Source organism: Ylistrum balloti, unplaced genomic scaffold (assembly GCF_031769215.1).
Source record: "Ylistrum balloti isolate Yb309-2 unplaced genomic scaffold, AGI_CSIRO_Ybal_v1 Utg369882, whole genome shotgun sequence".
In the NCBI taxonomy this organism is placed as follows: domain Eukaryota; kingdom Metazoa; phylum Mollusca; class Bivalvia; order Pectinida; family Pectinidae; genus Ylistrum; species Ylistrum balloti.
In genome coordinates, this window is record NW_026782019.1 from 1189910 (window position 1) to 1261998 (window position 72089).

Below are 72089 nucleotides of genomic sequence, written 5' to 3' on the forward strand. Positions count from 1 at the left end.
CTCCTAGTTTATTAAGGCAGAAGTAAATCCGATGTGCTTGTGTGAAACAGAAAGAAATGTTAACCTACTATCCTCTCTGTTCTTCCTTAACTTTTAGTCTAATGAGAGAGCACCTAAATTCTAACAGCTTGCTCAATACTAACATAACTCTGGCTTGAGTGTGACGAGGAGTGGCAAGAGAAATGCAGCGTAACAGTCTCTGGAGCGTTTTACTTAAATATTAATTAGTCACTTCTAAAGTACCTGCTTCCTTTCATCAATTTTCCTTTGAATCATGACTAATTAACTGTGCTGAGACACTGGATCTATGACTACAAAATATATATGTAATATGATTTGTATGTTGGTGGAAGTTGGTTTGACACCTAGCAACCATGCAAGAACAGCTTGTGTCAGACAAAGAAGTGGTTAATCTTCAAAAGAAGTGCTAGCTACAGATATTTGTGAGAAAATTGTCCTCCTAACATACTGCTCAGAGAATAATTATTAGTGGAGGTTGCTTTTTATGCTTCGCAGTTTGTGGCTACTGTAAAATCAAATATTTTTGTGGGGCTTGATTTTCATAATTTTTCAAAAACTTCCTAATTCATAGACAGTTGATTTCATGAATGCATTTAGCTCAATACATCTGTATATACTAAATTCTACAACTCATGGGCGTATAGATACATGGAATAAGAATACAAATGAAATAAATGAAAATAAAATCCCTACAAAAATTAATCATTTGACAGTATACTACTTTATACAGCATGTATGAGGCTTAATCTTTGGTGTTTAGATTTTGCTTTAATTTGCCATGTGTAAGGTATTGTGTGACTTAATTTTCTTTGTATTAGATGGTAAGTCTAGTTTTGTGGTAAGATAATTTCAACTTTTGCTTTTTATTCCTATCAAACAGGACCCACACACACTTGCTGATAAACTACAGAAATCTTGCTTGTAGATTTAACCTATAATTAACTGTTATAAGGTTTATAAAATCATTGACCCGAAAACAATAACAACCCAGGTTCAACATTTTCAAGAAAACAAGTAGTCTCCTAGAGTCTGATCCTTTGAGTAGGCAATGTACCAAATCTGTAATATGACGGATTAATGAAAAACAACCTCCCACTGTTAGGGTTTGAACTTGTTGTCCTTCGTTCTTAGGCCGGACACTCTACCACTTGGCTAAAAGGAAAGTCCCACAAGCTGAGGCTAGTAAGGCGACCAGCATTCTCAGCTTCTACACATATCCAGACAAGATACATCATGATTCAGAATTCAGAGATTTCCCCGTACTTAAATTCATAATAGTAGATTCTAGTCTTGAAATCAATAGTGAATATTGAATACAAATGTAATAATAAACTTTGCCATGTATTTAGATACAATACATAAAATAGTAAAGTTTGCTCTGCATCTGAGTCCATAAAAAGTTAGCTTGTCCTTTACCCAGACAATATACTTTGGTCATCAAAAGGCAGCTTGTCCTTTACCCAGACAATATACTTTGGTCATCAAAAGGCAGCTTGTCCTTTACCCAGACAATATACTTTGGTCATCAAAAGGCAGCTTGTCCTTTACCCAGACAATATACTTGGGTCATTAAAAGGTAGCTTGTCCTTTACTCAGATAATATACTTGGGTCATTAAAGGTAGCTTGTCCTTTACCCAGACAATATACTTGGGTCATCAAAAGGTAGCTTGTCCTTTACCCAGACAATATACTTGGGTCATCAAAAGGTAGCTTGTCCTTTACTCAGATAATATACTTGGGTCATTAAAGGTAGCTTGTCCTTTACCCAGACAATATACTTGGGTCATCAAAAGGTAGCTTGTCCTTTACCCAGACAATATACTTGGGTCATCAAAAGGTAGCTTGTCCTTTACCCAGACAATATACTTGGGTCATCAAAAGGTAGCTTGTCCTTTACCCGGACAATATACTTTGGTCATCAAAAGGTAGCTTGTCCTTTACCCAGTATAGACAATATACTTGGGTCATCAAAAGGTAGCTTGTCCTTTACCCAGACAATATACTTGGGTCATCAAAAGGTAGCTTGTCCTTTACCCAGACAATATACTTGGGTCATCAAAAGGTAGCTTGTCCTTTACCCAGACAATATACTTGGGTCATCAAAAGGTAGCTTGTCCTTTACCCAGACAATATACTTGGGTCATCAAAAGGTAGCTTGTACTTTACCCAGACAATATACTTGGGTCATCAAAAGGCAGCTTGTCCTTTACCCAGACAATATACTTGGGTCATCAAAAGGTAGCATGTCCTTTACCCAGACAATATACTTGGGTCATCAAATGTAGCTTGTCCTTTACCCAGACAATATATTGGGTCATCAAAAGGTAGCTTGTCCTTTACCCAGAAAATATACTTCGGTCATCAAAAGGTAGCTTGTCCTTTACCCAGACAATATACTTGGGTCATCAAAAGGTAGCTTGTTCTTTACCCAGATAATATACTTGGGTCATCAAAAGGTAGCTTGTCCTTTACCCAGACAATATACTTGGGTCATCAAAAGGTAGCTTGTACTTTACTCAGACAATATACTTGGGTCATCAAAAGGTAGCTTGTACTTTTCCCAAATGATAGATCAAAATGATAGATCAAGTTTTACTCTGTCAGTACATAATAAAGTATGGTATATAGAGGCTTTGTACCTACTGTTACTTATAGAGGCCATCAAATGAGTGGTATATAGAGGCCATCAAAAGGAGTTTTCCCTGTTCCCAGTGGTATATATAAATTAATACATGAGTGGTATATATAGACTATCAAAAGGTATTTTTCCCTGTTCAGTGGTATAAGGCCATCAAAAGGTACTTTTCCCTGTTCCCCAGTGGTATATAGAGGCCATCAAAAGGTAGTTTTCCCTGTTCCCCAGTGGTATATAGAGGCTATCAAAAGGTAGGTTTCCCTGTTCCCCAGTGGTATATAGTGGTTCCCCAGTGGTATATGTTCCCCAGTGGTATATAGAGGCCATCAAAAGGTAGTTTTCCTGTTCCCCAGTGGTATATAGAGGCTACAAAAGGTAGTTTTCCCTGTTCCCCAGTGGTATATACAGGCCATCAAAAGGTACTTTTCCCTGTTCCCCAGTGGTATATAGAGGCCATCAAAAGGTATTTTTCCCTGTTCCCCAGTGGTATATAGAGGCCATCAAAAGGTAGTTTTCCCTGTTCCCCAGTGGTATATAGAGGCCATCAAAAGGTAGTTTTCCCTGTTCCCCAGTGGTATATAGAGGCCATCAAAAAGTAGTTTTTCCTGTTCCCCAGTGGTATATAGAGGCCATCAAAAGGTAGTTTTCCCTGTTCCCCAGTGGTATATAGAGGCTATCAAAAGGTACTTTTCCCTGTTCCCCAGTGGTATATAGAGGCCATCAAATGGTAGTTTTTCCTGTTCCCCAGTGGTATATAGAGGCCATCAAAAGGTAGTTTTCCCTGTTCCCCAGTGGTATATAGAGGCTATCAAAAGGTACTTTTCCCTGTTCCCTAGTGGTATATAGAGGCTACAAAAGGTAGTTTTCCCTGTTCCCCAGTGGTATATAGAGGCTATCAAAAGGTATTTTTCCCTGTTCCCCAGTGGTATATACAGGCCATCAAAAGGTACTTTTCCCTGTTCCCCAGTGGTATATAGAGGCCATCAAAAGGTAGTTTTCCCTGTTCCCCAGTGGTATATAGAGGCTATCAAAAGGTAGGTTTCCCTGTTCCCCAGTGGTATATAGAGGCTATCAAAAGGTACTTTTCCCTGTTCCCCAGTGGTGTATAGAGGCTATCAAATGGTAGTTTTTCCTGTTCCCCAGTGGTATATAGAGGCCATCAAATGGTAAGATTCCCTGTTCCCCAGTGGTATATAGAGGCCATCAAAAGGTAGGTTTCCTTGTTCCCTAGTGGTATATACAGGCTATCAAAAGGTACTTTTCCCTGTTCCCCAGTGGTGTATAGAGGCCATCAAATGGTAAGATTCCCTGTTCCCCAGTGGTGTATAGAGGCCATCAAAAGGTATTTTTCCCTGTTCCCTAGTGGTATATAGAGGCTATCAAAAGGTACTTTTCCCCATTCCCCAGTGGTATATAGAGGCTTTCAAAAGGTAGGTTTCCCTGTTCCCCAGTGGTATATAGAGGCTATCAAAAGGTAGTTTTCCCTGTTCCCCAGTGGTATATAGAGGCCATCAAAAGGAACTTTTCCCAGTTCCCCAGTGGTATATAGAGGCTATCAAAAGGTACTTTTCCCTGTTCCCCAGTGGTATATAGAGGCCATCAAAAGGAACTTTTCCCAGTTCCCCAGTGGTATATAGAGGCTATCAAAAGGTACTTTTCCCTGTTCCCCAGTGGTATATAGAGGCCATCAAAAGGAACTTTTCCCAGTTCCCCAGTGGTATATAGAGGCTATCAAAAGGTACTTTTCCCTGTTCCCCAGTGGTATATAGAGGCCATCAAATGGTAGTTTTTCCTGTCCTACAAGACTCATTTATCAAATGGCAGTGTTCAGCGAACCAGAATAATGAATTCAGATTGCAAAACCATCAAATGGTATTTTGCTCATGTACCCAGACAATACTAAAATTTAAGTCATTAAATGTTTTTTGACTCTAAATCAAGATATTCTGTAGACCAAACCCATTAAAATCCTATTTTCCTTGTATATTAAATGTACTTAATTTGCCGTTTCATGAGATAATATATGGCCATTAAATGGCACTTAACATTGGAATGTCAAAGTTTATGATGTACGAAGAAATTGTGTATAGATTACAGCACTGAAATGTCACCAGGCTCAATCAGTGTAGCATGAGCCAGAGCCTGGGTTGGAATCCTATCCGAGACATTGAAATAAATAATGACCTCTGTTACACCTGGTTAAATTGTCCTTCATAAACAAGTGCAAGATGTGCTTAAAGGACATTAGTAAAAAGGTTGCCTAATTAATTTTGTTGTGTAGTTATCTATATGATTTATGTTATTCTACTCAGTGTTAAGTAATATTTCAAATGCTGATTTAAGAAATTCATATAAATACATGAAATGTACAGATAAAATGTAATGTTATTTTATAGGAGGCTTTGTAACATACACATACGAAAAACCCAACAAACTCTTTCGTTTAAAATACAGGTATACCAATACTTATTCTTTCTTAGCATGACCTCTTGAAATTTCCTGCCCTTGACTTTTCAGCATTTATCCCCCCAACAGCAGCTTCCAAATTACTATATTAAACTGCTATCCTATCTTTTTTTCATTTTACAATTTATTGCATTTGTTGGTATAGATAGGTTATGTTTATTTCAATGTCACATACCTATACATACAGCTTACACAAGATACTCCTGCAGTTCTATAATTTAATCATGTATTGATGCAAAATTTGTGAGAAAACTCTCACATATGTTTTGACATTACCTTCAGCTGGATGGAGGTGGTCATTATTGTTAGACCACTACCATCAGGTGGTAGGCTGTTCAAATCACCCTACGTCTGTGGTCCTCTGTAAACAATTTAATTATTGAAAAACAGGAGTGATGTGCTTCATGGTCCCTAGTTGTGCCCATTTGAGTTTGGGACTGATTAGAAAATTAATATGGCCAACAGGTGGCCATCACTATTTTGACTTGGAAAATTTGTTATTGTTGTCTCTTAAGAAGTACTGGATGGATGTTTCTCAATTATTAGTTGTTGATTATCCTTGGTCCTTCATTGTGCCCATTTGATTAATAAACTGATAAGAAAAAAAAATGGCTGACAGGTGACCATCTTGGATTTCACAGAAAAGAAATGTTCAAATTTAGTATCCTTAAGGGCAAAAACAGAGAAGAGAAAAGAAGGGAAAAAAATCCAACATTTAAAGAACAAATGAAGATCAAACAATGGTGGGTGTCAAGATCCCTCTGGGATCTCTTGTTTTTAAACGTAACTGACATACATGTATTTTAAAAATGATTCCAATTTTTTTCATGAAATTTTGTGATCAAAGGTCTTGCCATGACTTAAAATATCAGATTGACCTAACCAATCCCAGTGAGTTTGTGAATCTGTGTAACAAGTCCTTTCTTATAGACATTTAATGTACAAATATTTTAGCCATTAAACAGTAGTAATCTACTTGAAGCTTGTCCTGTTCATAGAATATATACATGTGTATATATATTGAAGTTTTAGAAGTGTGGCACAGGATCTTTACCCAAGGTCTGTTTCTTAGGGTTGTTCATTACCAGATCAATACATGCAGGCATTCCAGTGTATGATTTATCTATTTTCATGAATTCAAAGTAGCCGCTGTCTTACTGTCAACTTTTTAGTGAGCTGCGAGGTCATGTGACACTGACATCACAGGTGACAAGGTCAGGAGGATCTCCCATTGTACACAATAGGGTGCAAGTCTTAATCTTTCTCTTTGTTTGGTGCTTTCCCACACAGACACATCTGAAAGGGAAATTTGCCAGCGGAAATTCATATTAACTACTTCTGTGAAAGTTTCACCTAGTGTAATTTTGTGGTAATGCATTTGTTTTCACAACCAAGATGTCAAGGTTTTAATTCCTAAAAGGTATGGGGTCACCTGCCCGAGCACATGGGTTTTCCCCAGATACTCCGGTTTCCTCCCTTTGCACTCTTAAGTTCAAATACGTTGTGTTGCAATTATTGTTGTAGCTGTATCCAGATCAGTCACATAGGGTCAGTACACACTTAGAAGTCACATTACTTCATCAGATAGATTTTTGTGGTCGTCAGTAATAGTGTGAGGGTCAAAGATCATGGAGTACCATAACATCATGTTCTACACTAGAATAGATTTGGTGGTCAACGGTCAGGATGAAAGGTTCAAAGATCAGATGCACACTCATACGTTTGAAATAAAAAAAAACATTTGTACAAGACATCTTGTGAGCAACTCATTGGATTTTTTCACATTTTCGCATTACAGTATTATGTTATCTCAACAATTACTAGTTAACTTTAAAGGATAAATTAACTTGTGAGACTTAACCACTTTTGAAACAAAAAGTCTGGAGTGGGGGTACATCTATAGAACCCATCACTCTCTCTGGTTTTTTTAAACTGTTTGTTAATTTTTCAGTATAAAATATGGTTAAACATTATGAATTGCTAATATAAAGTATGTGACAGTTTTGTAAGAAACAAAATATATGTACCTTATTTATTTAATCACTGCCATTACTACGTTTTTGTGATATTTCATGGTTTTAAAATCTCTACTTCATAGAGGAAAATTATAAAACTATCTATATTCTCTTTATATGAAACATGATATTTTTATTACACAAAAATATAGGACTTATATCTACACAAGTAAGATCATACATCCTTAAATCTTGTGTTGAACAGATGCATGGTCCACAAGTTTCCTCACTGAACCCAGGATCTTATGCAAGCTTTTGTCAAGTGGTGTGTATGGCTTGAATGGGAGAGCTACATGAATCCCTCCATCAAACTTTATGAAATAGAAATGATTTAGCAAGCTGTTGTATTCTGTGGTGTATATAACAGGGTGGGAGAGCTACATGTAGCTCTCTGTCAAACTCAATGAAATAGAAAAAAAAAGTAGAGATTTTTCGAAATATTGATAAAATCAATTTTAAAAATATTTAACAAGCTGGAAATTCTATATGCATTGTGTCTATTTGTATCACAGACAATACATAATATATGTTTTGAATAAAGGAACAGCATTTGTGTATTGAAAGACTACGAAATATTTATTACTCAGAATACAGTGATGAAGCAGAACCGGTCATAATTCTGTCCTAATGCAGGATGTTGCAATTTATGTTTACAACACGATTCCAATGAAATAAAATATGTGATTACCATATGTGTTTAATATTTTTTCAATGCTGTCAACATTATATACATACATGTCTCCCTGTTTAAGAGAAAATCTTCCTCACATTCAACTCAAATTGTGTCTAGCATTAAAATGGTCCCTGTTGTACTTCAGTATACTCCCATAGTCCCTGCCATTCAGTTCAGTTCATTCTGAACATGTTGAATACATGGACTAGTACAAAGCAGTTCAGTGTAGACATAATGTCTTTTTTGCATGCTGTTTGACTTTGTTTTCCATAATTCCTTACGGATTCGTTTACCTTATTTTTTGGGTTTTCTTACGAGTCAATTTGATGGATGCTTCATGGAATTGAATATGATTTTACAGTCTACTAGTTTTAAAATTTTTGATGCTTTTCTGTTGCAGGTAGCTCAATTCGGTGTCGATGATGCTACTACGTATATATATAAATAGTCTCAGTTGTCTGTCTTCGTTATTATTCCTGGTAGTTAGCTTGTAACTGAACTGTGGTCTGAAAGACTGATGAAGTTTGTTTATTTAAAGACGATGACTTGTTTTTCCTTTCATTTAAATGATGATGGTTGTCTTTACTGCTAAATGATACACTTGCTTGCTATCAACGAGTATGAAATCTGTTCGGACTATCATGATGCCCTTGTTGTCACCTGTTCTAGAAGATCTCTGCTGATACAAAGCTGTCATTCTGAGGATAGATCAGTGTTTTATAGTGATTTCTCTCAGGTCATCAGTGACCTCGTACTTAGGTGATGTTGTTTTCATCACCTTGAAATCGAATGTGTCCGAATTCTGATGGTTTAAAAACAGTTGGTGAACAATCTTTTTGGGCAGCATTAAATTCATTTATTGATATTTCCAGAAAGTTTTGCTCCACAGTTCCTTGGCTACCAAGTATTTTCAACTTTTTTCTCACAACAAAAAATGTTCACAAATGTTTTTTTCAAGATATTGAACAAGATAAGAATATGGTTTGATTGTCCTACAGTATAAAGGTTATGATTTGATTGTCCTACACTAGTTATTTGAGGCTTGTATTGTCCACTAATATCAGCTGACTAAAAAAATAAATTTCAAACCACAGAATTTGTAAATATGTCTCTTTACATTTACATGTATCTCCCACAATATTTCACAGGTCAGGGCTTAACTTCAGCATCTTCATCCATTTTGCTGTTCTTATAGAAGGAAGGAGAGGTCAGCCCCCAGGTCTATCTCTTTTGGTTCTGTGTCCCTGGAATAAGGAAGGCATGAATATTTTCTGTTATTCTAAATAAACAACAGTTTCAAAATAACAAACGAAACAAATTGAAATCCTAATATTTTTGTTAACAAAAAATAATACACGCAAACAAAGGGCGATCCAAACAATATACAATGGTAGTGTACTAAAATTCTACAGTCAAGTTTGTGGAACTTCTGCTGTTGATTTTAAGCAGCCAGTTCAATTAATGATATAAAAAAAGTTCTGCTACCTTACGAAAAGCTTTGCCCCATTTTTCCCCATCAGTGTGGCTTTGTCTCCTTCCACCAACAGTACGCAGCCCTCTCTCAACCCCTGTCAACAAAGAAAACAGGATCAAATACTGTCGCTGAGACGAATCATTCACCACTGTGACCATATCTATTCTTTACATTAAAATAAAGCATATATCGCTGGTAAAGAACTTTTTTACATCTGACTTTACAACAACAGTCTGTACTTACCAGTACTGGAGGTGTGTCTGGATATTCATGATACTGTTTGATTCTAGCCTCACGGGTTTCCTTGAGGAAAAATTGAAATAGAAGTTAATTTTGGACACACCATAAGCATCTGAGTTGATAGAATAGAAGTAGAAGATTAGAATGTTTCGATGACTGCACAGTCACCTTCATCAGACAAATGTTCTTATAACACAACCAGTGGAAGATTAGAGTGTGATGTTTGGTGTTGTGCAAGAGATGGTAAGAAATCGACCAAGTTGGTCTGATCTATTGACATTACCAACCTGAAAAAATGTTTGAGCTGATGTTGAACACTTCAATATTTATTACAAATTGTGCTTTATTTCTTTAATCCTATTTACTTCACTTTTTAATGAAAAAAAAACATATTCTAAGGACACATCCCAACAAAATCAAATGGCACCACAGATTGGTCAATATCAATCAAACAGAGCCACAGATTGGTCAATTTCAAAATCAGACATGGCCATGGATTTGTTAATGTCAAAATAAAACAGGGTCATGGATTGGTCATTGTCAATATCAAACAGAGCCACAGATTGGTCAATTTCAAAATCAAACATGGCCATGGATTGGTTAATGTCAAAATCATACAGAGACATGGGTTGGTCAATGTCAAAATCACATATTGTTATGGATCTGTCACTGTTAAAGTCAATGTGTCATTGATGAACAGGGTTGAAATTCAACACAGATATAAAACAAGTTCATCAACATATAATCGGATAAACAAGACACCTCTAAATAAACTATGCAGTAGCAGAGTGCATGTTAAAAGTGCACTTTCATACGCTGATATACCAATTTATTTTCCAGCTGGAACCTAAGAATATTTATCCCTGAAATATATCCTACAATAACTTACCCCCATGTGTGTGCTGCCAGGTGCTGGCTCAATATAGTGGGCATTGATGTTGAAGGGGACAAGGTTTAAAGCAGAGAAGCTTGGTGGGTATACTATTGGCATGTCGTTTGTAGTATTAATGCTACAGGTGGCCACGTTACTCCCAGCGCTTGACCCAATGTATGGTACACCATCCTAAAAATAATAACCATATGTGACAACAGTGTAAAATCATGATAAAACGTATCTTCTGTTCAGAGATTACATGACAATTATCTTAACTATAATAAGAAGTCCCAGAGGGATCTTGACACCCATCATGCAATGTTTGATCTTAATTTGTTTTTTAAAATTTTTTTCTTTTACTTTCTATTCTCATCTTTTCTCTTATTTGTGCTAATAATATGAAATTTGAGAATTCCTTTCAAGAAATAACAATAATAATTTTTGGATTAAAAGGCGATAGTCTGTCAGTATTTAGTTTTTCTGGCAGTCCAAACATCAAAAGGGTACAACAAAAAACCAAGGGAAACCACCATGTGAAATTTCTGACAGATCTATCTTGGACATTTAACTTCCCAAGCTTCAACAAAAATTTCTTGTCAAAATCCAAGATATTTTTTTCTGATCAGTCCCAAAATCAAATACACACAACTAAGGGCCAAGGAGAACCTGCAAATGGAATTTTAGAAAAATCCACCGACTATTTCTCCAGAAATAATAATAACCATTACTATCAAAATCCAGGTTGACCAAGTTTCGGCCATGTTGTTATTTTGGATCAGTCTGAAAATGCACAGCTAAGGACCTAGGGTTCGATCTTACATGTACATATGAAGTTGGAAAGAGATCCGGATATCCAATACTTCTCCATGGATAGTGGTAACAAAAAATTGTTTAATGACAGAAGGACAAGTGATCATGGATGCAGAGCGATTTGAAAAGTCCACCATTTAATAATGATGGGTTAAACATTAATAGAGAGAAAAAAATTTTAAATTCTGTATGTCTGATTCTCCTGTATGTTTGTCGGAGTTAACGAAGAAGTATTGTACAAACCTGTTCAACCCTACGTCTTATCTCCTCCAGCACTCCCTCCTTGTACAAGGTGTCGAGCAGACGGAATGTATTACCTCCTCCTGCAGGAAAAAATAAACCCTGATGGATATTTAAGGATATTAAGCAGGATCTAATTGCCTTAAAGGTAATTCTGGAATATCACATACACAGGCAAAATGAACTTTCGACCTAAGCACAAAATGAAAGTTTTTTGGAAAAAGTAAATAGACTTTAACATTTTTTCTACATTCTGTTCATTTTGGGAAAAGGACTTCATCTTTTCAAACTGACACAGAATCTCTGTTGAAGTGATTTTAAAGATATCAATATAACACATGTCGCAGTATATCTCAAACTGATAAACATTACATGTACTGTACCAATAAAAACCGCTTCAGCTTTTTTCACCGCCTCTACTGCGCTGGGCTGAGTGTGGATACTGTCCAATTCATATCCTACAAATTGGGAGTGAAGCGTAATAGAAATTAAATTAAGAAATACATTTTCTGCAAGAAAGTGCATTATGGTCTACAGTGGCAAAAGGTTGCATGAATGTGTGTATCGGATATGCACTTACCTTACGTGTGTATGAGAGTGAGGTTGAGTTGTCACGACACCTAACTAAGGACAGGCCATATGATTGGTAAGAGCAAGTACCTTAGTTTTTATATATTAATTACCTGTGTAGGGGCTTTGGCCACCTTGGGCACTCTGCTCCTGATCAGTGATGTGCAAGATCTATTTTGGAGTTTGGGAAAAGTCATGTATTTATCTGGTAACATTGTTTTACTCTGTTTACCATATTTTTGGATATCTAATACCTTTGAAAATGTAGGCAATATATTTTATTTTTGTATTTTAATTGAGGTTATGTAAATTTTATCTTTTTCAGTTATTTTCATACAGTGATGGACGTTTTTGGCATTGACTAATTTAAAGGTCAAAGTGAAATTGGGTCTGTAAAGATTTAAAAGTATTTTTTTGTTAAATTCTGTTTCTATGTATTTACATTATGTTTATAAGGCTCCCAAGTATTTATGAGGTATATATATATCACTGCAGTGAAAAACTCCTGGTCGAATCATCCAGAATACCAGCATGGACGGAAAATTCAAAGAAACCTCCACATCATAGCTGTGGGGTGAGTGTCTGACAGGTCCAGGTTTTTTTGTTTTTTTTTCAGCGATATCTGTGTTTCTCACTATTTCATTAACTAGAATTTTAGTAGAGTTTATTTGTAAATTGTGTGAGTAGAAGCATAGGTCTGTAATAAATGATATTTATATGTTTTCAGATTCAGCTGTTCAGATTCGATAGATTTATAAATCATAATACTAATAAATATCATTGTCTATGTATATTTGATAGGGTAGAGTACATCCGTTATATAACAGCAGTTGTCGACAGAGTTATTGCCCTTTTACTATCTCATGTATGGGAGTATGTGAAGTATGATTGTATTTGTTTTGTTGACAGATATTTTTTTGTTTTAAGATGAAGAAATAAACATGAAAAGAATCTAATCAACAAGTTTGTTTTGTAACAAAGTGAATCCTGGTAACAGATATATACTGTGATCTGTCAGCTTAAAATGGTTCACTGCCTCAATCACATTCATTATACATCATTTCATAGAAAATTTCATAACTTTCAAATATATTTAAATACAAATAAATATTTCAAGTATATCCAAATTCAATTATTATGCAGTTTTCTCGTGTATGGTGTAAGAGACAATGCATTTCTCATCGACGGAAAGTGACAAAATTGCCTTGAATTTCAACACATAATACCATAAAGTGTTTGATGCACTAGTTAAAAACATTGCGAATGAAAAAATTGGTCCAAAACCATTAAAATGTAGAATAAGAAAGGGGGAATTTCACCTTTATTTAATTTGAAATATGGTGTACAATATTACAATGAAGTAATATTTCCATAAAAAAGATAGCTAACAATGGCTGACCTTTTCATTGATCTTTAAATCTTTCAAGATGACAGAGATGGATCTAACTCCTTCCATTTTATGTCTTTAACTCGATGTTTTCCACAAACAGTAGATACTGAGACCTGGACCCATATTCATGAAACCGTTCTCATGCTCAAGCATGATATTTTGTGCTCAAGCCTTATGTCTTGTTTAAGTTAAAAATTAATAAATAAGACTGATTTTGCAAAAGATTAAAAAAAAAATTTGAAAGGACTTCAAGTCAAAGTTATATTCAATGTTTATATTTGATATTTGTATTATTTTATATGATTTAGGTGAATTATAAAAAAGTTGCTTGAGCACAAAATCTATGCTTGAGCATGAGAATGGTTTCATGAATACAGACCCTGTATTCAGGTTCTAATAGACATTAAGAATAAACGTTGATACAAACACCACCTACCCATTTCATTGAAGGCCTCCCGTGCAATTTTGGCATATCCATCTCTATCATGTAGAGCATAGGGCACAAACAAAACCCGCTTCACATCTCTGTATTGTAAGGAAATATCTTTGTCACTGCTTTTCAACATAACAAACAGCTACTGATAAGTGTACTTGTACATGATTGTATATACATAAGTATAGACTGAATGTTATCACACACCAACATAATGGAGAGACTACGGTAGAGTTGATATTAAGAGTACCCTACATGCCTGGATATCTGTAAGGATAGGTATTTAGTCACAGTGGCCATGTTTGTAAATACACACCTAGGTAAAAAGATATTCAAGTATCTACGGTTAGGTATATGCTACACTACAATTGTGATTTTTTTTTCTGTATTTCAAGTCTGAATTATTCTAATGTTCTATCAACTATTTTTTATATTGGTCTGAAGTTGACTCCAGACCAATATACAAAAAGTTGATAGAATGTCGGAATAATTCAGACAAATTTTTTCTTGATTTTTCGCAATTAGAGGTTTTCTTGCTTCTTGTTTACCCTTTCGAATCCACATGCAAAAATTTTAGTATGAACCCGTTTCAGTTACTTTACTGTTGTTTTCAACTATTGCTATGAAACTCATCATAAGCTGACAGCTGACACAGGTCAATAATAAGCCAAACTTTAACAAAAGGATAAAGAAACATAGCTTCTTAAATTATGAATTATTTTGTATTGAACATACATAGCCATATACAAAGATTACGAGGAATATTAGTGCTCCTTACCTTACCCCCCAATAAATGTTAAAAAGTTTTACATCCATGACACAAAACTTGCTTACATAGGATGCACCCAAATTACTGATATACTTCGACTGTACAAATGCATTTGTTCTTTTCCATTCAAACTAGTGTGGATTTCTGACTATCACAAAGACATGTGATTGCCAATACATTTACAATCAGTAATTGTTTTTGCAAATATGCCACAACTATAGATCTGGCCCTTGCAATGCTCATGGGAGGTAGCACTCAACAGCGGTTTGCTACTCTCTTTGGAGTTCACAAATTGACTATAAGCCAGTTGGTTTTAAGTCTCAATGCCATTGAAAGAGCTAATGACGTCAAGATCAACAGATTAACAGCAGCCAAAACAGCAAGAAACACCATTGGCAATGGAAACTGTCGAATACATCCAAATACTCTAAGAAATAGACTGAGAGGCAAATTTATGCCAATGTCACCAATATGTTGATTTGCCACTGACACCAAGCAAGTTGTATGCGATGGCGGATGGCAAATGTGCGTAGATATTTTCCTAATAGATGTTGGAGATCCATGCTTTTCGCAAATGTATATTCATTGACATCCTGTTCACGTAATTACGATCACATGGCTGTCAACAAAAAGATGCTTTTGTTTTGGAACACAACAGATTTGCGGGTGGATCTGCAATGATTTTGGGAGGAATTTCTCGTGGTTTACACACACCTTTAGTGATAGTTAACAGAAATTTTAAGGCTGTACTCTATCGAGATGAGATCCTTAGGCCTCATGTTGTTTCTTATATTATAAGGCACCACTTGATCTTTCAGCATAATGCTAGACCAAACATTGCAAAATTTGTAGGGACTTTCTTGCAACCCTGAACATCACCCCTATTAATTTGTCTCCATATAGCCCTGATTTGTCCAAAAGAGAACATGTTTGGGATAAATTAGACAGAAGAGTTCGGAATCAAGCAAACATTCCAGGTAACCTCCGGAAGTTGGCCAATGCACTTAATAAGGAATGGATTGCGGTTATATCAACCTTGTGAACATTAGGGTACCGTACCCTAATTCGTGGCCTGAAGTTCCCATTTATTAAAAATCTCAGGAAATTTGAAGATAGATGGTTAAATATTAAAAGTTAATTCTTGCATTCAACATTTAGACATTTGGCTTAAAAATGTTATCTTATTTAACCCTAAAGTTGAAGTTTAAGTTTTTTCTCCTCTGAGTATATATGTACAACTTGCAGTATTATGCATTTCAACATAAATGCGAAATCATAATATATCTAAATCACATTTTATGAAAAAAAAAATCAATGACAATAGTATTTTGTAAATGAAACATAAAGCTAATTCAGTTTATGTATACATGTACAAACAAGCACAATGTAATTTTACTTTGCGAGTCACATGATGTTCTTGTTCGAGAGATATGAAACAGTTAAAGCCAAGAATGGCTCAGAGGGGTTATATCAAGCTAATAAGTTATTGAGTTTCAAATCGGACACAACATGCTTTATACAATAATAAATAAAGTCGCTACTTTACCAAGCCTGTGTACTTTCGGTTTCGTTGGAATGCAACTGAAAGCAATATTGCGGAATCGAAATGCTTACTTCAGAAATGTTTTTATAAGGGCGCTACAGTGTTCGAGATAACCACTTCCGTGTAGCGTGGAGTTGGAGATCAACAGTAGTCGTCTTGTTCCCATGTTCGTGGCTTCCTCCTCCGTCTGTCACGTGCACGTCTTGCTGCGAACAAAGTGAAAGCGGAAGTGACGTAATCAATAGTACGAAGGTTACCAATTTACTTATGTCCCTGCTGTATATAGTGAGCTAGCATACATCTACACGTTAATGTCAATATGCTGAAGATTGCGTTGATATTAATGGTGTGTACAATACAATGTACTTGGGGAAAATTAACATTCAATTTAAGTTAGCGGGTTGGTTTTAAGGCTTCTAAGAAAGTCGGTTGTGACAAGGTCTGATCAAAGTGAGTTCACGAGTCCTTTGGAATAGTTCTAATGTAATAGGAAAGCATAATGAAAAACGCCCTGCCAGCGCTGTCCGAACTAGCGACCCTTCGGTCTCTAGCCGTACTCTGAAAGGCAATTCTCACTAGCTGAGACTAGTGAGGCGACCTGAACTCTCAACTTCTACATGACTCCCTCGTTCACAAAGTCTTCGACCCCGAAATCAACAACAACCCAGGTTCAATATCTCCAAGGAAGCATCTCAATATCCTATAGTTCTACCCTTGGAGTGGTCACAGCACCAAATCTGTATTAGGAAGGAGTTATGAAAAACACTGCCACCGCCGGGGTTCGAACTAGGGAACACTCTATCGCTAAACCAGGGACGTATAATACATCCATGGCTAAACTAAAGGGAAATTCCCTCAAGCCGAGACTACTAAGGTGATCTGTACTCTGAACTCCTACAAAAGTACCCAACAAGCCAGCTGGGTAAGAGAAAAATAATCATTATCATGAGTAATGAAAAACACCTATGCCACCACTGTTCGAACTAGCGACCCTTTGGTCTCTAGCCGGACACTATCTATAGCTCGTCTAAAGGAAATTCCTGTACTCTCAGTTCTATACTAGTCGGTGATTCAAATGAGTATTTCCGACAGACGGTTTTACAGTATATTGTTTAAAAGGGAATCAAAGGATGAGAGAGACGAGTCTGGCGGATCTGTGTTTTTATGTGAGAAATTTTATACCTACATGTGTCCATGCGTATCGGATCATAGCTTCGCCAGTGCATATATGTCACAACACCAGAAGTATTGTGATATCGGTTGTTAGTGAAAATACGCCAGTGTCGCTCTTCGCTGTACCATACCTAATTTGTGAATGCTGTCTTTTTGGTAGAGAACCCACATATTGTAGAGAAGGACGCTTGAAAATAAGAGAGTTCTGTAACTGTTTATAAATTCACTCGACTTGTGGCACGGTTCAGAAAATACATATATACTTGACGCAGTTCTAAAATTATGTATGAAAATTACGAAATTTATCTAATTATGGGGCTGCTGCACCTCCCCGTCTAGATTCTGACTTTTCTTTTGATCACTTTGGATTCTCCTTAGTTACCTTATTGACTTCATTTTTAGGTCCTAAGCATCGCTGACAAATCCTGGAAAGACGAAACAGCTGTATGATGTAATCTAATTTATTGTTTGGCTCGACTGTAACTCAATCCAAATTATAAAAAGGTCATATTCCCTTGTGTGTGTTATTTTTTTCTTTAAACTTTCATATTTCTAACCTTTTTCAGTGAATTTTCCTGACTTCATTCATGGATCAATTTTAATGTAATTTTGTCCACTTATGGAGAATTGTTTCCTGCTTCGTCTCATAATATTTTCAGTGTTTTCCGTTGTGTATGACCAGGGAAATAATAATTTATTTACAACATACTATTTTCGGGACGCCATTTTGACGCCATTTTGGTAAGCGTATATAGGAAAATGTCGCCACATGGAAAATAGCAGTGAAGATGACTTTGTATTTTTTTTTTTTTTTTTACTCCTGAAATAACGGAAAATAAAATGAATATTATGAGAAGAAACTACGGATATCATTTTACAAAATGGCCAAATACATAGATTGAAATACTGTCAAAATCCATCCCTAACCGAAGTCAAGAAAATTCATTGAAAAAAATAGACATACAAAACAATTCTCGTAAAATAAACAGGAAAAAATAAGATTTTGGCACGTCACTGGTATGTTGCTAATGTGGGAATCCCATTTCAGGCCCTGTTATATTGAACATTACGCAGAAGTCACTGGCTTTATCAGTATGTTGAGACAGCGGCCATATAAGTATTTGTAGATTTATGGGAATGGAATTCCATTTTTCCATCTTTTTCCCAAAACAATTAATTTGTCGAGGTCTTTTTCGTAAAACTGAAGCATCCTTATTGGAAATGACAGTCATATATACAATAATGCCATAGGCGAACAGTCTTACTGTGGAGAATTTAGTATAAAGTATATTGCACGGAGTATAAAGAAACAAACTCGGTCCAAGGACTGCTCCCTGTTGGACACCTGACTCAACTGGTACGGACAGGTAGAATCCCTGTCGAATATTACCAACTATATACTGTTCGTGAGAAAATGTTCTATCCCATTGATAACACTGTCCCTGATCCCATAGTGGTTTAATTTCTGGAGTTTCTAATTTTCAACATTTTTGGAAATGGGTGTATCATAATAAAAAAAAAATCACAGGATCTGGACTGACGGAAGCCCTGGTGTAATGGGTAGACATTATATTAGTGTCAATTATATAAAATTATATAAAAGAAGCTTGCCACAGATACAAGCCTCTATCCGTGCAAATTTCAACTATTTCAATTTACCGTGTTTCAGGCTGTTTAAACTGTCCGTACACACATGTGTACTAAACTAACACGCTGTAAACAAGGTGGCGGTGTTACTTATCCGCAATAATATTCTGAAATTTGTAAATATAGGAAATGTTTAGTGCGATACTGTCATACCAGTTACTGTTGCCAAACATTTAACTAGTCATGCGAACAATATAATATCGTTATTTGCATATCTTCCATCCCATTCATCTCGTTATTATGAACATCATGATTGTGATGTTTTTTTAATAGAATATTCTGAATCCACAAATGTAATTATAATAGGCGATTTAAACAGTCACACGCTTCTAAAGATTTCATTTCATTTGATAATTTACATGTCGGAATAAAATTGCACGTTGAATCTATTTTTAATTATTTTAGTGATACTGATAAAGTAAGGCTTTTGCGAGTTAGTAAGATTCCCGATCCAGGAGGTTACGATTTTGGTACTATTAAACCTTCGTAAATCCTCTGGTCTACGGATACGTATGATTTACTTTAACGTGTTTAACATGATTAAAAAGTTCATGGTTAGCAAATTTGTTGAATTCTCTGGCCAAGCTTCTTTGCGCTTTGAAATACGCTGTAATACCTTCGCTATGGGATTTGAAGTCGATGATGATGAACTTATGACAGACCTGTGTTTAAATGGAACGCCTAGTAACACCACCATTTTACGGAATCTGTTAGACTTAAATTAGATTCTTTAACAGAGTCAGTTTTAATCTACGATGATGTAAATCAAGATTCTACAGATACATGTGTTAGTAATTTAACTAATGTTCTACTTGGTATAATGCGATCATTTTTTTTTCAAAATATACCTTCCAATAATACCATGGGTACCATGTAAATCTTAATTCCAATTCTGTTTCTAGTTCCAGTGATAAACAATTGTTTAATGATCGTTTGAAAGTTCTGCGTAAGCAATACTTAGTAGCTTTAAATAATTTGAATTTTTCAATTTTAACAAATGTCACTCGACGCATGCTGTTCTCACAAGTAAGGAAAAGGAGTATAAAATAATGGAAAGTTAAAAAGGCAAAATCAGTGTCGAAGGAGATATGTTGGAATATTGGAGAAGATATAATCCAAGGTCCTTTTATTTTAAAAAATGGAAAGAATAATGTGGCTTCGCCTTTGTTAAAGTGCAGTCAACGGTATAGTCACTTTAAAAGTTTGTCTTTTGTCCACAATTACATTCAATTTTATTTCATTCCGTATGCAACAACATATAAGATTGAGAATATATATATAAATAATAACATTTACATTTACACAAGATGACGGAGAACATTAGCTATAACCAACAAGATTAACACACAAATTTCATAAATACGCATAAATATCAAGCAAATTTTAACAGAGCGGTATTCTGAAGCACCAGTATTCGGAAGTGTTATTTGTGACAAATGAAAATGTATAGATTGATTAAGAAACACTCAATTGCTCAGAAATATCTCGAATAGCATACGTAAACAATTATTCAAGTATTTAATGATGCACGGTTTGGATTTCGCCCTGAAGTCAGTACGATTGGTACTATTTTTGCATTACACTCTGTAATAACTAAAACCTTGTCTTCAAATAGGCGGTTAAGCTGTTGTTTCGTAGACTTTCGTGAAGCGTTAGATTTTGTCGATAGAATAAGCGTATGGCGCAAGCTGACAAAGCTTGATATTCGAGGGAAACTGCTTTCTGTCATAAGGTCACTACATAAATCAATTAAACCTTGTGTCTCAATTAAAGGGAAATGTTCCAATTATTTTGAGAACATTTTTGGATTAATACAAGGGGAAATATTATCACCTATATTGTTTTCACTTGTTATTAATAATTTAGAAATTTCATTCATTGAAAATGGAGCAATTGATTACAATTTTGGTGAATTAAGTTTATTTCTGTTAATGTATACTGATGATTTTGTAACGTTTTCCTAAGCCATTGAAGGTTTGCACAGTCTTCTAGATAGTCTTCATGATTATTCCACAGCATGGAAACTGACAGTTAATACAGAGAAAACAAAAATTGTTGTATTAAGAAATGGAGGTCGTATACATGATAGAGAATCGTGGACTTCCATCAGATACAAAAACAGTTGGCTGACCAGGGACGTAAAGCTATGTTTGAACTTTTCTCAATTTTTTTTTTCTAACTTTAGTCTAAATTGCAAAATCTTATTACATTTATTTGATACATATGTTTGCAGAATATCGCACTATGCGTGTGATGTTTGGGGTTCTTCAGAGGGTATTGATACAGAAAATGTCCATTTATTGTTTTGTAAGGAAATTTTAAAAGTTAAGATGTAATGCAATGGTTTATTTTTAATTAGACCGATATCCATAAGAATTCATAAGAACGTATAGAATGATAAAATACTGGTTAATCCAATGTTTTCGAATAACTATTTTGAGCGTATTTTTAAATAATGGTAATATAGGTAATTGTTTTAACTAGGTAAATCATGTTAAACTTTGTCTTTTTTCTCTCGGCTTCGGAGATGCTTATGCTTATAATTATAAAGGTATTTTGTATTTGATAAAGCAAAGAGTTTTTGACCAAAGTCAGCAGCATCTGAGAGGATTACTGGAGTCCTCGTTTAAATGTACTTTTTTATATTTGAGGCCAAAAAAGAACGGCCATAACTGATATAATAATTATCATAGATCATATCTGTATTTACTAGTCGGTGTGTCAAGTTTAAATTTTAAGAGTATGACGAATATATATTGTAGTCATTTCTCGTTATGTTAGTAACACTGTATTTGTTGTTAATGATGATGATGATGATGATGATGATGATGATGATGATGATGATGATGATGATGATGATGATGATGACCAATTGATGATGATGATGATGACGACGACGATGACGACGACGACGACGACGACGACGATGATGACGACGACGACGACGACGACAAAGAAGAAGAATTGACGACGACGAATTGATGATGAGTACGGTGATGATGATGACGATGACGACGATGATGATGACGACGACGAATTGATGACGACGATGATGATAATTATGTTAATCATTTGACAACTCTATGTATATATTAGTTGACAATGATCTTATATGCACGATTATTCTTCAATGCATATCATCAAGTTATGTAATACCATCTATAAAATTATATATTTCCAACAAGTTGATAATGATGGAGTAAGGACGACCGTTGAATGTATGCTATGTTATATGGCATTTGTAAAATTCTTACATATCCAATAAGTTGTAAAAACTCACGGAATAAAATTGAATCGAATTATGTACATTGTCGTGAATACATGAGTACATGTGTGTATAGCGCATGATCGAAGCCTTTTACGATTGGATTAAGGTTCTGGAGTAATATGACATCATATGACAATTTTTGAAAAGACTGGTTAATAGGTTTCGCCACACATTTGTTTTAACTACGTGAAAGATATCCAAACATTTTTATCGTGACCAAATAAAACACATGGTAACAAGGGAAAGACGAGAAGGTAATGATAATGTACTATTCGTGAAAAAGAACAGTTTTAAAGCTCACGATGTACTTAACATCACACGTACAGATATACAGGTGTTTATTAGAGAGCTCATAAGTAGGTCACTGATACACCTTATCTTTTTATAGTATGATGCAAGTTTATCTAGTTATACTAAGTATTCAAAAATAATAAGACCGTCTTATATTACTAAACCAGCCAGCTGGCCTGTGTCCTCGTATCATAATAAAATCATTCCAGAAAAACAAGGTTATCTTGGCCGGGGCTCCAAGTTACAGGCCATCCGATAATTCTGTAGACCGTATTATTCTGACAGGTCCGAACTTTTTTTTATTTTCTCCATGACTCCGGGGCCTGGCATCGCCGCAGTAGTCAATATCTTAAACAACATAATTGGAAATTTGTGATATTTCAAAGAAGGCATATCAACTGAAATAAACACGCTAAGATGATTTTTATTTGGTATTTAGTGTGTGTGTGTGTGTATGTGTGCACGTGTTTCTTTTTTTAAACATTATTCGGGGTATCTCGGGATTGTACATTAACGTTATAAGCGTCTATTTCGCAAGCGGTTAGTGGCCTCTTGATCTTGTTCTATTAGAATTGTGTCAACCGCAGTGTATTGGTGTGGTGAAGTAATTGTCTGGTCATGGCCTGGACTGTGGTTTTATTATTGACAATATGTGTGTGTTTGACTTATGGTCAACAGGATTTATATTCCAATGTCATGGAGGGGTTACATACTCTGCCAGAACAAGCAGCACAAAGCCGACTTCTCCAGTCACAGATAATGAATTCGGATTACACACAGCCGGGAGTTCGGCTTTTCTCTATGATCTCACAGCTGTCCCCATTGAATAGGGACAGCTTTCTTGAGTCTCTGGAAGCCTTGCTCCCCCTCCTCAGGACTATAACCAAGTATAATGTCACAGAAACATGCCTCAATCACACCGAAAAATACGTCATGGGTTTATTGAATCGAAAGATGTGGAGTCTCAGAAGTAAGTACAATGCATATTGGAGATAAATATTACTTGGAACTTCATATTTTTGACACAAATCGTTTTCCAAAAACGTCATTTCACAATGTCCCATATATTGATCCGTGTCACGAACCACACCACGCCTGTGTCCACACATGTTAAAAATAAAACGTCCCTTATATTGACCTTATTGCCATCACCTCCGGCAGTGTCATTAACCTGACCAGAGACGTGTGTTATATACGTCTCTGACCTGACGAAAAACAATGTATCTGCATTGTTGTAGTAGATGTATGTTCCGTCACATATATTTTATCAATGCTCATATTTCACACATTGTTGCAAGTTGTTTAGATACAAGAAAATCCAGGGGTATATAATACAATATATAAGAAGATACATGGGCATATGCTTATATTTACATACTTTTGTCTATATATGGGTTTCAAATTTAAATGCTGTTCTTTGTTGAAAGTAAAACGCAAACCTGGCACCAGTCACAAAGTTTGACGTTCATATTAATTCCATCAAATGATATTATATTACAGCAAATGAGGTTAGCAGTTACGACAAACTTCTTCAGGAAGTCCATAAATGTTTGCAATGACAATTACTAAAATATCTCACATTTTCTACATTGAAATCCTAAATCATACGATAGTTTCATCAACTTAACAAACAAAATCCTTGTTTTATTTTCAACAATTTCAAATATTTTTTCATGGGCTAAAATTTTGTGGTTTTACAAAAATTTACATTTTCACTGGCACTTTATTTTGTGGATAAATTTTTAGAAATGCATCAGTGTTAAAACTCTCTATCATATCACAGACACATAAGTTTGTGGATTCTAACTATACCCATGGACTAAATGAAAATTAATCTTGAAATTTATCAATTTTACGGTAGGCACGCAAGTTCTTACAGGCAGAAAATTGAAAATGAAGGACTTGTTTGACAACTCTGACGGACTTTAGAAGATTATTATGTATGCCAATATTTTTTAAAATTCTGATAAGAGAGTTAAGTGGTTACGAAATGAATGATGGAAACAGTGATATAAGTTCAAATTTTTATATGTTTTTCTTTTTTTGATATGGTTAACAAGACTTTAATAGCAGTTTCAAGGAGAAAAGAATTGTATGGAAAAAATTATGTACCTAAGTTTTCACTTGATATGCAAACTTACCTGGCGATTAAAGTTGATGTGTGACGTAACTTTTTTTGATGTTTAAATCAAAATCTCATTCTGATAGCACATGGTTGGTACCATTACCCAAATTTAATTTTTTAGAAAAATTATTGAATGTGTTGGATATAAACTAGCAAGTCGTGAAATAATCTTACAAATGTTTAATACTGATGTAAAAGAATTTTTGGTTATGTATCGTGCGGAGAACCTGGTGGCCATTGCTCGCCTGCCGAGAGAAATCCTTTTATATTCTGAACTCCCTTGCATCAACTGTTGTTCCCAATTTCTTTTTTAATAGATATCACTTTTTATTCTATTTTTCTAAATGTCTACTTGCTATGACCCAAAAATGTTTGTGAAATAATCTATGCAAACCTAATCTTTCTCTTTACAAAGTAAAATTTTGAATTAAATCATCTTGATGTAAAAAGAAAGAAAATGATATGATTTTACTGAGGTTGGGGAGCTAATTTAAAGCCCATTGTTCAATTACTTGTATCATGTAATGGCCGACAAGAGCCTGACAAAATATTAATTTCCATATCTTATTGTGCCACAGTAATTTTAGTAAGGTATACAAACATTTGAATTTTCATATCGTATTGTGCCACAGTAATTTTAGTAAGGTATACAAAGATTTGAATTTTCATATCTTATTGTGCCACAGTATTTTTAGTAAGGTATACAAAGAGTTGAATTTTCATATCTTATTGTGCCACGGTAATTTTAGTAAGGTATACAAAACATTTGAATTTTCATATCTTATTGTGCCACGGTATTTTTAGTAAGGTATACAAAACATTTGAATTTTCATATCTTATTGTGCCATGGTATTTTTAGTAAGGTATACAAAACATTTGAATTTTCATATCTTATTGTGCCACGGTAATTTTAGTAAGGTATACAAAACATTTGAATTTTCATATCTTATTGTGCCACGGTAATTTTAGTAAGGTATACAAACATTTGAATTTTCATATCTTATTGTGCCACGGTAATTTTAGTAAGGTACACAAACATTTGAATTTTCATATCTTATTGTACCACGGTAATTTTAGTAAGGTATACAAACATTTGAATTTTCATATCTTAATGTGCCACGGTAATTTTAGTAAGGTATACAAAACATTTGAATTTTCATATCTTATTGTGCCACGATAATTTTAGTAAGGTATACAAACATTTGAATTTTCATATCATATTGTGCCATGGTAATTTTAGTAAGGTGTACAAAGATTTGAATTTTCATATCTTATTGTGCCACAGTAATTTTAGTAAGGTGTACAAAGATTTGAATTTTCATATCTTATTGTGCCACAGTAATTTTAGTAAGGTGTACAAAGATTTGAATTTTCATATCTTATTGTGCCACGGTAATTTTAGTAAGGTATACAAACATTTGAATTTTCATATCTTATTGTGCCACAGTAATTTTAGTAAGGTGTACAAAGATTTGAATTTTCATATCTTATTGTGCCACGGTAATTTTAGTAAGGTATACAAAGATTTGAATTTTCATATCTTATTGTGCCACGGTAATTTTAGTAAGGTATACAAAACATTTGAATTTTCATATCTTATTGTGCCACGGTAATTTTAGTAAGGCATACAAAGATTTGAATTTTCATATCTTATTGTGCCACAGTAATTTTAGTAAGGTATACAAAGATTTGAATTTTCATATCTTATTGTGCCACGGTATTTTTAGTAAGGTATACAAAGAGTTGAATTTTCATATCTTATTGTGCCACGGTAATTTTAGTAAGGTATACAAAACATTTGAATTTTCATATCTTATTGTGCCACGGTAATTTTAGTAAGGTATACAAACATTTGAATTTTCATATCTTATTGTGCCACAGTAATTTTAGTAAGGTGTACAAAGATTTGAATTTTCATATCTTATTGTGCCACAGTAATTTTAGTAAGGTATACAAAGATTTGAATTTTCATATCTTAATGTGCCACGGTAATTTTAGTAAGGTATACAAACATTTGAATTTTCATATCTTATTGTGCCACGGTAATTTTAGTAAGGCATACAAAGATTTGAATTTTCATATCTTATTGTGCCACAGTAATTTTAGTAAGGTATACAAAGATTTGAATTTTCATATCTTATTGTGCCACGGTATTTTTAGTAAGGTATACAAAGAGTTGAATTTTCATATCTTATTGTGCCACGGTAATTTTAGTAAGGTATACAAAACATTTGAATTTTCATATCTTATTGTGCCATGGTATTTTTAGTAAGGTATACAAAACATTTGAATTTTCATATCTTATTGTGCCACGGTAATTTTAGTAAGGTATACAAAACATTTGAATTTTCATATCTTATTGTGCCACGGTAATTTTAGTAAGGTATACAAACATTTGAATTTTCGTATCTTATTGTGCCATGGTAATTTTGGTAAGGTATACAAAGAGTTGAATTTTCATATCTTATTGTGCCACGGTAATTTTAGTAAGGTATACAAACATTTGAATTTTCATATCTTATTGTACCACGGTAATTTTAGTAAGGTATACAAACATTTGAATTTTCATATCTTAATGTGCCACGGTAATTTTAGTAAGGTATACAAAACATTTGAATTTTCATATCTTATTGTGCCACGGTAATTTTAGTAAGGTATACAAACATTTGAATTTTCATATCTTATTGTGCCATGGTAATTTTAGTAAGGTGTACAAAGATTTGAATTTTCATATCTTATTGTGCCACAGTAATTTTAGTAAGGTGTACAAAGATTTGAATTTTCATATCTTATTGTGCCACAGTAATTTTAGTAAGGTGTACAAAGATTTGAATTTTCATATCTTATTGTGCCACGGTAATTTTAGTAAGGTATACAAACATTTGAATTTTCATATCTTATTGTGCCACAGTAATTTTAGTAAGGTGTACAAAGATTTGAATTTTCATATCTTAATGTGCCACGGTAATTTTAGTAAGGTATACAAACATTTGAATTTTCATATCTTTCTGTACCCAAAAAATAAAGTGTACCAAAAAGATATATGAATATAGAAATATTTGTGCACCATAGAAAAGTATACTGTGGTAGAAAAGGATATGAAAATTCAAATCTGTGTATTGTAGAAAAGTGTACCCTGGTACAAACTGATAGGAGAATTAAAATCAGATGTAGACAAGTGAAGGTAAGTGAATGTAGATAATGATTTATGTTCTGTATTTTCTATTAATGCATGGACTTGTGATCCAGCTGCGAGAGGCTGAATGATAGCTGTTTACTTGTAGAGTGTGTCTTCATATAAATACATATATATTTTTATTAAAATGACTTCAGACAACCCGCCAAATTAAGGATAAGCAGTTTTATTTCTGGATCTTCATAAAGATGCAGAAATGAAAACGCTAATTCCTAATATGATGTGTTGTTTGAAGTTATATCAATATATTTCACCGCACACTGCACACAAGGGGTCTTACTGTGGGAGGAAAGCGGATTACACCAGTTTTTCCAACTTGTATTAATTACTCTTGTTGGCCTGGAAGCACACAAGGGGTCTTACTGTGGGAGGAAATCGGATTACACCGGGAAAACCCACAGGTTCGAGCAGGTGGTCCCATACCTTTTTGCATCCATTCCAGGAATCGAACCGTGGACGGCTAGGTGAAAGGCCAGTGCGTTACCACTGCATCACCTGACCACCCAAAGTCAAAGATTGATATCAAACTGAAAATTTCAGTTTCATACTGTAAAGGCATACTGACATGGTTACAAAAAATTAAGTGCATGATCAGATATGTCTTGGTCAAATTTTAAATCAGTTGATATTAAGTGGTAAATATTTTTTCTATGATATGATGAATCAATAGTGATTTGAGTTGAATGTGCACATGACCATATAATGAACAGGAATTAGAGGTGGGTGTTTTTGTTCATTTAAACAAAACAATTTTCTAGAAATTTTTTGCACATTACTAGCCTCACTGCAGGTTAAAGTCAAGAAATATATAAAAGCTACGTTGTAAGATTTGACGGACTCTACTTGATTTTAGAAAGATATGCCCAATTATCTTTAGTGTATGTGGCGTTACGTGCACCCATGTCAATATGTTAGTAGCACAGGTGGGTATATGTGTACCAGCTGCTATGCACTATCACAGGTCTAGATCTATTACCATATCATTGTCACTGTTTGTATGTGCATGTGATAAGTGTCTCCATTAAGTTGCTCTCTAACATAACTTTTACAATGTGTATCATTTTTTCAGGATTTAACACTCCAGTATATATCTGTACTATTACCTTTATCCCTTGTTTTCGCATCAGTATCTATCATTTATAGGCCAAGATACACAATAGAAGAACGTGCGTACAGGTCTATTTGTGTGTATCTCATAATCTAAACATAAGCTCTGTTGAGCCGTTACTGCAACAATCAAATGTACAAAAAGCAAGGTATTTATGACAAAATTCAGAAAACAATATGGTTTACATTGTAAACTGTACAACAGAATTAAGTTGAAATCATAGCTTGCAGTTATTAATCAAATTAGCATAGACATGGCAGACTAAGCAGGAAGTTATAAGAACATATATAAAAGGATGGTTTAGGATGATGTAACAAAAACTTTTACATTAAAAATGATGATTCATATATGTACATCCAGCATGAATGCCTATTTGGCAAGATTTCAGAGTTGACTGAAGACATGCTTTTATAGCATGAATTAAATTGACAAATGAGGTTACATACATTGAGAAATGAAGATATAGCATTTTTGTTGTCCTTTCAGATCCAAAAAATGTGAAACAGAAAGTCTTTCAAGTGTTAGTTGGCTTCTTCTTCAATTAGCATATGTCTTGTTTGAGGTAGATGTTCTGGGTAGATAAAAAGTTTTACTGCCTCATAAACAGTTAATATTGAATTTGTGCAAATAACCAAAAATTCATACATCGTTATTTTTTAAGATATAGAAACAATAAAACAGGCTTTGGCAGTCTGTGCATAATGCACCCCACCTTTAACTTATAGGATTGCTCCATTTAATCTTAATTTTACAAATCTTTCATCAATGAAATAGTTTATAATGTTTATTGGTGTATATCAATTGAAACAGAATCTTGTTTTTTTTTAAAAATCTTACCTAAACTCTGTATGTATATGGCACATATATAATGTTGTACAGTATGTATGATGTTCTCAGTTGTAAATGAAAATTTTCAGTATCTTTTGAATTTTTTGAATGAGGGAGTGAAATATAAAGAGGAAAGAGATTATATAGCATATTGATACCTGAATTGCTAACAGACTCATGATTGTGAACGTCTTCTGTAGTCAGTGCTAAATGCTGACCTTCTTATGTAAACAATTCAGTTGCTTGGTTCTATAGAAATCACTTGTACCTGTCATACATAGATATGAACTTTGGTTAATAGTCACATGTTACAAAAGCTCCAGGACAGATATTGAAGCAGACTGACTTAAGGCACCTGAGGGGGGATAATTTGATATCAAAATCAATGATAAGCTTAATGTGTAAAATCAAATTTATGCTATATTGATTAGTCAAAACCTTCTTGTGAACAAATTTAGTGTATTAGATATAAAGTTTAATACCTGTGGATGTGTTTGCAAATCTATAATGATATATACAGATAAAGTCAATTCCCACATAACTGATTATAAGTGTCGATGGAGTGTCTCATTTAATTGCATCTATACGACTTTTTTGTGTCACATTCTTCTCTAAATATAGGAATGGTCCTTAAACATTTTGTCACCTTCATAATTGTAATAGTTATAGTAACCATTTGTCTCACTATTAAAGTATGATTTATAGATTTGGAAACTCTATAAAATGAGGTACATGTATATCAGTCATTGGTAGCCAGTGTAAAAGAATCTACAACTCTGAGGTGATGGGTTTTAGTTCTGATTCGAATATCATTACAGTTTTATTCCCCAGGTGTTCAATGTAACTTCCTATTTCTCTGTAGTAACATACCAGCCTAATCTAGTAATGGCAATATATATTCAGATTGATAATTCACTACTTTATTTACTAGAAGAATCTAAATAGTTCTTCCCATTAAATGATAAATCAAGAGGGCAAAACCTTTATTTATTTAATTAGTAAATTTATTTATTTATTTACAGGCATTAAGTCCTCCTTTTGAGGTCTTCATTATCTTTAGTAAATGTACTATATTGATATTTCTGTATAAATAAGTACACCTGTATTATCCTTGCTTCAGTGTTGGATGCTGCAGGCAAGCCTGGAACTGGTCTCTTGAATTTCAACTTGAACTGGTATGGATCTTATGAAGAATGTACAAATATCACTCTCCCAGAATTCCGTGGAAAATACTGCTCTGTTAACTTTCCTTTGGTTAAATCTAGTGCAACACAAAGTCCTGTAAGTACATATTTAATTTTATAAATCTTAATGTGCTTCTTCTGTATTCAAATGTCCTTTAATTTCTTCATAAAACATCAGCTCATTTTTCTGTAATTGATTATTCTATGAAGAAAGAGCATCTACACATTCACCTGTCATAACTTGTTCTTCCTAGAAAGAACATCTACAGATTCACTTGTAATTACTTGTTCTTCCTAGAAACAACATCCGCCGGTTCACCTGTAATTACTTGTTTTCCATAGAAACAACATCCACCGGTTCACCTGTAATTACTTGTTTTCCTTAGAAACAACAACCACAGGTTCACCTGTAATTACTTCCTTTTCCTAAAAACAACATCCACAGGTTCACCTGTAATTACTTCCTTTTCTTAGAAACAACATCCACAGGTTCACCTGTAATTACTTTCTTTTCCTAAAAACAACATCCACAGGTTCACCTGTAATTACTTCCTTTTCCTAAAAACAATATCCACAGGTTCGCCTGTAATTACTTGTTTTCCTTAGAAACAACATCCGCAGGTTCACCTGTAATTACTTCCTTTTCCTAAAAACAACATCCACAGGTTCACCTGTAATTACTTCCTTTTCCTAAAAACAACATCCACAGGTTCACCTGTAATTACTTCCTTTTCCTAAAAACAACATCCACAGGTTCACCTGTAATTACTTCCTTTTCTTAGAAACAACATCCGCAGGTTCACCTGTAATTACTTCCTTTTCCTAAAAACAACATCCACAGGTTCACCTGTAATTACTTCCTTTTCCTAAAAACAACATCCACAGGTTCACCTGTAATTACTTCCTTTTCCTAAAAACAACATCCACAGGTTCACCTGTAATTACTTCCTTTTCCTAAAAACAACATCCACAGGTTCACCTGTAATTACTTCCTTTTCCTAAAAACAACATCCACAGGTTCACCTGTAATTACTTCCTTTTCCTAAAAACAACATCCACAGGTTCACCTGTAATTACTTCCTTTTCCTAAAAACAACATCCACAGGTTCACCTGTAATTACTTCCTTTTCCTAAAAACAACATCCACAGGTTCACCTGTAATTACTTCCTTTTCCTTAGAAACAACATCCACAGGTTCACCTGTAATTACTTTCTTTTCCTAAAAACAACATCCACAGGTTCACCTGTAATTACTTCCTTTTCCTAAAAACAACATCCACAGGTTCACCTGTAATTACTTCCTTTTCCTAAAAACAACATCCACAGGTTCACCTGTAATTACTTCCTTTTCCTAAAAACAACATCCACAGGTTCACCTGTAATTACTTCCTTTTCCTAAAAACAACTTCCACAGGTTCACCTGTAATTACTTCCTTTTCCTAAAAACAACATCCACAGGTTCACCTGTAATTACTTCCTTTTCCTAAAAACAACATCCACAGGTTCACCTGTAATTACTTCCTTTTCCTAAAAACAACATCCACAGGTTCACCTGTAATTACTTCCTTTTCCTAAAAACAACATCCACAGGTTCACCTGTAATTACTTTCTTTTCCTAAAAACAACATCCACAGGTTCACCTGTAATTACTTCCTTTTCCTAAAAACAACATCCACAGGTTCACCTGTAATTACTTGTTTTCCTTAGAAACAACATCCACAGGTTCACCTGTAATTACTTCCTTTTCCTAAAAACAACTTCCACAGGTTCACCTGTAATTACTTCCTTTTCCTAAAAACAACATCCACAGGTTCACCTGTAATTACTTCCTTTTCCTAAAAACAACATCCACAGGTTCACCTGTAATTACTTCCTTTTCCTAAAAACAACATCCACAGGTTCACCTGTAATTACTTCCTTTTCCTAAAAACAACATCCACAGGTTCACCTGTAATTACTTCCTTTTCCTAAAAACAACATCAACAGGTTCACCTGTAATTACTTCCTTTTCCTAAAAACAACATCCACAGGTTCACCTGTAATTACTTCCTTTTCCTAAAAACAACATCCACAGGTTCACCTGTAATTACTTCCTTTTCCTAAAAACAACATCCACAGGTTCACCTGTAATTACTTCCTTTTCCTAAAAACAAATCCACAGGTTCACCTGTAATTATAAAAACAACATCCACAGGTTCACCTGTAATTACTTCCTTTTCCTAAAAACAACATCCACAGGTTCACCTGTAATTACTTCCTTTTCCTAAAAACAACATCCACAGGTTCACCTGTAATTACTTCCTTTTCCTAAAAACAACATCCACAGGTTCACCTGTAATTACTTCCTTTTCCTAAAAACAACATCCACAGGTTCACCTGTAATTACTTCCTTTTCCTAAAAACAACATCCACAGGTTCCACTAAAAACAACATCCGCCGGTTCACCTGTAATTACCTTTTTTCCATAGAAACAACATCCACCGGTTCACTTGTAATTACTTCCTTTTCCTAAAAACAACATCCACAGGTTCACCTGTAATTACTTCCTTTTCCTAAAAACAACATCCACCGGTTCACCTGTAATTACTTCCTTTTCCTAAAAACAACATCCACAGGTTCACCTGTAATTACTTCCTTTTCCTAAAAACAACTTCCACAGGTTCACCTGTAATTACCTGTAATTACTTGTTTTCCTTAGAAACAACATCCGCAGGTTCACCTGTAATTACTTCCTTTTCCTAAAAACAACATCCACAGGTTCACCTGTAATTACTTCCTTTTCTTAGAAACAACATCCGCAGGTTCACCTGTAATTACTTCCTTTTCCTAAAAACAACATCCACAGGTTCACCTGTAATTACTTCCTTTTCCTATAAACAACATCCACAGGTTCACCTGTAATTACTTCCTTTTCCTAAAAACAACATCCACAGGTTCACCTGTAATTACTTCCTTTTCCTAGAAACAACATCCACAGGTTCACCTGTAATTACTTCCTTTTCCTAAAAACAACATCCACAGGTTCACCTGTAATTACTTCCTTTTCTTAGAAACAACATCCGCAGGTTCACCTGTAATTACTTCCTTTTCCTAGGAACAACATCCACAGGTTCACCTGTAATTACTTCCTTTTCTTAGAAACAACATCTGCAGTTTCACCTGTAATTACTTCCTTTTCCTAGAAACAACATCCACAGGTTCACCTGTAATTACTTCCTTTTCCTAGGAACAACATCCGCAGGTTCACCTGTAATTACTTCCTTTTCCTAGAAACAACATCCACAGGTTCACCTGTAATTACTTCCTTTTCTTAGAAACAACATCCGCAGGTTCACCTGTAATTACTTCCTTTTCCTAGAAACAACATCCACAGGTTCACCTGTAATTACTTCCTTTTCCTAGGAACAACATCTGCAGGTTCACCTGTAATTACTTCCTTTTCCTAAAAACAACATCCGCAGGTTCACCTGTAATTACTTCCTTTTCCTAGAAACAACATCCACAGGTTCACCTGTAATTACTTCCTTTTCCTAAAAACAACATCCACAGGTTCACCTGTAATTACTTCCTTTTCCTAAAAACAACATCCACAGGTTCACCTGTAATTACTTCCTTTTCCTAGGAACAACATCCGCCGGTTCACCTGTAATTTCTTGTTTTCCTTAGAAACAACATCCACAGGTTCACCTGTAATTACTTCTTTTCCTAAAAACAACTTCCACAGGTTCACCTGTAATTACTTCCTTTTCCTAGGAACAACATCCGCAGGTTCACCTGTAATTACTTCCTTTTCCTAAAAACAACATCCACAGGTTCACCTGTAATTACTTCCTTTTCTTAGAAACAACATCCGCAGGTTCACCTGTAATTACTTCCTTTTCCTAGGAACAACATCCACAGGTTCACCTGTAATTACTTCCTTTTCCTAAAAACAACTTATATATGTGATATTCAAGGCTTGGCAAAGTAGAACTTTAAATATGTTTTCCATGTATCATATTTCTCTTAGGTTGCTCTGGGAATCAAAGCTGGTATCAACATTGGTGTTTGTATGCCTAGTAGCTGTAGTGGACAAGATGTTTCAAACCTCATCAATTCAGGTAAAAAAATGAATGATCATAGTCTGTCAAAACAAATATAAACTTATTTAGCAATAAGCCAATGTCTGGTAATAAGCCCAATCTATTATTGCATTGCTGCTCAGCTGAATTAGAATTACCAATGAATACTATTTAATCGTCATGCAGTAAGCCCCACCCCTGGCCCCGACCCCATAAATTTAAGTTCATGGTAAACCCCCTCTAGTTTTATTGTGGGACAAATGTTGACCACAGTAAGACATTCAATGCTTCTTGTAAAACATACATTGGATTTCTCAAAGCATAGTTTTATAGGGAGTTAAATTTCAATTGCAGGGCAATTCAAACACAATTTATTTTAGATCAGGTCTGTTGAATGTGTTAAGTACATAGGACAGGAAAAATGTAGAAAGAAATGTCCTTTTAACTGAAATTGGACAAATTTAGAAAGATGAATATTGCATATTTAGTTTCAATGATCTGTAAGAGTATTTTATGATAGGTTAAGTATGTACATAGTAGTTTTCTTAAGCGGAATATACATGTAACACTATTGAATTAGGCAGGTGGATTACTGTGTGGATTACTATGTGCTGATAGTTATGTGGTTTTGAGTGCTTTTATTTCTACAAGTATATGTTGATTGTAAAACTGACGAAGCTCGGAACATTATACTGTATATTGTTTATTTAACATGCTATAATGTTTTGACGTTAGTAAGCCTTACCCAAAAGTGCAGTGTGAAAATTGGAAAAAAGAGGTGATTTAAAATACATAAACATGTCTTTCAAAAAATACATATAAATGAAAGGTACCCTTATCTAAACATTAAGTTCATACTTCAAAAGTTTTACAAATGATATACACAAAATGAAACACAAATACATTGTGTGACGTCAACATTCAACATTCAACATCATCAGCCCATATTAATATATCTGGGGAAGGATTTAAAGGAATTCCTAGCATGTTTTCTAATCTAACTTGTACTGGCATGTATATTTCAACATTGTTTGAATAGTGAATAAATCATCATTGATATTATACTATGTTTAGGAACAATTCCACAAGATATTGACCTGCCTATATATTTATAAGTTTCACATATTTTTATGGATTTGCTGTTTGCCTGGTTTATTACCACACCAAATTGTTAACTATTTCTTCAAAACCACTGGAAAGATATTTCCCAAACTTGATGTAGTATGTTACCTGGTTCCGAGTTCGTCTCATATTATTTTGTGTGTGCTTAAGAATACAAAAATGGATGACTGGAAACCATCTTGGATTTTGATAGTTGAAGTATATTATCACTGTCTCTCCAAAAGTTCTTGTTAGTTCTGATATAAGAATATATTTTATATATATATACTTACCCTGTCATTAAATGATAAGAAGAAAAAGGGGAAAGAAGGGAAAAATAGAGAAAAGTTCACTCTTTCATAGAACTGATAAAAGTTATTCGATATTGGGCACCAAGATTTCTCAGAGATCTCTTGTTTAATTATGGCCGTGTTATTTTTCAGTGTTTATTGTGATTACCGGTTTCATAATTCAAGAAATATGAAACAAAATGTCTTTCATGGAAAAAATGATTTAAATGATAGATTAGATAAACCTGCTGCTGTTTTTTCTTCTCAGTATTTTTTCTTTTTTTCCCTCAGTGTTTTCTGTGACGGTTGATTCTATCAACATTGGGAATGCCAGTTTGGATGCTGGACAAACTATTTGTCAGGAATATGACCTGAAGCTAGATACGAAAGCCATTGTGGTGACGTAAGTGTTCCTGTGTGTGTCATTACCTGGTGTATTTTTGTGATAAGTGTCACGGTATATAATTTTGTACAGGTCTGTGATATATCAATAAGGAATCCTTTAAATATTTAAGATTTTATGTCAGAACACTAATCTTTGAACTATAATTAAAAATCTGAAAATTTAATATAGTCTTAAAGTCAGGTCCCCATCACCTCTGTATTAGCTGCTAATTGTGAGTTCTGAGGTTCCTAAGGGTCAGCACTGATCCATTCCCCATGATCCTTTGTGGTCCTTTACAGGGTGATATCCAGTATATTCCTCGCCTTTTTGGTGATTGCTACTTTGTATGATCTGGTGTGCATACAATGGCCAAAGGACAAACTCAAGGAATACGAGGCACTAAATGGTATGCCTGCTTTCACACACAAGATAGGTGCTAATGATGGAGAAACACAGCCTCTTCTAGGAGCCCATAATCCAGGAGATGAAGAAACACCAGGTAATTATTTCAACTTCAAATTTTTTAGCTCACCTGTCTGTCTGGAGTCCAGTTTTTTTAGCACACCTGTCTGTGTGGAGTCAAGTTGCTGAAGCTCACCTGTCTGTGTGGAGTCCATTTTTTTTAGCTCATTTGTCTGTGTGGAGTCAGGTTGCTTAAGCACACCTGTATGTGTGATGTCAAGTTTTTTTAGCACACCTGTATGTGTGGTGTCAAGTTTTTTTTAGCACACCTGTATTTGTGGTGTCAAGTTTTTTTTTAGCACACCTGTCTGTGTGGTGTCAAGTTTTTTTTAGCACACCTGTCTGTGTGGAGTCAGGTTGCTTTAGCTCACCTGTATGTGTGGTGTCAGTTTTTTTTAGCACACCTGTCTGTGTGGAGTCAGGTTGCTTTAGCTCACCTGTATGTGTGGTGTCAGGTTTTTTTTAGCTCACCTGTCTGTGTGGAGAATCTAATAATGCACTGGAATTAGGAATGGTTGTACTAGAGGTAGGAAGAGGTAAGATAGTAATTAATTATCTCCTAATTCACCACAACTTACAGTTTAATCAGCTAGAATATTATTTACTTTTCTTCCTTACATAACATCTTTCATACAAACAGAGTGGTAAGCAAATAATGATATACTTGTACTTAAAAAATGCAATAGTGTCTATAGGCAAAGTAAGGTATGCTAATTGTTTAAGATGGTAGACACTTAAGAATACTTGTAATTAAGCCACTTTCCTATTTATCAGTTTGTTTTTTTTACCAGGGGATTTAATGCATTTAATGGTTAACTGGATAGTGGATGCTTTGAGTTCACAGAAATTCTTTTCTTATTACAGGAATGCTGGTTAAGGTCCTGATGGCCTTTTCCATGTACTCAAATGCCCGAAAGATTCTGAATACTCATCAAGGTCCTGGTTCCATCACCTGTATTAATGGTGTGCGCTTCCTGAGTATGAGCTGGGTGCTGTTGGGCCATACGTTTGCATTTGGTATAGGTGTTGCAGGTAAGAAGCAGTACTATCTATCATAAATGCTGTTTCCATATTTATCTTTGGAGTGAGTTTTGTTAATGAATATACTGAAAACTTTAACTTGTATCATTCACAACAGCTCAGCCTATGTAACTTCAAGTGAAGATCTGAGACGTGTGGTTTGACACTACCTACTAGTGTTGGTTTGTGTTTCTAAGGAAGCTTAGAAACAGACCAGTTTGTGTTGTAATGGGTGTGCCCTTTGGCAAAACACTTACCCCTAATTGCCTTGGCATGTGACGGGTGCCAAGTGAGGAAGCTACCAGCAACTACATGAAAAGTCTGCTTCAAAATAACCCTGACAGTTCATAGGGAGACATACCCAGCAACCTAACAAGACACAAATAGTTTCATCATTTCTTTTACAAAATATACAGTCACATCCAGTCAGTTCAAATCGTTGGATAATTCAAATGCATGATTTTGTTTTCAATAAGGGCACAGTAAAAAGTAAAGAGTTTTCTGTCTAATGATAATTTGAACACTTTATTGTTTTACTACAAAATGCCTAATTAAATTGATGGATGTGCTGACACTTCAATGATCATTCCTTGCAGTTGTTTAATTCACATCGTTGGTTATGCTGTGGGTAGCGTTTTGTAAGTAACCATAATTGGCTACTGATGCTGCTATTGTATGCATATATACGGCTTACTTAGCTTTGATTCAGTTGGACTTCTTTAAATTCTTGTGCATTGTGCATGTGCCAGCTGAAACAATTTCAGGCCCAAAATCTACATAAGAAACAGACAGTACAGAGAACGGAATGCTTGCATTTATTGTCAATTACTCATTATACAGTTAAATGACATGATTGCTGCAAAACCATCCTGATTTATTGTATTGAACAGATGATGTTAATAGTTTTGCTTTGTAAAGACTATGTAGACAAAAGGTTGTTTGTTTACCATAGTCACAAGCCACACTCTGCATACAGATATGTCAGTACTTCTACCTGTACACAAGCATGCATTTATTGTCAAAGAGCGTTGCTGTTTCACTGTACATTTAATGACATGATTGCTCCTAAACCATTCCTTTTAATTATATTGAACAGATGAAATTTACCGTTGTTATGCTTCCTGAAGGGAGAGCATATAGTTGCTGCTTTGTCCATCTGTCCATCATAATTTTGTCTGGAGCATAACACAAAAAATATTTGAGGTATCAACTAGATAGATATCAACAAGCAGTTGGTGCAGTGCACCAAAACCATCAAACTCTTTTGTATAATTTAGGAGTTATTGCCCTTTGTTATTATGAAATACTTAGATTTTGTATGGAGCATTACACTTAAAGTATTAAGAGGTATCAACATCAAACTTCATAGGTAGATAGATCTCAACGAGACTGAGAACAGTGCACGAGAATCATTATAACTCTTATATTGCCCTTTGTTAATTACAATACTTAAATTTTGTCCCATTCAGGGAGAATAACCCATCTCTGACAGCCGTTGTGCTTTGTAAAGACTACTTAGACAATTAAGATAAAAAGGTTGTTTATAACTTAAGTCTCATTTCACACTTTGTATGCTGATATGGCAGTAACATTTGCCAGTAGACAAGCTGACATCTGCTTATTCTGGGCTCATCTGACTACTTCATTGTGGTATCCAAAGTAATATGGAACAAAGTGAAACCTAAGATTTTTAAGCGATCAGTTAACTGGTATATAATATAGAATATATGTAATATTGACAAATTTGTCAGCTTTATGATGTAGTGTAATCCATGGCCTGGTTCTACAGTTGTGTCTTTGGTTGGATTTGGAGTGATTTCGACTCTGATTGTTCGAGATCAAAGTTTTGTTTTCTCAAGCATAATATTATGGCATTCAAGCAGGTTATTAAAATTAATTTGTTTTTTTTTTAGGGGGACTGACTGGAGTTTCACCTTTTACATGTAAATGGTCTAGACCGTAAAGGCATAAAGACTATTTCGTTGTGAAAATTCATATATTTTCATTGAAATACAGGATTATGTGAGAAAATAACTATTTTGATTTTTTCACTCTTTTGATCCATCAGATCAGAAAAATGTCAACAATGTATAGCTGTGTGCACCTGTCAAATTTGTTGTCTATGTCTTCAGTTAGAAATCTGTGTAAACAAATATTAATTAGGTCATCTTACCCAAAGTGTCAAGATTACCTGTAGCTGTGTTTTGTCTGCCATTTTGCAATAACTTTTTATATATCAAACTTGTTCTCAAGTTACGCCAGAAATGATTCTGAGATGGTCGTGACCAACTGTTGTTAATCCTAACCCTAACTCCAACAAACACATTTAACACTTCTTCTCAAGGTCAACTGGAGCAATTAAGGTAAAATTTTTCTGATAATGTCAACAATTAGATATAATTAACAGACAGTCGTACAATGTTAACAAGTGACCTACCTATAGGTCTAAATTTGTAGATGCTGATCACAATCCTCTTCAGCATATAACCATAAATATATATCTCTGTATTTTGTTATTGTCATCTTGGTAAAATGTGTGGGTAACAAAACCAAAAGCTCTCACTTTACTGTAATTATTTGCTCTTTTCCAGTCTAATTAAGAACATAAGTGATACACATTTCATATTTATTTTCTTTCTATTGAATTTATTGAAGAACTGAGTCTAAGATGTGGAATTGTTTATGTGGAATTATTAATGTGGCATTGTCCCTGTTGAATTATTTATGTGGCATTGTCTCAGTGGAATTATTTATGTGGAATTGTCCCTGTGGAATTGTCTCTGTGGAATTATTAATGTGGCATTGTCTCTGTGGAATTATTAATGTGGCATTGTCTCTGTGGAATTATTAATGTGGCATTGTCTCTGTGTAATTATTTATGTGGCATTGTCTCTGTGGAATTATTTATGTGGCATTGTCTCTGTGGAATTATTTATGTGGAATTGTCTCTGTGGAATTATTTATGTGGCATTGTCTCAGTCGAATTATTTATGTGGAATTGTCTCTGTGGAATTTTTATGTGGCATTGTCTCAGTGGAATTGTCTCTGTGGAATTATTTATGTGGAATTGTCTCTGTGGAATTGTCTCTGTGGAATTGTCTCTGTGGAATTATTTATGTGGAATTGTCTCTGTGGAATTATTTATGTGGCATTGTCTCTGTGGAATTATTTATGTGGAATTGTCTCTGTGGAATTATTTATGTGGCATTGTCTCTGTGGAATTATTTATGTGGCATTGTCTCTGTGGAATTATTTATGTGGAATTGTCTCTGTGGAATTATTTATGTGGAATTGTCTCTGTGGAATTATTTATGTGGAATTGTCTCTGTGGAATTATTTATGTGGAATTGTCTCTGTGGAATTATTTATGTGGCATTGTCTCTGTGGAATTATTTATGTGGAATTGTCTCTGTGGAATTATTTATGTGGAATTGTCTCTGTTGAATTATTTATGTGGAATTGTCTCTGTGGAATTATTTATGTGGCATTGTCTCTGTGGAATTATTTATGTGGCATTGTCTCTGTGGAATTATTTATGTGGCATTGTCTCTGTGGAATTATTTATGTGGCATTGTCTCTGTTGAATTATTTATGTGGAATTGTCTCTGTGGAATTATTTATGTGGCATTGTCTCTGTGGAATTATTTATGTGGCATTGTCTCTGTGGAATTATTTATGTGGAATTGTCTCTGTGGAATTATTTATGTGGCATTGTCTCTGTGGAATTATTTATGTGGCATTGTCTCTGTGGAATTATTTATGTGGCATTGTCTCTGTGGAATTATTAATGTGGAATTGTCACTGTGGAATTATTTATGTGGCATTGTCTCAGTGGAATTATTTATGTGGCATTGTCTCTGTGGAATTATTTATGTGGCATTGTCTCTGTGGAATTATTTATGTGGCATTGTCTCTGTGGAATTATTTATGTGGAATTGTCTCTGTGGAATTATTTATGTGGAATTGTCTCTGTGGAATTATTTATGTGGAATTGTCTCTGTGGAATTATTTATGTGGCATTGTCTCTGTGGAATTACTTATGTGGCATTGTCTCTGTGGAATTATTCATGTGGCATTGTCTCAGCCGAATTATTTATGTGGAGTTGTCTCTGTGGAATTATTTATGTGGAATTGTCTCTGTGGAATTATTTATGTGGCATTGTCTCTGTGGAATTATTTATGTGGCATTGTCTCTGTGGAATTATTAATGTGGAATTGTCTCTGTGGAATTATTTATGTGGAATTGTCTCTGTGGAATTATTTATGTGGCATTGTCTCTGTGGAATTATTTATGTGGCATTGTCTCTGTGGAATTATTTATGTGGCATTGTCTCTGTGGAATTATTTATGTGGCATTGTCTCTGTGGAATTATTTATGTGGAATCATTTATCTGATAGAGAAATGACAGTAGAATACATAAATAGACACAGTGGTAAATTTTACTTGTGAGAAAGATAATACTGGATAAGTAACTCTCAGATTAAAATATCTTTCATCTCTTTGTATGAAAACTTTGATATTTTCACTGGTGCTGCATACTCATTAACTATGATTAAGTTTCCACACCACTAGATGAAATGCAAAGGATCTGATACAATTTTGGTTTTGTGACCTTTGGCATACAAATGGTTGAAGTAGATTCAGATTTAAATAAATACCTTAATTGTGTATAATCCAGTTTGACACTGCTAGTAGCCGTTGAACTCCCAGGTGCTGAAGTTGTGTTACTAGAGCCAACACTTCAGGCCAAGTCCTCTCCAAGCATTTCCTTGTCAACATGAATGACCTAATGTGGAGAACAGCAACAAACAGAAGCAGCCATTTTGTTGTGCCATTTTCACTTAGTGACATGTCATTTTCCATGATATGACATCACAATAATTGTTTTTTGACTGCCACAACTAACATACCAGGGTATACAGCACTAGTGACATATGCAGATATATATCGTGTGTGAAGTCACTGGACTACAGGATAATCAGTTCATAGATAACTGTTACTTACTTCAACAACACAGGAATATCCTCTACGTTTAGTTCCTTCTTATGTGATTACACAATCTACATGATGCAAGTCATTTATCAATATTAAAATCTTCTCAAATATTTGTTTTTTATTTCTACAGACAATCTGCTGACATTTTTACCAGCCTTTATGAAAAGATGGACAGCCCATGTTATATTGAACGCCCTTGTGTCTGTAGATTCATTCTTCACAATCAGGTAAGTCATCTGTAGTTACAGGTATATCTGATAACACCTGGTGAAGTTACAGGTAAGCTTGATAACACCTGCGGTAGTTACAGGTATGTCTGATAACACCTGCTGTAGTTACTGGTATGTCTGATAACACCTGCAGTAGTAACAGGTATGTCTGATAACACCTGCTGTAGTTACAGGTATGCCCGATAAACATGCTGTATTTACATATTTGTCTGATAACACCTGCTGTAGTTACAGGTAAGTCTGATAACACCTGCTGTAGTTACAGGTATGCCTGATAACACCTGCTGTAGTTACAGGTATGCCCGATAAACATGCTGTATTTACATATTTGTCTGATAACACCTGCAGTAGTAACAGATAAGTCTGATAACACCTGCTGTAGTTACAGGTATGTCTGATACTACCTGCTGTAGTTACAGGTATGTCTGATAACACCTGTTGTAGTTACAGGTAAGTCTTATAACACCTGCTGTAGTTACAGGTATGTCTGATAACACCTGCAGTAGTAACAGATATGTCTGATAACACCTGCTGTAGTTACAGGTATGTCTGATAACACCTGCTTTAGTTACAGCTAAGTCTGATAACACCTGCTGTAGTTACAGATATGTCTGATAACACCTGCTGTAGTTACAGGTATGTCTGATAACACCTGCAGTAGTTACAGGTGTGTCTGATAACACCTGTTGTAGTTACAGGTAAGTCTGATAACACCTGCTGTAGTTACAGGTAAGTGTGATACTACCTGCTGTAGTTACAGGTATGTCTGATAACACCTGTTGTAGTTACAGGTATGTCTGATACTACCTGCTGTAGTTACAGGTATGTCTGATAACACCTGTTGTAGTTACAGGTAAGTCTGATAACACCTGCTGTAGTTACTGGTATGTCTGATAACACCTGCAGTAGTAACAGGTATGTCTGATAACACCTGCTTTAGTTACAGGTAAGTCTGATAACACCTGCTGTAGTTACAGATATGTCTGATAACACCTGCTGTAGTTACAGGTATGTCTGATAACACCTGCTGTAGTTACAGGTGTGTCTGATAACACCTGTTGTAGTTACAGGTAAGTCTGATAACACCTGCTGTAGGTACAGGTAAGTGTGATACTACCTGCTGTAGTTACAGGTATGTCTGATAACACCTGTTGTAGTTACAGGTATGTCTGATACTACCTGCTGTAGTTACAGGTATGTCTGATAACACCTGTTGTAGTTACAGGTAAGTCTGATACCACCTGTTGTAGTTACAGGTATGTCAGATACTACCTGCTGTAGTTACAAGTAAGTCTGCTGTAGGAAAAGATAAATATGATAATCCCCTTTACAGATTACTCTGATAATACTAACTATTTCCTAACTTATAAATCTAATAAGACCTGCTATATTTAAACTACCTTGTCTTTTGAAATTTTACTATCAAGGCACACTTCTCTGGCAGGCAAAGATATCTCTTTCAATATACATATATACTATAATGTAATGACTAAAACCCTCTGTAATAGTTATTTGTGAGCTGTAATGTGTAAGCCTTCTGTAATCTTTATTCCTTGAGCTGTAATGTGTAAGCCTTCTATAATCTTTATTCCTGGAGCTGTAATGTGTAAGCCTTCTATAATCTTGATTCCTTGAGCTGTAATGAGTAAGCCTTCTGTAATCTTGATTCCTTGAGCTGTAATGAGTAAGCCTTTTGTAATCTTTATTCCTTGAGCTGTAATGTGTAAGCCCTCTGTAATCTTTATTCCTTGAGCTGTAATGTGTAAGCCTTCTGTAATCTTGATTCCTTGAGCTGTAATGAGTAAGCCTTTTGTAATCTTTATTCCTTAAGCTGTAATGTGTAAGCCCTCTGTAATCTTTATTCCTTGAGCTGTAATGTGTAAGCCCTCTGTAATCTTTACTCCTTGAGCTGTAATATGTAAGCCCTCTGTAATCTTTATTCCTTGAGCTGTAATAAGTAAGCCCTCCGTAATCTTGATTCCTGGAAATGTAATGTGTAAGCCTTTTGTAATCTTGATTCCTGGAAATGTAATGTGTAAGCCTTCTGTAATTGTTATTCCTGGAAATGTAATGTGTAAGCCTTTTGTAATTGTTATTCCTGGAAATGTAATGTGTAAGCCTTCTGTAATTTTTATTCCTGGAAATGTAATGTGTAAGCCTTCTGTAATTGTTATTCCTGGAAATGTAATGTGTAAGCCTTCTGTAATTGTTATTCCTGGAAATGTAATGTGTAAGCCTTCTGTAATTGTTATTCCTGGAAATGTAATGTGTAAGCCTTCTGTAATTGTTATTCCTCGAAATGTAATGTGTAAGCCCTCTGTAATCTTGATTCCTGGAAATGTAATGTGTAAGCCTTCTGTAATTGTTATTCCTGGAAATGTAATGTGTAAGCCTTCTGTAATTGTTATTCCTGGAAATGTAATGTGTAAGCCCTCTGTAATTGTTATTCCTGGAAATGTAATGTGTAAGCCTTCTGTAATTGTTATTCCTGGAAATGTAATGTGTAAGCCTTCTGTAATCTTGACTCCTGGAAATGTAATGTGTAAGCCTTCTGTAATTTTTATTCCTGGAAATGTAATGTTATCTTTTTTCCTGTTGATGACTTCAGTGGGCTCCTGCTGTCCTACCTTGTCCTGAAGGAAATGAAGAAGAAGAATGGCAAACTGAACTGGGGAATGTTTTATTTCCATAGATTTTGGAGGTAGGTCTATCATATAAACACCTTTACCTTAAGCATAAAGATCATGAAACGGTAGTGGATCACTTGTCTACCTGCTGCCTGGGATGGAATCCAAGGTAAAACATAAAAAGGTAATGGATCACCTGTCTATCAGCTTCCCTGGGTTTAATTCCAGATCATTTGATAATAACGTTGGCCGATGTAATCTCATGTGAAATTCTGAAGCACATCATAAAAGAAGTTAGATGCTTTCTACCTGTGGTAGTTTGTCTTTCTCAGGAAGCTGAGAAACTGTGCATGGTCCTTTGGCAAGACATTATAAACACTCAAATTGCTCTACATGGCATGCAACATGCCTCCTGTATGCTGTTCAGAAAGATGTCCACCAGCTCCTGCCAACAGACCCTGCCAACAAATCATCCATAGCAACAAGAGCGAAAGCTGCAATGTTAATTAACGTATGTAATGTATAATCATTGGTACTTTTCAGACTGACACCACCATACATGCTGCTGATGATGGTCTATGTACCTCTGTTTCGCTACATGTTTCAAGGTCCTGATTGGCTACAAGGTGGCACAGAGAAAAACTTCTGTGCTGACACCTGGTGGACAAATCTGTTGTACATCAACAACTTAGTACATAAAAGTGACATGGTAAGTAGGATAAACACATTTCCTTTTTTCACTAGGCATGGAATAGCTAGATAAACATAGACTATTTTCAATACCATATTTTCTGGGTTATAAGCTGCACAGCCGTTTTGGAATATAAGTCGCACCCTTTCTTACGAAGTGGTATCCGTTAAGTTGACCAAAGTTGGTTGATATAACAGACAATGGAAGGCAATTTATCAAGATCGTTGATGAAACATTAAATAGAATTTGCAAATGAAGTAATCCTTAACTTATTGATGTATTTCATAAAATGTAAAACGGCAAATATCAAACTTGTTTGGCTTGGGTGCCTTCACAGATTGTCTACCTTGACGTTACCTATGTTTAAACAATCTCTCCATTAGTGTCTCTACTGTTAAATATTAGCAAAGGCCCTTGCATACTGACCACATTCTTATAGACCCACATTATTTTTCCTTGTAAGTTACATGAAGCCATTCATATCAGAAACAAGCATGGTGATAGTTCTTGAATCTGACTTATAAGTCAGTGACCTATAAATCCAGGGATGCAAAAGGCTATTGTAAACTTCCCCTATGGCATCAAAGTAACAGAGAAAGCCCAGAAGATATCATTGTGATTCATAGTAAAAAGTATGATTAATTAAATCCATGAGAATGTTTTCATTTCAATCTTCAAATCATCCTGTATATGATTGCAAATGATAGTTCCAGATGATCTGTTTCAGTCACAAACACATGATGGGCAGGTACTGTTAAAAAAATCAGTTTTTTTTAATCCTGTTGATTTTTTTTCTGTCCACAAATAAGCCATACCGGTATAGGTGTGTTTTATAATCCTGAAAATGCAATGATTTAAAATAAAGTTGAAGTTATTGTACGCCTCACAGATACTGCTTTGAATAAGGTAATTTTATAGTACAAAATGTCAACATTGGTATATATATGTAAATATGGGCGGATAAAAGATCGGGGAAACAGAGGCATGATAATATACATAGATCATACTTGCTTACTTTTAAAATTTCAAAGGAGCAAATTGCATGCTTTCAAAACTTCAAACCTCAGAAAAGCATATTTTAAACTTAATAATGCATTAAAACCTTACAGTTTAAGTATTTTGTTTTTTAGGTCACCTCAGACAAAGTGTCAGGTCATCCATTTCGAAGTTGTAAATTATATGGTCCCCAACCCCCAGTAGTGGAGCAAAAATTGGTCAAATTGACTGAAATTTCAAAGATGTCCTCAATTCCCTAATGTGATAGAAACTTTTGATAGTGTTCATGGATGAAGGGTTTATATTGGAAAATTAAAGTTTTGAGTGCAATTTCTTTTTAGTTATACTTGGTTAGGTGCCTAAGCATGGGACGGCTGTTAATGTTGTGCACGGTTTACATTTGCATAATGTGTACATTGTAGTTGAAGTTGCCTTACCTTTTTTAAGAATATCATTTCTATGGCATGTTACAGGAAGCATTGTGACTCAGGTGACTATTAATGCCCTTGACCTCTTGTTCTGACGGACAAATTTTATTTTTTAAATCATGTTTTTGAAATTACTGATAATATGAAACCTAGTTTGTGACTAAAATTATGAATCTGCTTTCGGACAAGGATGGAATCAGAAAGTATGTGATACACATGTAATTGTCCTCTGTTTGTAGTGCTTGATATAATCCAACTGATATCTACATGTATAAGTTCTATGCTTTGTTTTTGTAGTGTATGGCGTGGTCATGGTACCTTGCCAATGACATGCAGTTCTTTGTTGTCAGCCCATTGATGATTGCACCTCTGTTCTTGTAAGTATACCCAGTTGATATAGACTTTCATCCTATTGGCTCCTGGGTACCGCTCTCACTGTATCACAGCATTATAGGGGTTTATAATTGTCATCCGGGTGACTACAAATGTCCCACTATGGGTCTCTCTAATGGAGATCTCTATTAAGCATTATCACTACATGTTTGTTTGTACATTTGTTGAATAAACTTACAACAAAGTTCAGTTAAATCTCAGAAAGGTAAACCATTGTATTGACAAAGGTTATAATTTATATCTATTAATTTGATAATCAAACCCATTCTACAGATTCCTTCATATTCACACCAATTCTCCACACCCTACATCTGATTTAATTTTGGTGGCCACCAGTCAAAGTAAAACTTTCGAAATTTAGAGCTTGTGTATAGAATATTTCATGAACCCCTCGACAGTTTCAGTTCCTATACACACCATGTCTTTATACCGTCAAGTTCTGCACCTGATTAGAGACTGGTGGTTATCAGTCATAGTGAAACATCACACTTTACCACTTGTAAATGGGAAGCCTTGTGTACAAGATATGTCATGAATCCCTGTTAAAAATACAGAGGACACAGAGCAGGGTATATCAATACAAACACCTGCTGCCCAGTACATAATTCATTCTTTATCAGAAGTACAAGTTAAGTAATTCTCAAATTTTCATAATATGCAGATTGCCCTTGGTCCCTAGTTGTGCATCATCCATTATGAAAATGGTTTAGAAAAACAAAAAAAGGTTAAAGTGGCCATCTTGGATTTCGACGTATACTGTTTGTCACAGATATTTGAGAGGTATCTGATGGATCCTTCTCAAATTTCATTTGTAAATTTCCTTTATTTCCTAGTGGTGAGACTGATCAGAAAAAAAGTAAATAGTTCATAGACAGCCATTTTGGATTTAGACATTAGTAGTCTGTTGTTGCTGTTTTTTAAGTACTGGAAGGATCTTTGTATAAAGCTACACCTTTGTGAATTATTTCCCTTGTTAAGATAGGATTGACATTGTTCCTGTTAGATGATAATAATAAGGATTTTTTCAGACTAGCCCCCAACCACTCAGATATAAGTAACATGTTATAATGGTAATGTTTCCTGTCTCATGGATATTATACTTTTTCCAGTGTCCCGACCATTGGCATCATTGTTTGTATGGTGTTTCTCCTGGCCAATATGATTATTTCTGGTGTCATCTCCCGTACAGAGGACATGCCTCCTTCAATGTTAGGAGGGGGTGGAACACTCGCGTAAGTAGCCTGATACCCATCTGTCTATATAACCATGTGTCAACTCTCACCTGTATATCTGTAACAATGTGTAAACTCTCACCTGTATATCTGTAACAAGTTGTCAACTCTCACCTGTATATCTGTAACAAGTTGTCAACTCTCACCTGTATATCTGTAACAAGTTGTCAACTCTCACCTGTATATATGTAACAATTTGTCAACTCTCACCTGTATATCTGTTACAATGTGTAAACTACATTGTAAACTCTCACCTGTATATCTGTTACAATGTGTAAACTCTAACCTGTATATATGTAACAAGTTGTCAACTCTCACCTGTATATCTGTAACAATGTATAAAGTCTCACCTGTATATCTGTAACAATGTGTAAACTCTCACCTGTATATCTGTTACAATGTGTAAACTCTCACCTGTATATCTGTAACAATGTGTAAAGTCTCACCTGTATATCTGTAACAATGTGTAAACTCTCACCTGTATATCTGTAACAATGTGTTAGCTCTCACCTGTATATCTGTTACAATGTGTAAACTCTCACCTGTATATCTGTAACAATGTGTAAACTCTCACCTGTATATCTATAACAATGTGTAAACTCTCACCTGTATATCTGTAACAATGTGTCAACTCTCACCTGTATATCTGTAACAATGTGTAAACTCTCACCTGTATATCTGTAACAAGTTGTCAACTCTCACCTGTATATCTGTAACAAGTTGTCAACTCTCACCTGTATATCTGTTACAATGTGTCAACTCTCACCTGTATATCTGTTACATTGTGTAAACTCTCACCTGTATATCTGTAACAATTTGTCAACTCTCACCTGTATATCTGTAACAATGTGTAAACTCTCACCTGTATATCTGTAACAATATGTTAGCTCTCATCTGTATATCTGTAACAATGTGTAAACTCACCTGTATATATGTAACAAGTTGTCAACTCTCACCTGTATATCTGTAACAATGTGTAAACTCTCACCTGTATATCTGTAACAATGTGTAAACTCTCACCTGTATATCTGTAACAAAGTCACCTGTGTAACAACTCTCACCTGTATATCTGTAACAATGTGTAAACTCTCACCTGTATATCTGTAACACTCTCACCTGTATATCTGTTACAATGTGTAAACTCTCACCTGTATATCTGTAACAATGTGTAAACTCTCACCTGTATATCTGTAACAAGTTGTCAACTCTCACCTGTATATATGTAACAAGTTGTCAACTCTCACCTGTATATCTGTAACAATGTGTAAACTCTCACCTGTATATCTGTAACAAGTTGTCAACTCTCACCTGTATATCTGTAACAAGTTGTCAACTCTCACCTGTATATATGTAACAAGTTGTCAACTCTCACCTGTATATCTGTAACAATGTGTAAACTCTCACCTGTATATCTGTAACAAGTTGTCAACTCTCACCTGTATATCTGTAACAATGTGTCAACTCTCACCTGTATATCTGTAACAAGTTGTCAACTCTCACCTGTATATCTGTAACAAGTTGTCAACTCTCACCTGTATATCTGTAACAATGTGTAAACTCTCACCTGTATATCTGTAACAAGTTGTCAACTCTCACCTGTATATCTGTAACAATGTGTAAACTCTCACCTGTATATCTGTAACAAGTTGTCAACTCTCATCTGTATATCTGTAACAATGTGTAAACTCACCTGTATATCTGTAACAATTTGTCAACTCTCACCTGTATATCTGTAACAAGTTGTCAACTCTCACCTGTATATCTGTAACAAGTTGTCAACTCTCACCTGTATATCTGTAACAATGTGTCAACTCTCACCTGTATATCTGTAAACTCACTGTAATGTGTAAACTCTCACCTGTATATCTGTAACAATGTGTAAACTCTCACCTGTATATCTGTAACAAGTTGTCAACTCTCACCTGTATATCTGTAACAATGTGTAAACTCTCACCTGTATATCTGTAACAAGTTGTCAACTCTCACCTGTATATCTGTAACAAGTTGTCAACTCTCACCTGTATATCTGTAACAAGTTGTCAACTCTCACCTGTATATCTGTAACAAGTTGTCAACTCTCACCTGTATATCTGTAACAATGTGTAAACTCTCACCTGTATATCTGTAACAATGTGTAAACTCTCACCTGTATATCTGTAACAAGTTGTCAACTCTCACCTGTATATCTGTAACAATGTGTAAACTCTCACCTGTATATCTGTAACAAGTTGTCAACTCTCACCTGTATATCTGTAACAATGTGTAAACTCTCACCTGTATATCTGTAACAATTTGTCAACTCTCACCTGTATATCTGTAACAATGTGTAAACTCTCACCTGTATATCTGTAACAATGTGTAAATTCTCACCTGTATATCTGTAACAAGTTGTCAACTCTCACCTGTATATCTGTAACAATGTGTAAACTCTCACCTGTATATCTGTAACAATTTGTCAACTCTCACCTGTATATCTGTAACAATGTGTAAACTCTCACCTGTATATCTGTAACAAGTTGTAACTCTCACCTGTATATCTGTAACAATGTGTAAACTCTCACCTGTATATCTGTAACAAGTTGTCAACTCTCACCTGTATATCTGTAACAATGTGTAAACTCTCACCTGTATATCTGTAACAAGTTGTCAACTCTCACCTGTATATCTGTAACAATGTGTAAATTCTCACCTGTATATCTGTAACAAGTTGTCAACTCTCACCTGTATATCTGTAACAATGTGTAAACTCTCACCTGTATATCTGTAACAAGTTGTCAACTCTCACCTGTATATCTGTAACAATGTGTAAACTCTCACCTGTATATCTGTTACAATCTAGGTCTGAATGTTTGTTACAATGTATAAACTCTCACCTGTATATCTGTTACAATGTGTAAATTCTCACCTGTATATCTTTACCAAGTTGTTAACTCTCACCTGTATATCTGTAACAATGTGTAAACTCTCACCTGTATATCTGTTACATTCTAGGTCTGAATGTTTGTTACAATGTATAAACTCTTACCAAGACTCTCATATACTGTCACAAACAAAGTGTGTGATTTCTCACCTGTATTTCTGTAAGAATGTATAAATTATATGTATTCGTTGTAAGATGTTTGGCACTCAGATAAAGAGCTAGATTGAATTGTTGTGTATTGTTTTACAGCGGTACCCAGGCCTATTTCAATGATTACTATATTGTACCTTACTGTCGTATTGGGACATACGTGGTGGGCATCATCACTGGATACATTCTTTACAAGACAGAATGTCGCTGTCGCATCAACAGGGTATGTCTTCAAAATATGATGCCTCAGCCTTATTGCTTGAAAGGAATTTGTCACGTATCAGTCATATTGTTTCTTTTAAGGCTTGTGATGATCTCCTGTTTATTGAAGAGTGTCTTCCCTTTTAAATAGTCTCCAGATTATAGTATAATCATGTCTGATAATTGTACTCTTGACTGTTATGATGTTAATATTGTATGGTCTTTCAACTATTGTATGACCTCCTGACTATTGTATGGCCTCCTGACTATCGTATAACCTCCTGACTATTGTATGACCTCCTGACTATTGTATGACCTCCTGACTATTGAATGGTCTCCTGACTATTGTATGACCTCCTGACTATTGTTAAGTGTCCTGACTATTGTATGATCTCCTGACTGTTGTATGATCTCCTGACTATTGTATGGCCTGACTATTGTATGGCCTGACTATTGTATGACCTCCTGACTGCTGTATGGTCTTCACTATTGTATGACCTCATGACTATTGTATGGTCTCCTGATTGTTGTATGACCTCCTGACTTTTGTATGGTCTCCTGACTATTGTATGGTCTCCTGAACATTGTATGACCTCCTGACTGTTGTATGACCTCCTGACTGTTGTATGATCACCTGAACGTTGTATGACCTCCTGACTATTGTATGAACTCATGACTACTGTATGGTCTCCTGACTATTGTATGGTCTCCTGAACATTGTATGACCTCCTGACTGTTGTATGACCTCCTGACTGTTGTATGATCACCTGAACGTTGTATGACCTCCTGACTATTGTATGAACTCATGACTACTGTATGACCTCCTGACTATTGTATGGTCTCCTGACTATTGTATGACCTCCTGACTATTGTATGGTCTCCTGAACATTGTATGACCTCCTGACTGTTGTATGACATCCTGACTGTTGTATGATCACCTGAACGTTGTATGACCTCCTGGCTATTGTATGACCTCATGACTACTGTATGACCTCCTGACTATTGTATGGTCTCCTGACTATTGTATGACCTCCTGACTACTGTATGACCTCCTGACTGTTGTATGACCTCCTGACTGTTGTATGATCACCTGAACGTTGTATGACCTCCTGAACATTGTATGACCTCCTGACTATTGTATGACCTCCTGACTGCTGTATGATCTCCTGACTATTGTATGACCTCTTGACTATTATATGGTCTCCTGACTATTGTATGACCTCCTGACTACTGTATGACCTCCTGAACATTGTATGACCTCCTGAACATTGTATGACCTCCTGACTATTGTATGACCTCATGACTATTGTTTGGTCCCCTAACTATTGTATGTTCTCATTACTTTTGTATGGTCTCCTGTTTTACTGTTTCTTGACTTTTTGTACAGTTGTATTGTCATGTTGAAAATCAGAAGTGGAAAGTTTATATTATAATGCTGCTGCACATCTTCTTTTATTTAGTCATAGAATTACTCCTTGATCCCAAGTCTGCAGGAATTCAATCTTATGTTATCTGCTTGTATTCACATAGTACAAACTTTGTAAAATCTGGAGGTAGATAGTTGATAATTTATTGTAACTCCTGGATGTTGAAGATGTCCGTGATATACTGACCACAGTGATTTACTTTCTTTTACTTCAGTATGTGAACCTCTTGTGCTGGGCATTAGCAGCAGCAGTTGCATGTTCTGTTGTGTATGGCCTGTACAATCCGATAAATGGCCATCCGTTGAGTTTGGACGTGTCAGCCTTGTACAACGCCACCCACAAGATAGCGTGGGGAGCCTGTTTATGCTGGATGATCTTTGCTTGTGCCACTGGTAATGGAGGTAAGATGGAGCAGGGGGATGGGTTTTGTTGTGTTAAGGACTAGTGACATTTGACATTATGTGAAGAACTATGTAAACATTTGACTTTTTGAGTAACAGACTGTGGGGAGTAACAGACTATGGGAACAATTGCCTTTTGGGTAACTGACTATGAAAACATTTGACTTTTTGAGTAACAGACTATGGGGAGTAACAGACTATGGGGAGTAACAGACTATGGGAACAATTGCCTTTTGGGTAACTGACTTTGGAAACATTTGACTTTTTGAGTAACAAACTATGGAAACATTTGACTTTTTGAGTAACAGACTTTGGGAACATTTGACTTTTTGTTTGACAGAATACAGAAACATTTAACTTTTTGAGTAACAGACTATGGAAACATTCGACTTTTTGAGTAACAGACTATGGGGAGTAACAGACTATGGGAACAATTGCCTTTTGGGTAATTGACTTTGGAAACATTTGACTTTTTGAGTAACAAACTATGGAAACATTTGACTTTTTGAGTAACAGACTTTGGGAACATTTAATTTTTTGAGTAACAGACTATGGGAACAATTGCCTTTTCGTGCGAGACTCACTGAGAATCACATTATTATATTGCTCTGCATTTTGTTTCTGTAATGTGCAAAAACCCACGGTATATAGTTCCGGATATGAAGTTCAATGTTGCTTGCAAATATTTTTCTTTTTCACACTCTAGATATTCTTATTCACCAGGCTAAGCTAAATGGGAAAGGGCCAGCTTTCACGGTCATTTGTATACTGAGAGAGACAGGATATCATGGACAATATATGTTATTGCACTGCACCATTCTGGCCTGAAATATGACATAATGAAAAGTTGTGGGCAAAACACTTTAAATCTTACATTGCTGTATTGCAGGTTATGTGAACACAATACTGTCGTGGAAGGCCTTCATTCCCTTGAGTCGTCTGACATACTGTGGCTATCTGATACACCCAATCATCATGTTTGCCTTCTACTTCAGCCACCAAACAACTATACACTTTGATAACTTTACCCTGGTAAGTAATACAACTCTAGGTTAGCTGTCGGTATACTTAATGTCTTGTATTGTTAGAATTAAAAGCGAGGACAGGAATAGATTTTTAGAGAGATAACTGCTGGTAGGATTAGTTTACCAGGTATTCAAACAGGCTTGTACCATAAAGATGAGTCTAGCCGTCTTCAAACAGGCTTGGAATCATAAAGATGAGTCCAGCCATCTTCAAACAGGCTTGGAATCATAAAGATGAGTCTAGCCATCTTCAAACAGGCTTGGAATCATAAAGATGAGTCTAGCCATCTTCAAACAGGCTTGGAATCATAAAGATGAGTCTAGCCATCTTCAAACAGACTTGTATCATAAAGATGAGTCTAGCAGTCTTCAAACAGACTTGTATCATAAAGATGAGTCTAGCAGTCTTCAAACAGACTTGTATCATAAAGATGAGTCTAGCAGTCTTCAAACAGACTTGTATCATTAGAATCAATTTAGCAGGTCTTAAACAGGCTTGGTATCATAAAGATAAGTCTAACATATATTATAAGGATTGTGCCAGCAGAACTGAAGTGATTTGTATGAGTTTTGTACCAGTAACACCAGATTAGCAGATCTTTCGGGAGTTTCACCGTTTTAGAATGACCTGTTTGGTCTTTACAGTTATCCCTAGCTAGTCTTTGATTTAATGTTTTAGGAAGATATTTGTGATCTGTGATGAGAATAACCAAATTGAGAAGAATATTTAGTGATTAGATGTTGTTTATTTTCCAGATCATGATCTTTTTGGGAATACTGTGTCTGACCTTCATGTCTGCTTTTGTTCTCTCCCTTGCATTTGAGGCTCCATTTATGGGTCTGGAAAAGGTTATCTTCAGACGGGAAAGATCAGAGAAGAAATAAGTACCTACTGGATTCAGTTTTATATGCTGCAATTTTCAGTGGGTAGTGTTTACTTGTATGTGATCTGTTTTGGATGAAATGATTCAACGGGTTTAAAACCTTACTGAAACATGATAACAATTCTCTACCTGGTTTGTATTTATCTGCTTACCCTTTCAGAACAGGTATATAGTTATATAAACCTCTGAGCTATGTACGCAACACTATAATCAATTTAACCAATGTTTGTGATGTTTTATTGTAGTGAATGTGCCATGTATTTTCTAGTGTGAATTAAAAATTCAAAACTCAGCAATTTTCAGGTCACCTGAGACAAAGTCTCAAATGACCTATTGCGATTACCATTTGTCCAGGGCGTCGTCCAGCCTCTGTCTTCTTAATAACTGATAGGCCCATGGGCATGATATTGGGCCAATAGCATGCTGGAATGAAGGGCTAAAATGCATATTCAAATGAATGATCTTGACCTAATTTCAAGGTCAAAGGGGTCAAATGTGTTAAAATCATTGATTGACTTCTTCTCAATAACCAAATAGACCAGGGTCATGCTATTCAGCCAATAGCATGCTGGGATGAAGGGCTACCAAGTTTATTTAAATAAGTGACATTGACTTACTTTCATGTGCTAAAATCTGCAAAAAGCCATTTTTTCAATGACTCAGAGGTCCAGGGACTTTAATATTGGCTCCTTAGCATGCTGGATTGAAGGGCTACCAAGTTTTTTTTTCTTTTTTCAAATGAATGACTTTGACCTTCAATCAAGGTCACAGGGGTCAAATATGCTAAAATCTTTGAACAACTTCTTCTCAATAACTGAGAGACCCACAGACCTGATATTGGGTCTGTAGCGTTTTGGGATGAAGGGCTACCAAGTTTGTTCAAATGAATGACCTTGACCTCCATTCAAGGTCATAGGTTTCAAATACATGAAAATCATTTAAACAAATTCTCCTCAATAACAGCTGACTGTTAAGGCCCATGGGACTCTTTGTTTTATAGTATATTATTTGTGAATGATAGAGCTATGACATTGTTGTTTGATATAATTGATGAATATTTCTGTCAGATCTGCAGCATTTTGTATGTCTGCAAAAAAAATAATAGAATCTTGTTTGATTTTTTATGAATATCAGTTGTACCTGTAAATGCTGATGTGAAAACTTTGACACTTTGAACTACCACAAAGTAATCCTTTGCTTGCTTTTGTATTATAATTTACTGTAACTACAAATCAGAGAGTTTTTATTCAGAGTTCTTATATCTAAAATTGTGTTAGTACCACAAGCTTTGTTTAGAGTTGCTTGATTTGTAAAATTAATTATAATTGTCTGAATTAATATGATCAGTTTTTACTAGCAACATTGTGAATATTTGTTATGTTAAAAAGACAAATTCTTTTTCATATATTTGACTCGAAATGTTTCATCATTTGAATTAAAATGATTGTATTTGGGGAAGAATTCAACTTCACTATTAAAACTTCACTTGGCAGAGTTATGGAGGAAATGTTCTTATGATAAACACTGTAATGACATGCATGTATATAAGTGTCATTTGGTCTTGTTTCTGTAAATTGCTTTGAAATTTGGCAACTGAAAGCTGTATTCCCATAGTTGATCTTTGTGTGCATAGTATAATAGAAATTATCTACAAATATTCAATCAAGTTATTTTACAGATTTGGTTGAAATATTTCTCTCTGCATACCAATGGTTTTACTCCATTATGTTTTGTTTGTATATCCAGGTGTTTTTTTTTTTTTTTTGTTTATTTATTTTTTATTTACTTCTTGAAAATTTAGCTCTGATCTACTAATGTAGATCTGATTTTTTCTGGATCTTTTGTCTCATAATCTTCTAGTGGAATTTGTTCTTTTAATCAACTATTTTATATATCTGTTAGGAATGATAGCATTTGTTTTCTGATGCCAAATTATGGAGTTACAGCATTTGCTGCCATATTTAAAGGAAGTTGTATTTGTATTATTTTAAGAAGAAAAACATTTATCTTTCCTTTTCATAATGTAAAATGTAGACCAGACCACATTTGTTCCAAGTCATTTACTTTTTTAAAAGTTTCTGTTTGAAAAGAGAATTCTTCATTTAGGGAGAAGTGTGGTCATGTTCAAAAGTCACCTTGAGTATAAGGTGGTCTGATGAAAAGGGATGGCATGGAAAACATGAGTTCTTTTTCTGTAGGTGATTATTGATATTAGAAACTGTCAATAACGTATTTATAATTTAGTCAGATAATGCTTGTATTGTGCAGTATTTAATATTGTAGATCAAACAGTGACGCATAGAGATATGAATGTATCATTAAGTGTTCGTTTTTTTTTATTGAATACCTCTAAAAGTATGAGAAAGAATGCTTTAAATTTAAAGTGTGTGTTGAGATATTGTTTTGCACTTTGTTACTAGTTTTAAAGCTTGTTGGGAGATACTTTTACAGTGCTTTGTTACTAATTTTAAAGCTTGTATGATGTATTTTTACAGTGCTTTGTTACTAATTTTAAAGCTTGTATGATGTATTTTTACAGTGCTTTGTTACTAATTTTAAAGCTTGCTGAGAGATATATTTACAGTGCTTTGTTACTAGTATTAAAGCTTGTTGAGAGATATATTTACAGTGCTTTGTTACTAGTTTTAAAGCTTGTTGGGAGATATATTTACAGTGCTTTGTTACTAATTTTAAAGCTTGTATGATGTATTTTTACAGTGCTCTGTTACTAGTTTTAAAGCTTGCTGAGAGATATATTTACAGTGCTTTGTTACTAGTTTTAAAGCTTGTTGGGAGATATTTTTACAGTGCTTTGTTACTAATTTTAAAGCTTGTGTGGAGATATTTTACAGTGCTTTGTTACTAGTTTTAAAGCTTGTATGGAGATACTTTTACAGTGTTCTGTTACTAATTTTAAAGCTTGTTGAGAGATATATTTACAGTGCTTTGTTACTAGTTTTAAAGCTTGTTGAGAGATATATTTACAGTGCTTTGTTACTAGTTTTAAAGCTTGTTGAGAGATATATTTACAGTGCTTTGTTACTAGTTTTAAAGCTTGTTGAGAGATACTTTTACAGTGTTTTGTTACTAGTTTTAAAGCTTGTTGGGAGATATTTTTACTGTGCTTTGTTACTAGTTTTAAAGCTTGTATGGAGATATTTTTACAGTGTTTTGTTACTAGTTTTAAAGCTTGTATGGAGATATATTTACAGTGTTTTGTTACTAGTTATAAAGCTTGTGTGGAGATATTTTTACAGTGTTTTGTTACTAGTTTTAAAGCTTGTTGAGAGATATATTTACAGTGCTTTGTTACTAGTTATAAAGCTTGTGTGGAGATATTTTACAGTGCTTTGTTACTAGTTTTAAAGCTTGTATGGAGATATTTTATGGAGCTTTGTTTCTAGTTATTGTTACAGAAATGTTACAATTTATTTTACACTTGTTTTGCTTTTATTTGATGTTTATTTGATGTTTATAGTAATTCATTGTGAACTGTGATTCAGATCATTGTATTCCGGAGAATAACATCCATTCCATACAATAACAGTATCTACAGAGAGGTTTTATTCAGAATTCTTACCTTTACAAATGTATTAGTACCACAAGCTTCGTTTAGATTTGCATGATTTGTAGAATTAATCATATTTGTCTGCGTTAATATGATCAGTTTTAACGTGCACCTTTGTAAATATTCATTATGTTAAAAAGACATTATTTGTTTTTCATATATTTGACTTGAAATGTTTCATCATTTGAATTAAAATGATTATATTTGAGGAAGATTTCAACTACACTTTTAAAACTTCACTTGACTGAGTTACAGAGGAAATGTCCTTATGATAAAACACTGTAATGACATGCATATATAAGTGTCATTTGGTATTGTTTCTGTAAATTGCTCTGAAATTTTGCTACTGAATGCTGTTTTCTCAAAGGAGAATATTTTGTCTGGTTTTTTTTAAGACCATTTACTTGAAATGTTTCTACAAAAGTTAGAATTAAACTAGGAACTGATATTAAGATATAACACTACATTGTCTCATGTACATATGTGTCATTTGACAATGTTTCTGTAAATTGCTTTGAAATTTGGTTTCGGAAACATGTATTCTTATTGCAGATCATTTTGTAAAGGTTATAAAAAAAATCTTTCAAAAGTAATTTTACTGAAATAATTTAATAAATATTTACTGTGATATTTATATAAACATTTAAATTAGATATTTAAAATGTTATTCATTTGAAGTATATTGAGTTACATCTTAATCTCTAAGGAAGTTACAAGAACAGCAATACTGATTTGGGACAGACACAAAGGGACATGATGGGCATCGTTAACACTATACGTTCCCCATAGAATAGGAGAGATATTTAGAGAAGGACCTTTTGTAAAAACAAAATTTAAATTTGAAAATAATTCTTTGTTAACATATTGTTACAACAACATATCACAGCATCCTTCGATCAGTTATGAATTATTGTTTGTGTTGTGTGATGATGATTTTTTCCAGATGTAATAACACTCAGGAAATACTATTTGATTTTTATAAGTTATTTTTGGAATGCTCAACACATCTATACTGCTGTACCCTGTAAGATGTGATGAAATCAGTGATATGTTTAAGGTAACGGTTACTAGCCCTTAGATGGGATATATCATCACTTGTTAACAGCAGAAGTGACCAGGACTAGGTGAAACTAGGGGATGAGTCAGGTTGGTTGTTAGTTTGATATAGAAATGACCAAGATATCAATTCAGGATTAATTTGATAATTGTACATAGTTTACAGCCACGTTAAAATCAATTCATTGGTACTCATCATTTTTTTTCGCTATATTTTTGTACAAAAAAATCATGGCAGCATAATCAGACTACTTTTTTTATGACAATTTTTTTCAAAAAGAAATAATTTAAGATATTAATATTGAATATTATCACAATTATTTACAAATTTTTCAGTTGTGGGTAATTACTGTTAAATGCATGAATGGTGCTGGGATCATTGCTTTTCTCTCTTCTAAAGGCATCTGAACCTCAGAAAGCCTAGCCCTACTTTCAGTGGTTTACTGGACAATAGATATATCATAGTGGTGGCAGCAATCTTTAGCTGTGTCACTAGGTCAACTGATATACACTGTTACCATCACCAGCTGCTGTGTAAACTTTCTATTTTTGAAACTGTCCTAAGAAGATGTCCAGGATAAGAAGTTGAATGTTGTAAAGCTGCTGAAATTTGAAAAAAGTTATATAAATTAAAAGAGAGAAAAAAAAAATCGGAAAAAATGCATGCCAGGTTTTTTTCCTTTGCATATGTCAAAAAGTTTAAGTCGTGTTAAATTCCTTTGACTTAAATTGAAGCCACAATATTGAAATGAAATCTTAGAAAGATAACTGTCATCACTCACAAGTCAGTTTCATATTGGATTCCTGGGCCACAGGGAGACAGATGGTCAGGGGTTTATTAATTCCGAGATTTTTTTACAGATATGTCATGATTTTTCTGAAACTGTGAGAATAGTTTGTCTGCAATTGTGTACAGTCCACATTTTCATGTATGGTAAGAAGGGAAAATGACTTCTGAATTTAGATGAGTTTATCACAGTAAAATTTACAGTCATCTTAACTCAGGTTGATACTATAGAGCTAAGAGAGCTTATCAAAGTTGATAAAAAAGCATAGGTAACCTTAGCAACAGCTTCCTTTATCATCGACCAATATGGTCTGTTACCTCTTGTTCTCTACACCAGTGTACAGTGATCCGTCATGTATTAATTGAAGTGATACAGAGCATGTTGTTTATAAAACAATGTTTTCTGGCCTTTTTATACATCTTATATTCATGAATTCAATATAAGACATTCCATTAAATCAGGGTTGATATAAACTGGGAAGACTCAGGATTAAAAACCTTATGTTACGAGTTTGTCCGTCAATTGACAACTTCTTGCATGAAAATGGTGCCAATGGGAGTAGGTCGATGAATATCAAATCAGAGATCGTCATCACTAAGGAACTTGTAAAGATCGTAATCACTAAGGTACTTGTAGAGATCGTAATCACTTAGGAACTTGAAGGTCTTGAAGCGAGATCGTAATCACTAAGGTACTTGTAGAGATCGTAATCACTTAGGAACTTAAAGGTCTTGTAGCGAGATCGTAATCAATAAGGTACTTGTAGAGATCGTAATCACTTAGGAACTTGAAGGTCTTGTAGCGAGATCGTAATCACTAAGGTACTTGTAGAGATCGTGAATACCTGGATACTAGAGATTGTTATCACTTCGTAATCGCAATAACTAAGGAAAATGCTTCTTGAATGCTCTAGATCTTTGCGATTTTCTTAAAGATGAATTATGTTGTGTGTATTTCATTGTACAATTTTACCATTATACAACTATGTCTTATTTTTGTATATATATATGTATGGGGTTATACATATTGTAATTTTCAAAAAACGGCTGGCTTTGCCAGTTAAACTTTAGACCAAATTTCTCACTGTTGTATGTATATGAATATTTTTACAACAATGACCGGTGATGATGATGTTCTTGATGTTACTTCTCTGAGTCTTGTAATATTCATAATTTGAAAGTTTTTAATATTTGAATATTCGTCTATTCCTACAAACTAATATTATCATATTGAGTTTCCTGCTGAAGTAAAATTAAGTAGACTTAAGAAATAATCTGTTTTTGTACATATGTGTATGTTTTATTTTATTCAGAATGAGTAAAACAAAGCCCAATGTGTGATATTTAGATGGGTACTATAATGAAATTTTATTATTTTTTCCTCATTCAATAAATATATGTGACTTCCTTATACAATTATTAAAAATAGTATTCTCACCTTTATGTCTATCTTTTATTTTTTTTTATGAAATGTTGTAAAATTTAGAAATTTTGGGGGACTGCAAGTGCAGGGACTATCAATACTGCATTATAGGTTCGTTAGTAGTTGTAAGCGATCTCCAATATCCTGTGTAGTTTTATGATATTAAAACCAAACCAAATTTTCTCGTGTTCAAAAGAATCATAGAATCGTCGCTCAGATGCTCTTTTCACTCAAAGTGAACTGGAATTGTTCATTCTAAATTCTGCCATAGGAACCAGCACACGTGCTCTAATCTACATCAAAAACGAGGTTATAAATCAAAAAATAAATGAAACATTTCAGAAGTAATCGCAAAATATTTGCGATTTTAAAAGGAATGTAACAAGCACAGCATCATTTTACTTCAAAACATCGTTTTCATCTAACGATTTTTCAGGAACCCCGATTGCTTTAAAAGGACCAGGCATCTCTGTCCCAAAGTGATCACATCTTCCGTTTGTTTGACATAGCATTGAAGATAATCTATAAAAGGATGCACTAGACCTTATCGATTCAAATATCTATCAGCACTACTGAAGGAGAAACTTCTAAAGCTTCTTCTCGTTCCCAAATTTGGCTCACGGACGGGTATACATCATTGCACTCCTTTCAATAATTAAAACCTCAAATTATTTTTGGTTGAAAGACCTGAGGTAATGTAGAACTAGAAGGAATTTAAGTTTTACTTTTAGTTCCTTCATTGGACCCCATTCCACTGCCGCAAATGGATAGACCTTCCACATGTCGACATTGAATTCTTCTTTTTCGAATTGTCTTTAACTTATTAAATGTCGGCGAGGTTTCCCGTAACCTGTCATGGGTTTCGAATACACATTTTAAATGCTGTTTCAAAACACTATTGATTATAAAAAGATTAAGTGAACTTTCCCATCGGGCTATGGACATCTATTTCGATTACGCATGATTTTCCTTGGTCGTCTCCTGGTTTTAAACGATTTAGACCCTTAGACCAGTCGTAGAATAACGAAGCACTTTGATTATTTGATATAGCTGTATCTCTAACTCTCAACTTCGTATTGAAAAGAGCTATTGATTTCTGTTAATTTGTTTGTTTGTTTTTTTTTTGTTTTGTTTTTTACAAATCTTTGTAAAATCAAACGAGGGGAGGCTTTTTAAGGGCCGCTAGAAGCCTACACGCCTAGGGAATACAGAATTTGACAAAACTTCCAGCTCTACTAAGAAGTAATAAATTATTGAACTGTAATAATCATTGCGATATCAGAAATATATACAAAAGAGATAGCCACGTCTATGCTACCACCAAGTTCAGTACCTCGATTCCTCGACACCGACACCCCATCCTAGAAGTTATAATATATGTATATGTGGACATACTCGGGATATTATTTGTCGAACTTTTAATTCCACTTCCAGTTTCTGTTTTGTATTTATTATTAAACTTGACCCTCCACTTGTGAATTCTAATGCCATCAAATAAAAAAAAAAGAAAAAATCAAAACAAAAAACACCAAAGCATTAGAGAATAAATACTTTTTAATCTATATAATGAATTAAGTCGCATATGCACATAAAATAAAATAAATAGATATATACAAATGTATGATTATTTATATATACACATATATATCTATTTATATATACTTGACTAGAAATGTTCTGTACATGGTATATTGTCAAAGCGTTACAAGGATACAGATGATAAATTCCGACAGTTATACCCACAGACAATCCGTGATATTATACACACAGTTCATTGTAAGTCCGATACATTGAACACACGATATACCGAGCGTAGAGCTGACAATACAACTATTACGATGTACAACCAATACAGCGTAAGGTTGAAATTCTAAGGCAATGAACCTACAGTTCCTGTATAACAAATATTACTAAATATATACTTCTAAATGTAACATTGTCAATAAGTTTTCCACTTTAACGGTACGACAACAACAAGGAGCACTTCTAAACATGAATGAAGTAAAATTATTACTGCAGATTGTACTCGTTAATTGTGGCCCAGCTTGTTCCGTAGTCGTTCGTACTCCTGTAATCTGAAACAAAGTAACAATTATAAGGTATAATGAGTGTTTAATAAAATAACCCGTGGTTATTAGTTAACCTGTAGGTTATAAATTAACCTGTATGGTTATTAGTTAACCTTTAGGGTTATTAGTTAACCTGTAGGTTATAAATTAACCTGTAGGGTTCTTAGTTGTGTAAAAAGTTGAAGCATTTCTGTCAGAATCATTTATTCGTGCATCAGACTGTTTTGAGAATTCCAACAAGATTTATCCTGCAACTGGCACCGTCTTTGTTGGAATACACCTGCCACATATACTTTTGCTGTGACGGAAAACTGCTATATTTTAGCACGTGCCAAAATACAGCTTATTGTTGTCAGATACTGATCTGTAAAACAAACGACTTTCACTTCATGCTAATTCGGTTTGAGTTACGGGTATGTATTTGAAAGCAAGAAGAGGTTTGATTACGTATGAAGTTAAAGCCGATGCAGTATTGACTATCAAATGAACATGTTTGGTCCTTGATATTAAGAGCAAAGTAATATTTGAAAGTTATTACCCGAATACCATAAGAGAAATCTTAGGTAAGTTTTAAATTTTCAGGAAAAGTCTGTGGTTGAAAAATTCGGTACCACACATAGTGTATGACCTGATCATCAATGAGCATTGAATTTATAACACTACAGATTGATCCACTTAACCCCAGTCTTTAACCTGACCCTTTGTTGACCCCGCACTCTCTGTAATATGGAGATTTACGTGTTACACACCTAATCTGACGAGTAACTTTGTTCATCCTCTTAACCTGTGCCTGCTAGCTTTGACATTGATAACACCTTTGTTTATCCATCCACTTGATACAATTTACGACAATATCTCCACCTGATTACCTGCTTATATATGTACCTCAGGGAAACAACCCCATTGTCACTAGTTGTTAGATCACTTACCGGAGAGCATTCACTTTGATGAAACCTTTAGCGTCTACAGGATCATAGTTGCCTTGAACGTTCATACTGAAAATATTCATCAACGTAAAATATATATATATATTGTGATATATATGTTCATGTATCTAAATTGGAATTCTGAATAATTAAGTCGTCATTTTTTCCCCTTTTAACAATTTTGTTCGCACCACCTGTCTTCCTTCTAATGTCAAACATTTACAAAGAAAAAGGAAACACTTTAAAAATTATGATTAAGAATCCAGAATCGTTTTAAAGTTCTTTCCTCTTGGCATACTCTCCCTTTTACTGGAATCATATTTAGAGTATATAAAGTTTTAAACCTTCCATTTTGATCGTACGAATGCAGATAAAAGCTGTCATAGTACAGGGCGAAGTGTTTGATCGTCGTAATTGTTGGGTTTATTGTCGTTTAAATGCATCTGGAGATGTAATTTACCTTAAACACTTTGATGACGAAGACCACAGATGTAGTACATGTAATACAGTGAACAATACTGATGTTACGTAATGACTATGAATGTGGTATCAAACATCTCTTGTTCATATATATATAATACCAGGTTGAGACTTCAGATCATCTGTGGTATCAAACATCTTTAGTTACTACATACTTTCTGTGTTATCAAACATCTATAGTTACTACAGACCTTCTGTGTTATCAAACATCTCTAGTTACTACAGACCTTCTGTGGTATCAAACATCTCTAGTTACTACAGACCTTCTGTGGTATCAAACATCTCTAGTTACTACAGACCTTCTGTGTTATCAAACTTCTCTAGTTACTACAGACCTTCTGTGGTATCAAACATCTCTAGTTACTACAGACCTTCTGTGTTATCAAACATCTCTAGTTACTACATACCTTCTGTGTTATCAAACATCTCTAGTTACTACAGACCTTCTGTGTTATCAAACATCTCTAGTTACTACAGACCTTCTGTGTTATCAAACATCTCTAGTTACTACAGATATTCTGTGGTATCAAACATCTCTAGTCACTACAGACCTTCTGTGGTATCAAACATCTCTAGTCACTACATACCGTCTGTGTTATCAAACATCTATAGTTACTACAGACATTCTGTGGTATCAAACATCTCTAGTTACTACAGACCTTCTGTGGTATCAAACATCTCTAGTTACTACAGACCATCTGTTTTAATAAAAATCTCTAGTTCATTAATATCTAATACCAACTTGAAACTACAGCCCTTTTAAACACATCATCGGATCGGCTAGGTAACAAAAACTACATTCAATCAAATTACTTGTGGTTTATGATTACCTGACAAGTTCCTCGTTATAAAGACTGAGCGGAGAGTGCCGAGCTATCACGTAGACAGATCCCTTATAGACCTTCAAACGAACTGTTCCCTCCACATGCTCCTGGCTCTTATTAATGCAGAAACGCGTAAACTCACATTCTGGACTGAACCAAAATCCTGGATAACAGAAAACAAACATATGCACGTGAAGATTTAGCGTATACTAAGAAATTCGAGAAAAAGGAAACTGTGTAGTACATTGAAATTGTGAAAATAACGGAATTCATCAAAGATTACAGACCATAGGTGAGAACAAGACAGATCAGAAGATAAAGGTAGGACCGTAACTAACAGTAACAGAAAAGAATGAAAGTTATCAAATTAGAAGTTGATCATCCATAGGGGAATAAAAAGGATTGGAAGGTGGATCATCAATCACAGAAATCAGCTCCTTTCACAAAAGCATTGAAGAACAGATAGAAAGAAATACTGTTCAACTAAAACAGGGTTAATCGAAGAAAAATTGTATGAATGTGTAAACATAGGAAATAAAAATAAACGAAAAATAAAAATCTCTAAAAAAAAGGATGATGTCCGACACCTTTATAAAAACAATAAACTCTATAAAAGATTATGTCCGGTACCTATGGAAAACAGTAAATTCTAAAAAAGAGGATTATGTTTGACACTTTTGAGGAACAGTAAACTCTAAAATAAAAAAGGGTTTATGTCCGACACAGTGTGAACAGCCTGGTTACTTTAAAGCAGAGTCTTCTTATAGTAGCTGACTATCTTTCTGGACAACATACGGGAGGCCCGTCATCACAGACAGGTTCTTGTGACCTTGTAAGTAACTTACCTCTATAAACTTGATCAGAAAACTTCACATCGAGTTCTCTTTTGATTCTTCGTACCTCCTGTAATGAAGGTAATACGCATTTAGAGAAAAAAACAATTGTTTTGAAACAAAACAGCAAAATTTCTCTTTTTCTTGACAATGTCAATGTCTACTCGTAATGCTTACTTATTTGTACAATAATGATACCTAACGTTATCAATGACATCTCTACAACCAGCAACTGTACCCCAGAAATCCTATTACTTTTCTGTGCCATCAATTACTGAACAACCAAGATCCTATTATTTTCCTGTGCCAACAATGACTGTACATTTAACTAATGTTCAAAAGGCACACAAATGAATTACACCCTTTTATATGAATTTACAGTTAGATAAAGTAGAGCCAAAGAATGAAGTAATGTGAATCATACAGCTGTTTGATCCTACTAGGATTTGTCAGTGATGCTATGTGGTTAAAATGTTAAATCAGAAAAACATCAAGTAGATGTGTATATCCTGAACCGTGCCACTTTTCGCATCAAAACATATTAAAAAATCGCCTTATTTTTGCTATTAACTCGATCATGTACCCTTTCATAAAATCCTCGCCCTTACAAATCAATATCACTCTTCAACAATCTTGAAACAATTGAACTTAACCATGTTCATAATGTCATATCATTGCGTGATTGAATATAACTTTATTAAATCATATCCACGAACCACAGGGAAATCATATGTAATGTAATTACGCCCTCTGCGTCATTTAAATCCTTCCGGCAGTAACACTGTGTACCAACCTTATCCATGGTGAACACTTCCATGTCGGTGTGAGCAGTAGCCAATATAGCGCCCCCTGGAGTTTCGTAGATACCTGACGACGGCAGAGGAGGTACCGGGGAGAACAGACGTGATATAATATTAGGACAAAAGAAGAATTATATTGACAAGTTGTTGCTTTCTAGATGGGTTGAGGGATTTTCATCAACATTTTAAACAGAAAGTGTTCTTGTTTTATCTACAGACTTTTCAAAAAATCATTTTTTATAGATGACAGTGGCGTATTTTAGTTAAACTGATGTTAGTTATGTTAAATTGCGATTGTTTCACTCTTGAGTATACATGAATTTTATCGTAGGTTATATTTTCTAAAGTCACACGTTAATAGTCTCATGCTTTCCCCCTGTGCTTAACATATATATCCACATGTTGTTCGACTTTGTGACATGCAGTGTTGCTGAATCTGTCTTACCTCGTGATTTCATGCCTATAAATCTATTCTCTACGATATCTATTACTCCAACTCCGTGTTTTCCACTGAAAGGAAATTAAAAATACAAACGTTTAATTGTTCTTCAACCAAACTTCATATGCTCTGATATCATCATACAAAGAGGTCGATGACGTCACAATAGTGATCAAATATAACCAAACTGAGTCGTAATATTAAAATACGTATTACATTTTCTACAAGGATATAGAATAATACTGAATTTACGATAACCTGAAGCGAGATGAGGGGGCTCTGGTACGTACCCGATTTGGTTTAGGTACAGGAAAAGCTCTAGGGCGTCCTCCTTCACTGTACCATCCTCCAGATTGGTGACCTTGATAGGTAAACCTGATGATTGCCAAAATGTTATGTAAGAATAACAGTCACACATCTGACATAACTATAATAGCCATGCATTTGTATCTTTCGATCATTTTTTTTAATTTCCTCGATCGCTTAATAGGTTTCAAAATTTGCCCCTTAGCATCACTGATGAATTCTAAAGGAACAAAAGAAATTTATGATACTGTTTAATCCTGTTGCTCATTATTCTATATTTATATTGGTAGGTGCTATTCACTTGTGTCTTTTGTATAATCATCTGACGTTGCCTTAGTATTGGAGTATGAACAACATTTAAATATTCACACCCTAAATGAAAAATTTCTTTTTTTTTCAATCGCAAATAAAAACGTGCCTGAAAAGAAAAAAATCAACAAGGGGGCCTACAGATGTTCGACAGATCTTATTGATTCCTTTGTTATATCATTAATAAACCAAGGGATCAGCTTTCTGTTATGATACACTTCCCCTGCCATGAAACTGTCTGTAAGGAAACGGGTCTAGTCCTATGCATTTAGACAAGACATATGTACATGTCCCTCGTTCTAGAAAATCATACAGTTCTTACATACGACACAGACAAATGGAACCTGTGATAGTCGATATAAATCTGCACAAAGCATTTCCTCAGCTATGTAAACATAAAGCATGAAAGCGACGAGTTCGTATTGACTGCAAATATCAGATTTAGATCCAATTCATCATTTAATCAATGTAATGGTCTGTGGCAAATTAACGACAATGAACAAATTGACTAAGGACTGGGCACATTTTCCATTTTAATACAAAAAAAAAAAACAAAAAACAAAAAAAACCCAATATCCCTCTATTGATTATGTTTTTAATCATAACAATTTTGTCCCCATGACGCTTCTTGTGAATAAAAACTCGAACTCCAAATCATAACACAATGAGCAAAATTGTTGTAAAATCTATCGCAAATATGAAAATATATAATGATAAAAACACATTGTATATGACTTTCTATATTGACCGCCTTCCGTATTTCATATGTACGTAGTAACTATATACAATTTATACTTAGCAGAGATAACGAACTATCAATATTATACTGGCCTTTCTTGAACTCCAGTTCCAACCTCTCTGGTTTATCTGGGGCATCTTCCGGGTGGACAGCCATCTGTAGCATATCCTTAGGAAACTCAGTCTTTGGGTCCTCAAGTATTCCTGATTCGTAACTGACGACAAACAAATAAATGACTGCCAGAATTTTTTATTAACGAGTTTGAAGTCATTTGTACCTAACCTTACATATGATGTCAATACATCACAAAGATTTCGTCCTACTTTTCATTTCACATTGTAGCATGTCGTTATGATAATTTCTCTAATGGAAACTCTCAACTGGAAAGATGGCAGATTATACACATATATTCGACGTTCTTCTAAAATTATCAGATATACGGAAATAACGAAATCTACTCAGTTGTGAGGCTAGTGCGCCTTCTCGTCGAGATTTCAACTTTTCTTTCGATCCCTTTGGATTTCCATCAGCCTCCACTTAAGTTTAAATTTAGGCCCTTAGCATTACTGACGATACCTATCATCTGTATGAAACAGGTTCTTATCTGAGGAATCAAATGGTGTTATTAACTTGTGT

General features: G+C 34.7%; 3 protein-coding genes across 3 annotated transcripts in view; 1 reads left to right on the forward strand and 2 right to left on the reverse strand.

Moving 5' to 3' along the window:
* Nucleotides 1–8644: 8644 nt before the first annotated feature.
* LOC132546299 (alpha-aspartyl dipeptidase-like) lies at nucleotides 8645–16350 on the reverse strand. The gene is made up of 8 exons (XM_060210022.1): nucleotides 16226–16350; nucleotides 13846–13934; nucleotides 11833–11907; nucleotides 11453–11532; nucleotides 10415–10588; nucleotides 9529–9588; nucleotides 9297–9379; nucleotides 8645–9055 (listed from the first exon to the last, which is right to left on the reverse strand). Exons 1-8 carry the CDS (start codon nucleotides 16318–16320, stop codon nucleotides 9001–9003), a joined length of 711 nt encoding a protein of 236 aa, XP_060066005.1. The 5' UTR covers nucleotides 16321–16350; the 3' UTR covers nucleotides 8645–9000.
* A 6801-nt stretch (nucleotides 16351–23151) lies between these two features.
* LOC132546306 (nose resistant to fluoxetine protein 6-like) lies at nucleotides 23152–56895 on the forward strand. Its single transcript, XM_060210031.1, has 15 exons — nucleotides 23152–23503; nucleotides 30911–31071; nucleotides 34984–35074; nucleotides 36718–36829; nucleotides 37111–37310; nucleotides 38138–38305; nucleotides 43420–43516; nucleotides 46128–46220; nucleotides 46690–46855; nucleotides 48559–48638; nucleotides 49764–49886; nucleotides 53056–53179; nucleotides 54799–54985; nucleotides 55875–56017; nucleotides 56767–56895. The coding sequence occupies exons 1-15, from the start codon at nucleotides 23152–23154 to the stop codon at nucleotides 56893–56895; spliced, it is 2226 nt and encodes a 741-aa protein (XP_060066014.1).
* An 8862-nt stretch (nucleotides 56896–65757) lies between these two features.
* Nucleotides 65758–72089, reverse strand: part of LOC132546305 (argininosuccinate synthase-like) — a 14190-nt gene continuing 7858 nt past the window's right edge. The window contains exons 7-14 of the mRNA XM_060210030.1: nucleotides 71546–71667; nucleotides 70390–70474; nucleotides 70106–70170; nucleotides 69654–69727; nucleotides 68873–68930; nucleotides 68034–68190; nucleotides 66727–66792; nucleotides 65758–65803 (exon numbers count right to left, since the gene is read on the reverse strand). Of these exons, the coding sequence (XP_060066013.1) occupies nucleotides 65758–65803; nucleotides 66727–66792; nucleotides 68034–68190; nucleotides 68873–68930; nucleotides 69654–69727; nucleotides 70106–70170; nucleotides 70390–70474; nucleotides 71546–71667 (673 nt within the window). The remainder of the gene's footprint in view (nucleotides 65804–66726; nucleotides 66793–68033; nucleotides 68191–68872; nucleotides 68931–69653; nucleotides 69728–70105; nucleotides 70171–70389; nucleotides 70475–71545; nucleotides 71668–72089) is intronic.

Coding starts and splice junctions, on each gene's coding strand:
- LOC132546299 (XM_060210022.1), bottom strand. CDS start 16,320: ATGGGAACAAGACGACTACTGTTGATCTCCAACTCCACGCTACACGGA. Junction 10,589..11,452: donor TAAGACGTAGGGTTGAACAG/GTTTGTACAATA, acceptor TATTATTTTTAG/GATGGTGTACCATACATTGG. Junction 9,380..9,528: donor CAGACACACCTCCAGTACTG/GTAAGTACAGAC, acceptor CTTTGTTGACAG/GGGTTGAGAGAGGGCTGCGT.
- LOC132546306 (XM_060210031.1), top strand. CDS start 23,152: ATGGCCTGGACTGTGGTTTTATTATTGACAATATGTGTGTGTTTGACT. Junction 31,072..34,983: donor CTAGTGCAACACAAAGTCCT/GTAAGTACATAT, acceptor TATTTCTCTTAG/GTTGCTCTGGGAATCAAAGC. Junction 43,517..46,127: donor GATTCATTCTTCACAATCAG/GTAAGTCATCTG, acceptor TGATGACTTCAG/TGGGCTCCTGCTGTCCTACC.